The 65,379-nt window shown below is 40.9% G+C and overlaps 1 protein-coding gene across 1 annotated transcript; it reads left to right on the top strand.

Annotated features, from left to right (window-relative positions):
* Window positions 1–5,596: 5,596 nt before the first annotated feature.
* Window positions 5,597–41,630, top strand: LOC126165169 (MORN repeat-containing protein 4 homolog). The gene is made up of 4 exons (XM_049920298.1): window positions 5,597–5,694; window positions 14,470–14,662; window positions 41,062–41,171; window positions 41,251–41,630. The coding sequence occupies exons 1-4, from the start codon at window positions 5,685–5,687 to the stop codon at window positions 41,403–41,405; spliced, it is 468 nt and encodes a 155-aa protein (XP_049776255.1). The 5' UTR covers window positions 5,597–5,684; the 3' UTR covers window positions 41,406–41,630.
* The last annotated feature ends 23,749 nt before the right edge of the window (window positions 41,631–65,379 follow it).

Genomic DNA, 65,379 nt, shown 5'->3' with positions numbered 1-65,379 from the left:
CAGTTCATCCCTTATTTCATCAACTGACTGTTCTCAGTTTTGTGTGCTGTTTGCTTTACAGATGCACTGTGCCTTATCAGACTCCTCAAAACAAATCAAACTCTCCCATTCACCTTCCTTAATACCAATTTGAAATGTTTGTCCTACTTCATATTGCTTGTTAATTTACCACTAAATGCTTATATAATGTGACATGACCAAGATCTTCATTACTAATCATGTAATTGGTTACTAGTAAATTATTTTTCTTTGTGATATGCTTAGACTTTTATGTCCTCACCAAAGCTGTTGAGTGTACGAAACATAAAATTTTCCTTTTGAAGGCAAGGAAACAGAGATGTGGGTTAAAACGTTCCTTGATTCCAGAAAGTAGTACTACACAATTTAAATGTACTTCCTCCAACTGGAGTATCATGACACGTGGAGTTCACACAATTCCTTGCTTGGTCATTTGCTGTTCTGTGTCTTCATTAATGACCTTCCACAGTGGATGAGCCAAGAAATTTACTTTGCTATATTTTTACTTCTATCTGGAGTCATGAGAACATTGTTTGGAGAAGTTTTCAATGCTTTGCTTCAAGTGGTTTTATGTTCAAAGTCCACAAGACACACTTTCACACATCAAAAAATGTTCAAAGATTGGATAACACATGAAAAAGACAGTGAAATAAACTAAACATGTACTTTTTGAAATTACCTATTGACAACAATAAAAATTTGTTAACTTACATTACTGACCTTTGTAAAAGATTGTTTGTTGTAATTTGTACTATCACATCCATATGTTACACGGATATTCAGGCAATTTCCTTTCACTTGTGGTGTCATATTCAAGAGAAACTGACCACAAGCAAATAAAATTTTTATTGTGTAAAAGAGAGTCAACAGAATTGTGATTAGTGTCCCCTCTAGGTGTTTATGGATGTTAATTACTTTTGAATGCATTATGGGAGTATGCAGTGATCAATGTTATTAAAAAATACTTACTATCAAAAACAGTCTTTATCACAAATTATTTATTCCAGTGACCTGTTTCAACCACAACTGTGGTCATCTTCAGACCAATGAGTAAGAACGTCATTTACCACCGAAGGAGGTTCTTATTCATTGGTCTGAAGATGACCACAGTTGTGGTCGAAACTGTTCTCTGGAATAAATAATTTGTGATCAAGACTGTTTTTGATAGTAAATGTTTATGGATGTGGTTATTGAATTACTTGATTACCCTTAACATGTCTTGACAACACATTTTCTTTTTACTTATGTGTCTCATTGCTAAGAATCAGACAATTTACAAAATGAATAACACACACTACAATCATAATGCACAAAGTAAAAAGATCTTTGCACAGAAGCAGAAAATCTCTGCTAAATACATAAATGAGTATATTATTCATGCATAAATCACTAGCAGCTATATTAGATTTATCATTGCTGACGTGACTAAATTTAAGAAACAGTTAAAACTTCATATTATCGGTAGCTCTTTCCAATCTTTACAGAAATTTTGGCAGTGAATATAACTGTATAAATTGTGACGAGTTTTAAGTATTCCTATGTAAAAATACTACGTAATCACTTATACTTCATTACTCAAGTAACTATTATTAAATTGCTCCAACCATAAGCTTTGTACTGATTATGTAAGGTTATTAATTGTTCTGCATTATTGTGATGTACTTATGTCATCAATGCATGAAACTTGAAATAAAACAATTAAAATAAAAGGAAGCAGATGTGAAATTACATTGACAGCTTGCTAGTCAAAAAATTAGGGACCCCTAGGAGACTCACACTAATACTAAACAACATCACTTATAGCCTTTATTGTGGCATTAATTTGGCAAGGGAGTGTGTCCACAAGTTTCTTAAAGTATGCCATATCCAGTTGAGGACACTCATTGATGATTAGATACCATACAGCTCCCAAATTGTGAGGACATTGGTTGCTACATTTCACCCACAGTTCCAGTTACTCCCTGACATCTTCTAGGGGTCTAAGATCAAGTCATTTAGTGACCCAGTCGAGTTGCAATAAGGTACTTGAGTGTTTGTCAAACTGGGAACGTATATGTGCAGCCCTGTGAATGTGACTGCTGTCGTCTTTGTTCAGGATCTTTGTCAAAGGCTTGCCATTTTTGCTATTCAAATGGTATCTGAAGTAAGTGACAGTTCGTCATGAAAAGTAGTCTACTTTGGTTATTTGCATTCACTTATGATATATGTTATTATATTCTGGGGTAACTCTTCCAATTCTCAGAAATGGGCAGTTCAGGCAATAAGTGGTGTAAGTTCATGAACCTCTTGTCAACCCCTGTTCACTAGTCTGGGTATTCTGACATAAGTCTCTCATTTCTTTTTAACAATATCAGCTTAATCCTAAGAATTAGCAGCTTTCACTCTGTTAATACTAGGCAGAAATCCAATCTGCATTTGGATTGCGCTTCCTTGACTCATGTGCAGAAAGATGTGCTGTACAATGCTGCATCCATTTTCAGTAAGCTACCACAAGAATACAAAAATCTTAGCAGTAATCCATGTGCTTTCAAATTGAAGCTGAATGAAGAGTTCCTCATGGATCACTCCTTCTATTCTGTCAAGGATTTCCTTGAAAAATTAATCTGATTTCTGTGTTATACTGTTGATTGTGTTTACATAAGCTTATGCCTTGTCTTTTTTTGTTCATAAACATTTTATTTTATCTGTTTTTACTTGTATGTTGTAATTTCACGTAATGACACGTTCCATGACCTTGGAGATTTGCTCCTCAATTTAGACCTACAGAACTAGACATGTAAAATAATAAACAAATAAATAAATCTTGGAAGACAGAGTGTCCACAGCATACCCTTCATGAAGATGTAGAAGAATGGACAACCCTAGGATATCAAGATGTTGACATAAACATTGTGGTAATGTTCACAGTAAAATGAATGAGTGGGTGCAAGGAATGGTATGAAATATTGCAGAAACACCTCTGAACTGAACTACAGCCTACATAAAATGTGAATTAAATGCCACACTGGGCTGCTAGTGTACTCAGTGCCTTGTGTCACTTAAAAAGAAACAAAATTATAAATTGTGAGACTGCACTACACATGCTACCAGTCTCCTAACATCTAGATTCTGTATTGTTTGCACACTGAAGATGTACAGCTTTAAGTGCTACAGTGAGCAAGGCCTTTTGCAAGGTACCTAATTCTAATAAATGTCCACTGTATGCAGTTTCTTCACAATTTTTGCACAGAAAATGGTTGTGATGGAGCTGCATTCTGTGATAGCAGGAACTGACAAAGTGTGGCACCACTCCCTCATGCTGTTGGTAAGAATCTTTACACAACCACTGCTGTTATGCCATGTCACACAGCTGTGTGTGGTACATCTTTCCTTGTAGACACATGGGACAGTCTGCATGTATACCCCAACGAATAGGGTATTTCATGTACAGTGTGGTCACAGGCATGTCCAACATAATAACTCCTTTCTGCCAGCCTGTCACGTCTACTCATATTACTGCACTGACTCTATTCTGACTGGCACATACACACCACTTTGCTACCATACCCTACATCAGTGACAGAAGGTCACATGTCTGACTGGTCACACAACTACCTGGTACCATTTCTATATCACCTACAGTGCTCCAAGGTGACCAGTGTGCTGTCTTAAGGGGGTGACTTATATTTTATAAGGTGAGCTTCCAAATAGTCCAGTTTGCTAACACCTAAGTAGGTAATGTTGTTTAGTCTGAAAAATATTTATTGAAATAGTTTTTCAACTATTAACGAAACCTTTTATATATTCATTCTCTACTGAAAACCTCTTGACTACAGACATCTGTTTCACAACCACAGCATGATAATACACACCTTTCTTTTCACTTATATGAAATCAGAGCTGTTTAGAGCTAAGGCAATTTCTGGAAACAATCTCAGGAAATAGATACCATGAAATCTTTAATTTTTATCAGGTATCGTCAATTTTTGTAGTCCCATTGCCCTCTGTCCCATAAAATATCACAGTGCGTTGATCATTTATTACTTTGGAACTGTCTAATCACAACTGCATAGAACAAAATTTGTGTGCCATATGCATTTGGCCTTTATTTTCAGGGCATCTTCAGTGGTTTAGAATATGTTCATATTTTGTTTATACTATTTATTTTATATTTTGCGATGTTGTATATTCATCTCATAAACAGTTTTGGCACTTTTTGCTTTTTTATAGTGTTGTAATACTTTAAAGTCCTACTTGCAGATTTTGTGGATGCTGATCTAGGTGTGGCAGTCAAGTGAGTTTGGACTTGGCTTACAATATTAAATATCCTTTTTTAATGATTAGTCCTTGCATATTTTAAGATGTTTGTATCTCATCAGTGGTCAGATACTGCAATTTACCTTTTAATTCTTGACCCCCATCCAATTTCAAGTTAATCCTGTCATAATTTTTCTATTTTCTTCTCTACAAAGCTTCTGTTAAGAAAGAAAGAGCTTCTATGTATGCTCCTATCAGCCCTTTCACTTTCATTGTTGAAGTAAATATGGAAGACTGAGAAAGCTAGTTTTCCTTTGGCTGGTATACTCATATGTGCCATTTGATTTCCAGCGTGTTAATGGCAGAAGTATTATAATAATGACAATTTCATGTCGGAAACAACAAACAAAAATGTAAAAAACCAGCCACTTACCTTTACCTGATCACTTAAAAAGAAAGAAAGAAACCTAGCACAGATACTATTCCAATAATTGGTATGCTGAGATGCACCAGCATGTTTGTGTCCTTATCAAGGATAAGAAATGCTGGCTTGTTATCTTCTCCTAAGCAGGATATGTCATAATAAGCAGTTGAGACAATACAGTATTTTATCCTATACTTATAGGAGCTTAAAAAATTGACTTCATGTTACTAGTTTTTGTGTAACAGAGTTACATACCGTTAATTTTAACTCAGTTAGGCAACTTATCTTATGACCTATTCATTATTTTGTCATTCAGTCACTACATCTGAGGAACATTTTTAAAATTCAGTTCTTAATTTTCCCATCCAGCACAAAATGTCTTTAATTGCAAAAGCCTGTCACAACTGTTAACTATTTGTCAGTGGCATTATAATTAGTGATTCTTAAATAGTAAGTACACACAGTCTAATACTGTAATTATATTTTATAGTCAAGTATTAATATAATAAAATATAAAATTTGTTAAGTGCTGCAACTTTTGTGTTTCATTTGTGAGAGTTGTGTTACTTTGAAGCAATATCTATTTTATAGTTTGCATTTATTCCAAAGTAGGAAGCATCTTAGATTAAAGAAAAATGTTTGACACTGAGTGATACCCTATTCACATTAATTGTTGGATGAAGTGAGTATTTTCATTGAAACAGTTGAACATATATGAAATGTTTTCAATACTATGACAAGAAGAAACAAAAATAAATGTTTATTGTACATAGATCAATGATTTCACTCATGCATAATAGATAGAAACTAGTATTTTCTTGTCTATACATACGTAAACATTTTTTGTATGTAACAGAATAGAAGCTATCATTTAATTCACATATTGAGAAAATATTGATCTATTTCCTGTGCCTGCAGTGGGAAGACTCACAGGTGCAGCCTAATGAGATTCCACTTGAATGGTGTATTGGTTTAAGCTGAGCAGCATTGCCACTGCTTGCTGACAATGGCTGATGGTAAGATGGTTTTGTTAAAATGGTGTTACTTTTAAAATAAACATCATATAGTCAAGCAGATATTATGCATTTCTCTAAGTTGTATTATTTTTCATTTGAATTACTTCAAAACTGCAAGCACTAGATCATTATAGTGCAAGACTTTTATTTTCTTAGAAGCTTATTTCTGTATGAAGTATAATTTAACTAATAACTTGACTTATAGGTAAGAAGTATAATTTGACTTTTTGTATGAAGTATAATTTGACCAGTATTTTGTTGTGGTTTGTATCTTGTGACTGTGTGTTGCACTGTATTTCCAAGTAATTTTAGTCTAACAGTATTCAGCCTCAGACTCGAGGCTTATCTATGCCTTAAAAAGTTACTGGGAAAGGAAAAACACCCAGCACATTAGGAAATAAGATTTCACATAGTCCTCCTCATGTAAGTTAGGTAATAAATACGTAATTTTCCATTTTAATATTATATCTGCCGACCTGTTTTGGCCCAATTTCGTTTTATTTATTCATCCAGATAAAATGGAATATTGTCAAATAAACACACTGTGTAATACAACGAAGTGTGTGCAATGCAACAAAAAGTTATTCTGACATATTTCAGTATATGCAATGCAAATTAAATCTTGTCAGGGACAGTGTAGAAAAATGATAAAATTGTATTTAATAACAATAGAATACATAACAGAGAGAATAAAAGAGCAAAAAGATGTATTGCATAATTATATAACATTGTTATATGATTTAAATTATGATAGTATTTTCTTGTGGAGAATGTTAGCTTAGAGAAGCCAGCCCATAATACTGATATTTTCGTGGCCAGTTTATTGGTAATTTAGTTTTCTTGCAACAAACAACACTAACAGGAAGAATTATGTTTGTCCTTGAAGTGCTAATATCTCAAACTTCATAATAACATGAACCTTCCACGAAAGTTGCTGAATGCATTAAACATCAGTATTGGATTTTCACAGCGTCTTGTACCTCACATATGTCAGTATTTTATGAATGTATGTGTTTTCCCAAATGTAGGCATGAAGCAGAATGCTTAAATATCTCATTTATTCATCTGTCGTATCCTGCTTCTGTATTCTAAAAACAATGGTTCCCTATATTTTCCAGTTATTCTATTACAAACAAATGCTGCTGCAGTTAAAGCCCTGTGCAAAAGGAAGTAAATTTGTGTCTTATCTTACACCATCAAATGACATAACTTTAATATTAATATTAACACAACCACTTTTCCATTTATACTAGTTTGCTGTTGTTATCTACTAGTCTAAAGTGAACTGCATGTTTTTGTACACTTGACAATGCTGGGGATGAACAAGGTAAGTAAAAACATATGCAAAAGAGGAGTGTTCCATATTGGAGTTATTTTATACACCAGGAAGTATACGCCTTCTTACTCAAAATGCCTGCCAACATTAAATACACTTAAGTTAAAGTTGAAACAGTTCTTGCTTGAACACTGCTGCTTCTATTGTGTCTCTGAATTTCTGGAACATCATAATAAGTAAACCTCATTTACTAAATGTTGTTAATTATGTGTTATGTCACTTCACATTATAACTTACTTTGTGTTTCTCATGTAATCTCACTTAATAGGCACTACAATCATATATAGAAGCAATATCAATTTTGTATTATCATGCACTTTGATTGTGTTGACCGTGTAGTCACAATGACTATTTTAATCATAAATTAATTATGTTTCCCTTCTCCTACACTGTGTGTACGAACAATGTACTAAAATGATTCTTGGATGAAATAAGTAACTGGGAAATATATGACAAAATGCAAACTGATATTTATCCTGTAACGAATACTTTTGAACTGAACTGCCTTCATTGGATTACTAAATTTTGTCATTTAGCTATTGCTTCCATAGTAGATACTCACATTAACTTTTGTTTCCAGATTATAGCAAATTAACTAATTTTTAAGCTGAGCGTTCTTTGATGCACTCAAGTAGAGTATAGAAATTATATTTGTCATTGATTCTTGGAACTCAATTCAATTTCAGATTTATGGCTTTTTGAGGCACTTTTTAAATTAAAGTAAATTAATTGTTAGAAGTATGAATATTGGCAAATACTGTCTTATAACTTATTACAATTTGTTGAAGAGCTAGGTGCCTGATGACAGAGCTTATTTTGAGATTTGGGACAGGATACAAAATTTAGATACTACATATTTTGTTCCTTTTGTAGTGGTTACATGTATTACATTATTCTAAGATAATATTTTTTATTGCTTGTGAACTTAACTGTTACTGATACATAACTTTTGTAATAACTACCTTCTGTGTAGTATTCTACTACCAACTCTGACCACTTATCTCACAATATCCAAGCAAATGCTTTTGAGGAAGATAATTACTCATGTTAATGGAAAACATTATCCACTAGAAAAATTTCATATTAGATGATTGGTTTACATAAATTCATATTTTCTGGAAGTCAGCTTTTGGATCAAAAAGGTAATTACTAGATGAAAACAGCTGTATCCCATTAGTTTCCTTAGAAGAAAAATGCCAATTTTCCTCATAAATAGGTGCATGTGATACATAACTGTTTAGTCCATATAAAAGTTCTAAGTGAATGGAAGTGTGTAAAATACATCAACAGTTTTTCATATGTTATGAGATGATGAAAGATTGTCTCAGCAAAAAACAAACATAATGTAAAACTTCCTGGCAGATTAAAACTGTGTGCCGGACCGAGACCTGAACTCGGGACCTTTGCCTTTCGCGGGAAAGCGCTGTACCGACTGAGCTACCCAAGCATGACTCACGCCCCGTCCTCACAGCTTTACTTCTGCCAGTACCTCGTATCCTACCTTCCAAACTTAACAGAAGCTCTCCTGCGAACCTGCGAATAGTGAAGGCAGCAGAGGATCAAGCAGGTAAAAAGATGAGAGCTAATACAAATCCTTGGGTAACATAAGAGAGATTGCATTTAATTGATGAAAGGAGAAAATATAAAAATGCAGTCAATTGAAGCAGGAAATAAGGAATACAAATGTCTCAAAAATTAGATCGATCAGAAGTGCAAAATGGCTAAGCAGGGAAGGCTAGAGGACAAATGTAAGTATGTAGAGGCATAAATAACTAGGGGTAAGATAGATTCTGCCTATGGGAAAATTAAAGAGACCTTTGCAGAAAAGACAACCACTTGCATTAATATTGAGAGCTCAGACAAGAAACCAGTTCTAAGCAAAGAAGGGAAAGCAGAAAGGCGGAAGGAGTATATAGAGGGTCTATAAAAGGGCGATGTACTTGAGGGCAATATTATGGAAATGACATAGATGAAAATGGAATGGGAGATCTGACACTGCCTCAAGAATTTGACAGAGCACTGAAACACCAAAGTTGAAACAAGGCTCCAGGAGTAGAAAACATTCCATTAGAACTACTAATAGCCTTGGGAGAGCCAGCCCTGACAAAACTCTACCACCTGGTCAGCAAGATGTATGAGACAGGCAATATACCCTCAGATTTCAAGAAGGATATAATAATTCCAATCCCAAAGAAAAGCAATATTGTCAGGTGTGAAAATTACTGAACTATCAGTTTAATAAGTCACGGCTACAAAATACTAACACATATTCTTTACAGACGAATGGAAAACCTGGTAGAAGCTGACCTTGGGGAAGATCAGTTTGGATTCTGTATAAATGTTGTAACACATGAGGCAATACTGGACCCTATGACTTGTCTTAGAAGATAGATTAAGGAAAGGCAAACCAATGTTTCTATCATTTGTAGACTTAAAGAAAGCTTTTGACAATGTCAAGTTGAATAGTCTCTTTCAAATTATGTTGGTGGCAGGGGTCAAATACAGGGAGCGAAAGGCTTTTTACAATTTGTACAGAAACCAGATGGCAGTTATAAGAGTTGAGGGGCAGGAAAGGGAAGCAGTGGTTGGGAAGGGAGTGAGACAGGGTTGTAGCCTATCCTGATGTTATTCAGTCTGTATGTTGAGCAAGCAGTAAAGGAAACAAAAGAAAAATTCAGGGTAGGTATTAAAATCCATGGAGTAGAAATAAAAACTTTGAGGTTTGCCGATGTCATTGTAATTCTCCCAGAGACAGCAAAGGGCCTGGAAGAGCAGTTGAATGGAATGAACAGTATCTTGAAAGGAGGATATAAGATGAACATCAACAAAAGCAAAACAAGGATAATGCAATGTGGTCGAATTAAATCACATGATGCTCAGGGAATTAGATCAGGAAATGAGACACTTAAAGTAGTAGATGAATTTTGCTATTTTGGGAGCAAAATAACTGATGATGGTCAAAGTAGAGAGGATATAAAATGTAGACTGGTGATGGCAATGAAAGCATTTCTGAAGAAGAGAAATTTGTTGATATCAAGTATAGATTTATGTGTCAGGAAGTCTTTTGTGAAAGTATTTGTGTGTAGTGTAGCTATGTATGGAAGTGAAACATGGACGATAAATAGGTTAGACAAGAAGAGAGTAGAAGCTTTTGAACTGTGGTATTACCGTAGAATGCTGAAGATTAGATGGGTAGATCACATAACTAATGAGGACGTTCTGAATCGAATTGAGGAGAAGAGGAAATTGTGTCCCAACTTGACTGGAAGAAGGGATGGTTTGGTAGGACATGTTCTGAGGCATCATGGGATCACCAGTTTAGTGTTGGAGTGCTGCATGGTGGTAAAAATCGTAGAGGGAGACCAAGAGGTGAATAGACTAAGCAGATGCAGAAGGATGTAGATTGCAGTAGCTACTTGGAGATGAAGAAGCTTGCACATGATATTGTAGCATGGAGAGCTGCACCAAACCAGTGTCTGAACTGAAGACTACAACAACGATAACAACAACAAAAACAACAACAACATGGAAGAACCCTGTACAATACAACTCAGGTATGAAGTGTACGTCAGGTCATTGAACATTTTATCATATAGGAACTTCCACTTATACACTTGTTACCTCTATAAACAGCGTCTGCCAGAGTTCATGTATGGTTCTGCAGGTGAACTGATACATTAATTTATGTAAATCTCCTACTGCATGTTGAATGGAAATACTGTGTGTGTACTTGATAATGACTTAATTGTCCAAATTGGCCAACAACAGCAAGTGAATGAAAAATTTTACATCCTGCAATAGATTATGTGTGAATGAAATTTTTGTCCTGCAGTGGAGTGTGCGCTGATATGAAACTTCCTTGCAGAAGGTGAAGCTGTGGGGATGGGTTGTGAATTGTGCTTGGGTAGCTCAGTAAGTAGACCACATGCCCGCAAAGGCAAAGGTCTCGAGTTTGTGTCTTGGTCCAGCACAGAGTTTTAATCTGCCAGAAAGTTTTATATCAGTGTACATTCCACAACAGTGTGAAAATTTCATTCTGGAAACATCCCGTGGCTTGTGGCTGAGTCTATCTCCACAATATCTTTTCCTCAAGGAGTACTAGTATTGAAAGTTTTTGTAGGCTTGCTTCTATGAAGTTTGGTAGGCAGGAGATGAGGTACTGGTGAAGTAAACCTAAACAGTGTGTTCTTTTGAAAAATGTGTCAAGGCTGCAGACCTGCATATGAAGAAGATTGTCCAAGTTTTTTGTTGTGACATTCTTTCGTAAAATCTACCCTTAGTTTAGGCCATATGAAAATGGAGTTAAAACTCGAGCTTTCAGAGATTATCAGCATCTGCTTTGTCGGGAGATGACTGTCTTCCAGGACCTTATCTGCTTCCTTTGTAGTGGCATTCAAGCTCATCATTGGTCAGATAGCATCACTCGGTAGTGTTATGTCGTGTGGAGGGGCGGCATTCATATGCAAAAATGTAAGAAACTGGAACTGTGCTGGTATGCCCCCCCAGCCGCACCATGCCATGATGAGGGGCAGAAGGGAAACAGAGACTGCCCCCAGCAACACCTATCTTTAAGGGTTAAGATTTTTGGTTGCAGTGCCTTGAAGAATCTTAGTCTCAAGTGCTCATCTCTAGGCACCCCTTGGATGACAAATATAACATCTGCCCCTGTTTAAAATGTTACTTCACATGTAAATTTCTCCTACTCTTATTACAAAATCCCAAAAAGACAATGCATGGGAGCAATATGACATGGTACAGATTTTCTGCATTACGGTACATAATTTTCCCCCTTTTCACATGGCACATGGTAGACAAGTGCAGTGTAGTAACAGAGATGGAGGTTATAATTTGAGTGGTGCCTGGTAACAGGCACTTGAGATGGTGCAGCTTCAAAGAAATACAGTCAAAAATTGATATCTTTAATACAATAGGTAATTCTTTGGGGAGGAGGGGGTCTCCATTCTCATTCCACCCTCCATTGCAGCCCAGTGGGGGAGGAAGGGTGTACTGCCACACTGCCGATTTCCTCCACCCATGTAAACCCTGACACTGGCAATGGAAGTTACAATCCCAAACATCATCACCTGATCAGTGACATGTTTGAATGCCACTCTACAGGACAGGAAGCAGACTTTGCTCCCCACAGACAGCCATCCCCTAATGAAGAAGATGGTGATAATCTGTGAAAGCTTGTATTTTCCTTTTGAGAACCAAATGCATCTCTTAGCCTATAACCCTATGCTGTGTTTTGTGCCTGTATAGCAGCAGTCAGTGCCTGTTTAGAAGTTTCTATATGGAGACTGTATACCATGAAGGTTCTTTCCCATGTTGAACTGTTCTACTAGGCACATATCTAATCAGTGCTTGGTCAAATATCCTTCTAAACTTCTGCCACATTTTCTGTACATGCTCCTGCCCTGAGTTATTGATGTCAAGTACCTCATAGAGAGAATCTAATATAAATCTTAATACTTTTTCCAGTTGCCCTTTGTACTTTGGTAATCATTGTTGCTACAGCTGCCTCATGCTCACTGATACCAGTTTTGATGTGGACATCCTCAAAGATGTCAGGTCTGTTTCTTGCCATTGGATGCAATATATTTCCATCATGAATGAGCTTCCAAACTATCTATACTAGGTAGTTTTCAAAGAAGGCATTTAGTACTGTTTCTGATCATATGTTGCCAAACCTTTAATTTACAAAATTGCAACTTTCCCAATCAACTGTTGGATGACTGAAGTCTCCTTTAGTGACAGCAGCACACTTGATAACATATGTACTAGTGAGATGATGTTTTCTGTCACATTAAAAGTTACATCTTGGGATGAGTTTTGAGTTAAATGGAAAGATCCAGTATCTCCATAACTACCTGTACAAGGATTACTACAGGCTATTAGCCCTGAGGGTGGACTTTGAAACCAAAGTAATTTTCCTCATTTCTGTGTGCCTGTCTGCTACTCTGTGCTTCTTATGTTTGATGAGTAATGATCTATCCTCATCTACACACTGATGCTATTTTTCCATGTTATACAGTCCATATCTAATGACCTATTTATTGGCAGGACATGAAATCCAATTTGTCTTAGTTTTTTGTTGCTCATCTGGGCAACTTTTACATACAGTGTTTCATCTAGTGTATCACCTTTAGTGCTTGTACCTGACATCAGCATATAATTTTAATTTATTTGAAATTGTGGAATATAAGTACAAGGGTCATTCAATAATTAAAGAGACAAATTGGTCTGGGGAAAAAACTGTTAGTAGGGCAAGTGTGGTATGTTTATAGCTTTAAGTTGGCATCACCGGGTTGAGACCTGATCAGCTGATGTATCAACATTGTTTTGTTTATTACCTCAAAAATACATTTCAAGATGGCGAGTCTGCTTGAAACGTCCACATTAGTTGAACAACATTCTGTTATTCATTCTTTACTTGATGAAGCTGAGAAACCAGTGTATATATACTGTAGAATGCCTAAAGTTTATGGTGAAAGTTGTATGAATTGTGCAAATTTTTACAAGTGGGTAGAGCAGTTCAGAAATGGTCACGACTCAGTGACTGACGAACTTCGCTCTGGCTGACCTGTTGCAGTTTCAACTCCCTGAGTTGAAAGTTGAATTAATGATATTATTTGTGCTGACCACCATGTGACTGTGGAAATTATAGTTGATAAGGTTCAAGTCAATACTGGTACAGTTCATAACTTTATCTGTAACAAGCTGAAGTACCGCCAAACATGTGCAAGACGGGTCCCAAAGGAGTTGACGCGACTACACAAGGAAACAAGGCTGAAAGTGTGCACATACCTAAAGGCACATTATGAAAGTGAAGGTGAGCACTTCCTCAACAAAATTTTAACTTGTGATGAAACTTGGGTTCACTACTATGAACCAGAATCAAAAAGACAAAACATGGAATGGAAGCACACCAACTCACCTCTCAAGAAAAAATTCACAACCCAAGCATCAGCAGGAAAAGTCATGTTGAAAGTGTTTTGGGATGCTGAAGGTCCAGTTTTTTGTGATTATCTCAAAGAGCAGCATACAATGAACAGCCAATACTACTCATATTTGCTTTTAAACAAGGTGAAGCCAGTCATGAGAGAGAGACGTTGTGGATCTCAGAGAAGAGGTGTGATTCTCCAGCAAGACAACACACATCCTTATATTGCTCAACTAACCCTTGAAACTGTGACACAATTTTATTGTTATGTACCGTTGTCTGTTATTAAGATAACTTATAACAAAACAGAAGGGATGCTATTAATATCAAAACATTGTTATTTCCCAAGCAGAATTTTGTGTTCAACACAATGAGGAATCTGACAGGAAATTAAGGTTCAGTTACTCCTTGTTAATTACATGAAACAACTTCAAAGTATGCTATACTCTAAGGTCACAGAATTTATTATTATTATTAATATCTTTTTAATTTGTAGTACTGCCAGGAGTTGTAAAAACTGGCGCCTATCGATATGAAGATGGGACACGCTATGTTGGAGACTGGAGTCAACGTGGACAAAAACATGGCATGGGCCACCTTGTGATGCCAGATGGGACTCGATATGATGGTGGATTTCAAAATGGCTTATGCTCAGGCCTTGGCATTATGACATTTCCAGATGGCGCAAAGTGAGTAGTAAATACTCTTACTTTTACATTAGTATCATGAGCAAATTTTGTTCTAGCATATCATAATTTATTACATGTCTAAAATTCATTCTGTATTTTGACACTGAATTATAATTCTTAACAACAACTAAGTGGGGAAAAAATGTGATTGGTTGATGGTTAATTTTAAAATGTTTTTAATTGAACAGTTTTCCATGGCATTATAATGTAAATAACTGAATCCAATTTAATTAGCTCAAATGTAAGGTGTGCTTTATGTGTGTGCCGGCATTCATTTGTCCATTCATTTATTTACTCACAAATAATTTCCTGTAGTTGCCATCATGAAAAAGAGCCTCCAGGAATGTAAAATGAATCAAGTTATACATTAACAGCAGAATCCAACATTGCACTGTAAAATATGTTGTTGCTGTGGTATTCAGTCCAAAGACTGGTATATTGCAGTATACCACACTAGTTTATGCTGTTAAGCCTCTTCATTTCTGCATAAATAGCACAAACTATGCCAATTTTAATCAGTACCAACTTCATTATTTATTCTATCTACCTATCTAATCTTCAGCATTATTGTGTAGCACCACATTTCAGAAGCTTCTATTCTCTTCTTGTCTAAACTGTTTCATTTGTGCACAAGACTATGATCTAGAAAAATGCTTTTAGAAAATGTTTCCTATTAGTTAAATTTATAATAGATATTAGAATATTTCTATTTGTTATACTTACTTTTCTTGCTGTTGCCATTAAGCATTTTGTATCCTCTCTATTTTGATCATAATGAGTTGTTTTGCTGTTAAAATAACAAAGGTTGTTTGCTACTTTTAGTGTCTCATTTCCTAGTATAATTCCCTCAGCTGCATTTGATTTAATTAAATTACGTTCCATTAACCTTGTTTCACATTCATTGGTGTTCATCTTATAACTTCTGTAAGTTTGCCAGCAACAAATTATGGTTAGATCTAACCGACTCCACTGACAATTATAAGAATTTCTTCTACAACACTTTGACCAGTATACAGGTATTTTAGGAGAAAAACAGTTATTTTGCAGAAAAGCTGTTGTTCCTCCTCAGGTGCTGTTTCTTTATACTATGACATACACCGAAGTGCCAGAGAAACTGTACACCTGCCTAATATTATGTAGGGCCCCAACGATCGTGCAGAAGTGCCCCAGCACGATGTGGCATGGACTCGGCTAATGTCTGAAGTAGTGCTGGAGGAAATTTTTACCGTGAATCCTGCAGGGCTCTCCATAAATCCATAAGGGTACGTGGGGATGGAGATTTCTTCTGAACAGCACGTTGCAATTCATCCCAGAAATGCTTAATAATGTTCATGTCTGGGGAGTTTGGTGGCCAGTGAAAGTCTTTAAACTCAGAAGAGTGTTCCTGGAGCCACTTTATAGCAATTCTGGATGTGTGCGGTGTCACATTGTCCTGCTGAAATTGCCCTAGTCCTTTGGAATGCACAGTGGACATGAATGAATGCAGGTGATCAGACAGTATGCTTACATATGTGTCACCCATCAGAGGTGTATAGACATATTTGGGGTTGCATATCACTCAAACTGCACTCTCCCCACACTATTACAGAGCCTTCACCAGCTTGAACAGTCCCCTGCTGACATGCAGTGTCCATGAATTCATAAAGTTGTCTCCATACCCGTACACGTCCATCCACTGTACGCAATTTGAAACGAGACTCATCTGACTAGGCAACATGTTTCCAGTCATCAACAGTCCGATGTCAGTGTTGGCAGGCCGAGGCAAGGCATAAAGCTTTGTGTCCTGCAGTCATCAAGGGCCTTCGGCTCTGAAAGCCCATATCATTAATGTTTCATTGAACGATTCACACACTGACCCAGCATTAAAATCTGCTGCAATTTGTGGAAGGGTTGCACTTCTGTCACATTGAACAATTTTCAGTCTTTGTTGGTCTCGTTCTTGCAGGGTTTTTTTATGGCCTCAGCGATGTCAGAGATTTGATGTTTTACTAGATTCTTGGTATTCACGGTACATTCGAGAAATGGTCGCTTCATGGCTACCTTGGAGATGCTGTGTCCCATCACTTGTGTGCCAACTATAACACCACATTCAGGCTCACTCAAATCTTGATAAGCTGCCATTTTAGCAGCAGTGTGCCAGACACTTATTGTCTTGTATAGGCGTTGCTGACTGCAGCACCATTTTCTGTCTGTTTACATATTTTATTTTGAATATGCATGCCTATACCAGTTTCTCTGGGCTTCAGTGTAGTACACACTAATGTATGTCTGTTGATTTTGTAAACTCTTATTATTTTTCATCCGTGAGTCCAAATATTCTGCTTGATAAGTTATACAGTGTGTCCATAATTAAAGTTCCAGTATCAAAACACTGTATAAAGAGAACGACTGTTCAGAATGATATCAAATTTGAAAATTGTGTTATTGGTGCAGTGGGAAATGTTATGGAACAAAAATTAATGAAAATTTTAGCAGTAGATGGCATGGTAAGCATTTTAACATGAATGGGATTGGCCTCAAATAACAGATGAATCACAATACAATGGCTATGACTTTAATTGCACATTGCACCATCTGTACTTTCAATGTGCATAACTGCACAAATTCTGCAGTCAACAGCTGTTGCACTTTTATTTAGGTAAGTGCTTCCACCACAGTAAGGTCATACTGCATCATACAGGAGAAATTAGTTTTTAACCGTCCTGAGGCCAAAAACTGTATAGAAAACAAAAGACACTGATTTTTGATTGTCCTGGGACCAAAAACCTCGTAAAAAGCAAAACAATGTAAGTTTTTAATTGTCATGGGCCAAAAGCTGCATAAAAAGCAAAATGACATTGGTTTCTAATTGTTGTGAGACTGGCTCAAGAAGGTTTCCACCACAAGTTGAAATTGAGAAACTGCATGTTCCACAACAGATTAGAGTGTCCTGGGGTCATATTTAGAATGCATTATGCAATGCAGGCCTTCAATATAGCTATATTCATAATTGGAGCCATTTGCAATTGGAGCACTGAACCCAGCATCTTTCCGGTAGCCCACAGCCAGAAGTCACGCGGATTAAGATCAGGAGGCCTGGATGGCCAGACTGTAGGGAAATAATGGCTGATAATTCTAGAATTTCTTAAATGAATGTGCAGCAGCCACTTCACTGGCTGTGCAATGTGCAGAGGAGTGTCATCTTGTGTAAAAATTAGACTATGCCACTTCCATGTTACTGAAAGGTTGCAATAACATTGGTGTGCAAATGTCTCTCACAGCATTTATCAGTGACAGTACTCATAATAGGACCTGCAGAACTCATCTCCACAGAGAAATATGGCCCTATGATAAACTGTCAACTTTTGCAGAATGAAGATGTATTGGTTGATGTTGTAGTAACACTGTTCACGTTACGTCGCACTTCACTTAGCGTAGACCGGGACTTTGTCCTAGGCATGCCCGATGTTGACTGACTGCGCTCTGCCTGTCCTGCCGGAGTTGTTGTTGTTGTTACGCCGGCAGAGGGCGTGTCCGAATTCTCGCGTGCCCTCTGGTGGACGGGACTCTACTTGCGGCAACTACTGTCCATGACGCGCCGTGCCAATGTGCGCCTCCCGCGATCTTTCTGGTGGCTACTACACTCCTCCTCCTTCGGGGGGTGAAGCCACTGTGATCCACTGCGTCGAAAGGTGGAGCGTCGGGCAGGAGCGATGACCTCCACATCCATGGGATGGCCGGAGTCGAGGGAATCTGCCAACCCTCGAGCCGGAACCTTCGAATATGGCTGGAAATGACCCACACGAAGAGGCCCCCATCGTCCCACAACCGGAGCCCGGGACAGAACGGGCGACAAGCTGTCTAACTCCGGATCCTGTTCCACCTCAGGAGGGGCAAGACCCAGTGGCGGGGACGAAGGGGAAGGGACGACCACAGGGGAACTAGCCCCCTGCGAAACCGGGCCGGCTAGGGGGGCCAGCTCTCGCTGGGGCAGCTCGAATGACGGCGATGCCGGTGCTGGGGCCACTGGAGGCTGCCAAGGCTGAGAACCATCACAGTGCGGCAGAGGCACAGCGGGGAGAGGAGGTAACGTCCCCTGGGAAACCAATACAGGTGCCGGCAATGGGGAAGCCGGTGTCCGAGATGGCGGAGGGTGGGTGCCCGAACGTGGACGTAGCTGATTTTGGTGACGACGTACCACCCGGTCCCCCACCTGCAAGGTATAGAGCCGGCGGCCATGTCGGTGCAGGACCACCGCCGGTATCCAACGTGGATTGCGACCAAACCCACGGGCCCAGACTGACATACCCAGTGGAAAGCCAGGTACTCCGTTTTGGGAAGACTGGCGAGGACCAGGCTGGAGGAGGTGCAGCAGAGTCCTAGGTTGACGCCCATGGAGGAGCTCTGCGGGGCTGCGGTCTCCCATTGGTGTGGTCCGGTATGCCGTCAAGAAAAACGTCAATGCTTCCTCTGCAGGAAATTCGTGCACATACTTTTTCATCTGCGTCTTAAAGGTGCGCACCATGCGCTCAGCTTCCCCATTCGATTGTGGATGGAAGGGGGGAGAGCAAACGTGCCGAATACCGAAGCGCCTACAAAAATCCTGGAAGGTCTGCGAAAGAAACTGCGGTCCATTGTCCGAGACCAGGGTGATTGGCAGACCTTCCACAGAAAAGATTTTTGCTAGTGCCTGGATTGCAACGTCTGAAGTGGTTGAGGAGCAGCGAACCACATATGGGAATCGGGAATAAGCATCAATGACAATGAGCCAAAAGCCATTGAGAAACGGCCCCGCAAAATCGATGTGAACACGTTCCCACGCCTGGGTTGCCGGCGGCCATGAAGAGAACGCTGCCCTGGGAGATGCTTGTTGGCTCGCACACTGGGAACAGGCGGCCACCAAGTGCTCAATTTCTCTGTCAATACCGGGCCAGTACACATGTCTGCGAGCCAAGGTTTTAGTACGGGAAACACCCCAGTGCCCCGCATGTAATAACTTGAGGACCTCCCGTCGTAAACTTGCAGGAACAACCACGCGAGGAGCTGTATCATTGGTAGCCAGAAGGAGAACTCCTTCCAAGACTGAGAGACGGTCTCGTAGAAGAAAATAATTACGAAGAGGGTCCGAGGCCCCGCCCGGAGGGCGGGACGACCACCCCTGCTGAATGAGGCGAACTACTTGCCGGAGAACCGGGTCAGCCGCTGTTTCCCTGGCGACTCGAGAACTAGTGATCGGGAAGCCATCAACCGCCTGGCGGGACGCCACATCCAAATGAAAACACATAATCTCCTCTCGATCAAATGTAGGGTCCGGGCCCACCGGAAGACGGGAAAGAGCGTCGGCGTTGGCATGCTGGCCTGTAGGGCGAAAACGAATGTCATAATGGTACTTAGAGAGGAACAAGGCCCAGCGCTGTAGTCTGTGGGCCGCCCTATCCGGAATCTGAGAGGCGGGGCCAAATAACGATATTAACGGCTTATGGTCAGTGATTAACTGAAACTTCGTGCCATACAAGAAAGGGTGAAACTTGGTAACAGCGTAGACAATGGCCAAAGCCTCTTTTTCCACCTGGGAGTAATGGGCCTGCGCGGGACTAAGCGTTTTCGACGCAAACGCCAGTGGTTGCTCGGAACCATCTGCGTTGCGATGGGCCAGGACCGCCCCCACCCCATACTGTGAAGCATCCGTAGCCAGGACTAACGGCTTATGGGGATCAAAAGTAGCCAAACAAGGGGCTGACGTGAGGAGGCCCTTCAACGAGGTGAACGCTCGCTCGCATGCCGGCGACCAATCAAAAGGAACACCCTTGTGCAGAAGGCAGTACAGGGGGTGGGCTATAGTAGAAGCCCTGGGAATGAACCGGTGGTAATAGGCTATCTTGCCTAAAAAAGCTTCTAACTCCTTCAGCGATGTGGGCCGAGGAAGGTTGACGATACCTTGGACCAAACTTCCTAGTGGCTGGATGCCATGCCGAGAGATGGTGTAGCCCACATACTCAATGGACGGTTGGAAGAAGGTTGACTTCTGCAGGTTGCAACGCAAGCCCACAGACCTGAATTTGAGAAAGAGGGTGCGAAGGTTGTGCAAGTGGTCCGTCGTGCTGCGGCCCGTGACAATTATGTCATCCAGGTAATTAATACAATGAGGGATTGTCGACGTGACATGCTCAAGATAACGCTGGAATATCGCCGGGGCACTGGATATTCCAAAAGCCAACCGCTGGTATTGGTAAAGGCCAAACGGGGTGTTGACGACTGCCAGCCGTTTGGAGTCCTCATCAAGTGGTATCTGATGATAAGCCTCTGACAGATCGATTTTCGAAAAATAGTGGCCTCCCGCCACGGCGGAGAACAATTCATCAGCACGAGGCAAAGGATAGGTGTCCACCACCAATTGGGAATTAATGGTGGCCTTAAAATCGCCACAAAGACGTAATTTTCCAGAGGGCTTCTTGACAATAACGAGGGGCGAAGCCCACTCACTGGAAGAAATGGGAAGAACGACCCCTAGGGCTGTCAGCCGGTCTAGCTCTTCCTTTACCTGAGGGCGGAGAGCCAAGGGGATCTGCCTCGCGCGTAGAAAACGCGGGCGAGCCGACGCCTTCAACGTTAAGTGAGCTTCAAAATCTGAAACACGCCCCAGGCCCTCCTCAAAAATGTCTGGAAAGTCTGAGATCAAAGATTCTAATGAGTGATAGGGAACGTCTTCGGAGACCAACTGTATGGTGTCAGCGATAGAAAAACCAAAAGCTTGAAAGGCATCCAGGCCAAAAAGGTTAGCGGAGCTCGCATCACTGACAACAATAAAAGTAATAGGCCGAGTGACTGATTTGTAAGTCACGTCGGTAGTGAATTGACCCAGTAGGGGAATGAACTGTTTACCATAACTGCGTAGACGCCGGTAAACTGGCGCCAACGGGGGCGATCCAAGGTCGGAATACGTTTGTGCATTCAACAACGAAACTGCCGCGCCCGTATCTACTTGCAGTTGTAACCGGCGCGACCGAACTGACACCTCGATAAAGAGTTTGCATGCCGATGCGTCGGGAGCCTGGCCCGATGAAACTTCCTGAATGTCAACGTCCATGTCCTCTGCACTTGCTTCCTTCGATTCCTTTGAGGCTGAGTGGCAAACTTTAGCAATGTGACCGTTTTTATGACATTTGCGACAAACAGCCCAACGCTGGGGGCACTTTGACCGATCGTGATGTATATAGCACGACGCACAGGACGGCAACAGGGGCCGGCGGCCGGAATTCTGTTTACGCGCCGCGCGGGAGCGGCCGTAACGGCCGGATTGTACCGCTCGCACGTCGTCCACCCCGGACACAGTGGACGCGGCCGCGCCGCCCTGAACCTCCGCGACGTCGCACCACGCTTCCAGCTGTTGACCTGCTGCGTGAGAGACTTCATACGATTGAGCAATGGACAGGACTTCTTCGAGGGAAGGGTCTTCTAACTGCAGGGCCCGTTGCCGGACCTCCCTATCAGGGGCCGAACGAACAATGACGTCGCGTACCATAACATGGGCATACGACTCCCGCGACTGCTCCGTGACAAAATGACACTTGCGACTAAGACCGTGCAGGGTTGCGGCCCACGCCCGGTAAGACTGATGGGGCTGTTTCTTGCATTGATAGAACTCGACCCTAGCCGCCACAACATGCGTGCGGCGGCGATAATATGAAGACAGCAATGAACACAATGCGTCAAAAGACAAGGACGAGGGTTCCTGCAACGGCGCCAGTTGCGAGGGAGATATCCAAGACAAGAAGAGAGCACGACATACCTCCGCATCGGCAACATGAAACGCCTGGAAATGCTGCCGAAGGCGATGTTCATATGCGTCCCAATCCTCCGCCGTCTCGTCATACGGGGGAAAGGGAGGAGGGAACGGCGCCGGAGCAGACGGCGGTGAGAGCAACGCCGGAAGCACTTGTTTCATGGTGGCCATGAGCTCCGTCTGCTGCGCAACCAAAACCCGCACCAAATCCTCCATGCCGTGGAGAAACTGCGAAACCGGAACAACGACGCAACACGCGAAAGAACGACCCTACTCGTCGCCAATTGTGTAGTAACACTGTTCACGTTACGTCGCACTTCACTTAGCGTAGACCGGGACTTTGTCCTAGGCATGCCCGATGTTGACTGACTGCACTCTGCCTGTCCTGCCGGAGTTGTTGTTGTTGTTACGCCGGCAGAGGGCGTGTCCGAATTCTCGCGTGCCCTCTGGTGGACGGGACTCTACTTGCGGCAACTACTGTCCATGACGCGCCGTGCCAATGTGCGCCTCCCGCGATCTTTCTGGTGGCTACTACAGATGTGCATGCAGATTTTCTGTTCCCAATATTCTACAGTTCTGCCTATTAACAGGCCATTGGAGATGGAAATGGGCTCATCTTTCTACAGGATGTTCCATGGCCAGTCATTGTCCACTTCCATGTGAGCAAGAAATATCAAACTGAATGTTTGTCTTGCAGGCAAATCAGTGGGAAGGAACCCCTGAACATGGCTGATTTTGTATGGATAGCAATGCAGGATGTTTGTAGGATTTTATGCACCAGCCTCACAGGCATGTCCAACATTCGGGCAATTTGTCATGCACCGCTTGTTTGCACATGACTGCCTGACTATTCCTGCAATGCTGTGGCCACATCGTTGATAGACGTCAGATCAACTGCTTTCCTCCCTCTGCCACAATGCGCTTCAGAAGAACCTGTCTTTTCGAATTTTGTAATTATTTTCTCAGCGGCTTAGCAGACACTCAACCAACACCTTTTCCATACCCCTCACTGCCCAGAATGTCTGCAAGGCTAATGGCGCACAGCCACTGTTCTTGTAAAAGAGCTTTACCAGCAGCATGCGATTCTTCATGGAGACAGTCATGTTGGGCATCTTGGATGTAAACTGGGGAACAGCTGTTTCCCCCTGCATCAATAGTTTGCTGTTCAAATTTAGCAGTGGTTCTCTTTCTGCAGCATTTCGGAAGTGGAACTTTAATTATGGACATACCGTAGGAGGAGTGGCTAAAAAGGTATTCCGTTACTTTTTTTTTACATCTGGAGATTTAAAATTTCCTGCTGGATGTCTGTAAGCGACTTGTGTGTACTTTCATACCAGAATAAAGAAAAAGACCATTATGGAGTATACATAGTATTGCACAGAAGGAAGAAGCTTGTACAGGATGTTCAGTTATCAGCATTGTATTAAATTACATAGCACCTTTCTGTTGAATAAATACTTCATTGACCTTACTTTTAAACTTCCGATAAGTTTCAAAACAGCACACATTCCGCTGGAGAGCGAAAGATTCATTTAATAAATAAACTGTACTTGTTTTCATGGAAAAGTGAAGTCGCATTCAGGAGAATGACAGTTCAAATCCATGTCTGGCCAGCCTGGTTTAGGTTTTCCATGATTTCCCTAAATCACTTCAGGCAAAGGCTAGTATGGTTCATTTGAAAGGGCACAGGCAACTTCCTTCCCCATCGTTCCCTAAACCAATGGGATCGATGACCTCAGTGTTTGGTACCCTCCCCTAAATCAATCAACCAACCAACCAACCAACCAACCATCCAAGGAAAAGTGAAGTGTTTGGATTTGGTGTAACTCTTTACTTACATAGCTACAAGCAGTTATCCTATTTTTTTTTTATTGTGGAAATTTTCTGTGAAAGTTTGAAGGAACCAATTGGAGATGGTATACTGACTGTAAGTAGTGTAAATTTTCCAGACTACTGGTTGGACCTTGGAATCCTTAGGTGTTCTGTAAGATTACTAGGGGGCTTAGTTCATTGATGTAGCAATCATGTCTGTTTTATTGCTATCATATGGGTCAATGCAACATAGGTGGTCTTTATAAAGACTGTGTTACCAGCAATTTATTCAGATAACTAATAAATGATCAAAGCAGTTTCTGTTATGATGGTTTACAAAGACCAGCATTTTATCCAGGTAATCAATACATATTTTGTTACTTAATCAGTAGTCTAATACATGGCAAAATTTGGCTGATGTCCTTGTCATACACAGGAGCACAGTCAATCATCTTAGGGCATGAGATATGGCACCACTAGTTTAATGCAGAGCAGGTTGAGCAACTGTTTCTGTCAAAATGTAAAGATTGTACATCACATATTAACAGACCCTAAAGATTTGTAACATTAGTGCAAAAGAAACATACAACATTACAGCATTTTTTGTGCCTTTCCATAAGGTAGTAACAAACATAATAAGGCAGTAACAAACATAACACAATATGGTGTACAATATGTACGTTCTAAGAAGACTCGCAGCAAGCGAGAAGTCAAAATACATTGACTTGAATTGAATGATTACCAACTGCCACCAATTTTAGCTAGCAGATGACACAGTAATTAATGAATCTAAAATGACAATAAAGAAGATAATTCAAAACTCAGTTATATGTAATACTCCAGTTATTGTCAACTCTGCATGTCACTTTGGTTCTAAAGAAGTAGATGCGCTAGATGGTGTTGTTAGCTAACAAACATTGGTGGTGACCAGTTAGTAATCAATACTGGTAGCATTGCTCACATCCGTAGGTTTAACCTTAAAATACCCTACACGTGCCTCCTGGGTGGTGCTAATTGAGCAACAGTGATTACAGGCAGCCAGACTATCCATAGGATCTCCTGGCAATGACATATCAACTAAATAGCAGAAACAGTTCTTTTCAGAGCTCATTAACATGAAACATTGGACCAACTATCAGACTCGTTCAACTGAATATCGAAAGCATTAGCAGAGCAAAGTGTGACTACCTGTCAAAATTTTTGCTGGACAACAATATCGATGTCGTTGCCGTTCAGGAAACTCGTGTTTCCAGCGAAGAAATATTCCAAAGCCGAGGTTGAATTCCTGGATATTCTCCACTTGGTGTAACTTACCATGAGGTGTATGCAATTGCTACGTACGTCCGGAACAACATAAATGAAGCTTCACTGATTTCTGTAAGTGTGGAGGCAGATATACATACAGTTGTCATACAATTGCATGGCATTACTATTACAAATGTTTACAAACCACCCAAAACAACATGGCCTGATTTTGTCCTACACACAGTAGAATATCCTGCAATTTACATAGGAGACTTAAATAGTCACCACGAACTTTGGAAGTACTCTCTAAATGATGCAAATGGGAGCATGCTTGCAGAATGGGTTGAAGAGAATAATCTTCATCTAGTGTTTGATGCCAAAGATCAAGGCACTTTCAGGTAAGCTGCTTGGGACAAGGATTCAAATCCTGACTTACGCTTTGTTAGCTGCAACAAAACTGGCTTTCACATCAACACCACAAGGAAAGTGATAGATGCCTTTCCTCAGAGCCAACACAGACCTGTAATAATACAAATTGGCTGCACGGTTCCTGTCATACGATCAGCACTGCATGTTCGATGGAGTTTCCAGAAAGCTGACTGGATAAAGTTTTCAACGGAACTGGGTAAGACCATTCGATGGATACCTCCATCACATAAGAACTATCAATGCTTCATTGGTGCAGTAATAGCAACAGCTAAAAAGTGTATGCCAAGAGGATACCAAAAAGAACATGTTCCAGGATGGAATGATGAAAGTAAAACACTGTACCAACACTTCCAGCAAAGTGATGACCCAGAGATAGCTACGGAACTATTGTCCAGCTTGGACATGTCTCAGAGGCAGAAATTGGCAGAAACAGTCGAAAATATGGACTTTACCCACTCGAGCAGGAAAGCATGGAGTCTTCTGAGAAAATTGGAGGAAGTGCACCAGCATGCAGAAAAAATTCCGAAGTAACACCAGATCAAATTGCTTCCCACACTATTACTACCTCAAGAGTACCTCCTGACAAGAAACATACAAGACATATCAGATGACAACTTCATGACCTGAAAAAGAAGGCATCTCCCTCATCTGAGTATACCCATCCCTTCACAGTTTCAGACATTGACTCTGGAGTGAAGGACCTCAAACCTCTTAAGGCGCCTGGATTCGATGGTATCCATCCAGAATTCCTGATCCATATGGGAGGAAAAGCTAAGAAATGGCTGACAGAATTCTTCACTGACATCCTGCTGACTGGTCATCTTCCATTGGAGTTTAAAAAGGTGAAGATAATATCTGTTCTGAAACCTGGCAAACCCAGCAACAAGGTAGAAAGCTATCGCCCCATTACCCTACTTAGCTGCTGCTACAAGCTTTTTGAAAGGCTAATATATAACAGAATAAGTAGCGCTATCCTAGAGAACATTTCAGTTGATCAGGCAGGCTTCAGACCAGGGCGTAGCTGCTGCGACCAAGTATTGTCTCTCACATCCTTCATAGAGTCAGGATACCAAATGAAGCAGAAAACATCTGTGGCTTTTGTTGATCTAACTGCCGCTTTTGACACTGTGTGTTGTGTGGAGGGAAGGCCTTATCTACAAATTTCTCTGAATCATACCCTGCAGAACAATGGCTCGACTGATTAACAGCACGCTAAGCGATTGGAAGTTCCAGGAAATCACTGGAAGCAACATAAGTAAAGAGAGGAAGCTGAACAACAGATTGCCTCAAGTATCAGTTCTCTCACCCTTACTGTTCAACCTATATCTATCTGATCTACCCGACACTTCGTCCAGAAAATACTGCAATGCCAATGACCTGGCTCTAGCCTTAAAACACCAGGAAATGAAGACAACAGAAGAGATTCTAGCCAATGACCTGTCTGCATTAGATAATTACTTCAAAATCTGGAGACTCCAACCCAGTGTGAGTAAAACAGAAGTGTGTTGCTTCCATCTAAATAACCGGTTGGCAAACATAAAACTGGAAGTAAGTTTCAGAGGCGGAATTCTTCGTCATAATTGGAACCCAAAATATCTCGGTCATCCTGGATCATACACTATGCTTCAAACAACACCTTCTTAACTTAGCTCAAAAGTTGAGGACTCAAAACAACATCCTCCATAAGCTATGCGGAACTACCTGGGGATCTTCAGCAACCACCCTGCGATCTTCAGCTCTGTGCTTGGTGTACTCAAGTGCTGAGTATTGTGCACCTGTTTGGATGAACAGTCATCATACAAAGCTTGTTGATACCCAGCTGAATACGACACTGCGCATAATATCTGGCGCAATCAGATCTACTCCGGTTTATTGGCTTTCACTGTTAACCGGTATAATGCATCCTGATCTACGCAAATGTACTGCCCTTATGAGAGAATTCCACAAGATCTCCAGGAATTCTAACCTACCCGTGCATAGCGACCTGCCACTTTTAAATCACAAGAGACTGAAATCACGCCATCCAACTCTGTGTGATGCTGCTGACATGGTTGCTAAGAATTTCAAACCTCTTGAAGAATGGAAAGGTCGGTGGGAAGCAGTGACAGATGTGCACCTGCATAACATCTTCTCAGGTGCTAAACTTTCAAGTGGGTTTGACCTACCACGCAAGACCTGGACTACTCTCAACAGAATCCGTACTGGCCATGGCCAATGCAGGCATGCTCTCTTTAAGTGGAAGAAGCTGCCTGATCCAGCCTGTGACTGCGGGGCTCCATACCAGACTGTTCACCACATTGTCAGTGAATGCAGGATTCGAGCCTATAACGGCGCCAAATAGGTCTTCCTGCTAGCAACTCCAGCTGCAGTGCGCTGGATTGAAGGACTGGATATTCAGTTTTAAAGACAAACTTAAGTTTCTTGTGTGTCAATATGTACATATGTATATGTAATTTAATTTTGTGATATGTCTGTATTAGCCATACGCTAAATAAAATAACTGGAAATGAAATTCAGCTGATTCCATCAGCCACCTCATAGAGAGCCTTCTTAGACTGAACGTATTGTAAGTCCAACTGCTACCAGTTTCTGTTATGATGGTTTTGAAATGTGAAGTTATAAATTCTAAAACCCGAAAAACAAATATCTTGCACTTGAAGTTTCAGTAAATGGTGTCAACATTGATTGCATGTTTGTCATAGAACATTTAGTAGAATGAATTTGGCATCCATTGTTACCACTATAATTTATATAATTCAACACAGATGTAGGTACTGTCTTGTCTTATTAGTGTGAGCTACAAGTATTTATAAGATAGTGCTACACAGTTAAACCATACTGAAAAGTTATTGTACCCTTTCACTGTCACAGTCTGGTGACATCCAAAGATAAACACACACCATTACAATCACTGGTGCAGGGATTTGGAGTTTAGTAATATTAACACTAATCCATGTATTCATCTTTTGGATCTGCAGCTCTTGTTTTTTCTGTCTGTGTTTGCAGTAAATTATAGGATATGGGTTCCGCCTTTTTGCAAACACACTGTTTCTTTTTGTTTTTACCTAAACATGTTTCAGCACCTCTGTGCCATCATCAGTGGGTTTTTGTTTATTGAAAACTGTAAAAAGTGAACATATTTTAGGTTGTAACTGATCTAACAGAGTGAGGCCTAAGGAAAGTTTATGTTCATTTTGCTTCTTATTGTGATTTTACATTATATGGTTTTGCAGGACCAACTGTATGATTTCAATAAACAAAAACCCACTGATGATGGCACAGAGGTGTTGAAACATGTTTGGGTAGAAAGAAAAAACAATGTATTTGCAAAAAGGTGGAACCCATATCCTATGACCTAATCCATGTAGTATGGCATTCCAGTTTTGCGAAAAGAATGCCAAACATTTTGGTATATGATTATTAATGAATCAAGTGTCAAACATACAAATTATGTAAAAATTATGTGCTGAGTATTAAAAACGTTCCAAAGCATGGAAAATAGGGAAAGGTGATAGTTACTGTAATATAAGATGAATCGTGTAAGATATATACCTACTTATGGAATATTCTGTCTGTTCTTGGAGGAACATAGACATATTAAAAACTTGAATACACAGTATTAATGTTCCCAATAATATTTATTTAATAGCCCATTCTGAACCAGCTTTCAGCTTCCTAGGCCATTGTCAAATAACTTAATACTAAATAGATAGTCCACACAACTTCATTGAGAAGATGTTCCACATCGGACAAATTTCAACCAAACTTGGTACATGTCCCTTCCTGTCAGGCAACAGTTACTGTGGGGATGAGAACCACTTACCTATTATACTTTAGGAGATATGACATCATAACCACTGAAATGTGTGAATGAACTGCAGTACTGTGTATGATGTTTTAATTTATTACTTCTTTTCTACTAACTCTATTCATAAACACGTTTTGCAGGCAGTATCCACTTATACCACTGAATGTACCTACAAAATTATATCACTTTATAACACATAGATCATAAGATATGATGTCATAAACACTGAGATACATGAAAAACTGCCAAATCATGCATGACTTTTAAATTTATTATTTCTTTGCTACTAACTCTATTTGCAACATATTTTGCTGACAGTATCCAGATATGTTGCTGAATGTACCTATACAAATTCGTCATTTTATGACACATAGTTCAAGAGATATGACATCATAAACACTGAGAAACATGAAAAAGTGCCTCATAGGGGATGAAGATTTGATACATTTATGTTTTAGTGCTAATACACTCCCACAGTCAAGTCAGCTTAAGGAAATCTCTGACACCTGGCAGCACTATTGACAGCTTGTAACTGTGAAGCACAAACAGCTGTAGGCAGAAATGATAGCCCTCTATAGAGCTATGAAGAGGCCTTGTCATAAGGATGTTTACAAAATAGTGTTATAGAAATGCAAACAAGCTGCACTCAGTTTAAAGGAACTGTGATACTGTACTTAAACATTTGTAAATAATGCATATTTCTTTGTACGGTTGTTTCATAACTTCAAAGGTGTTTTCAAGAATACATGGAACTGAATTTTTTTGGATACTTCACTACAAACACAGTTCATTTTTTGTTTTAGTTTCTAATAAAAAAAATTAAAAAAACTGGCAAAGGGAATACATAGGCAATGCTATGTTTGTCATGTAGTTAATAAATAAGTGTTGTTTCACCAGAAAGAGCATACATGTTTCATGTTGTTGTTGCAGTCCTCTGTCCAAAGAGTTGTTTGATGCAGCTCTCCGTGTTCCTGCATTCCTCTCAATCTGCTTACTGTTTTCATCTCTTGGTCACCCTCTATGATTTTTACCTCACACTTCCCTCCAATACTAAATCTGTGATCTCTTGGTATCTCAGAATCCCTTCTTGTGGTCAAGTTGTGCCACAGATTTCTTGTATCCCCAATTCTATTCGGTACCTCCTCATTAGTTATGTGATCAACTCATCTGATCTTCAACAGTGATCTTCAACATTCTTCTATAACACAATATTTTGAAAGGTTCTGTTTTCTTTTTGTCTAAACAGTTTATTGTCTATGTCTTACTTCCATACATGGCTACACTCCAGACAAATGCCTTCAGAGAAGATTTCCTAGCACATAAATCTGTATATGATGTTAACAAATGCTTTTCTCACCATTGCCAGCCTATATTTTATATCCTCTGTACTTCAGCCATCATCAGTTATTTTGCTGCCCAAATAGCAAAACTCATCTATGTGTCTCATTTCCTAATCTAATTCCCTTAGCATAACCTGATTTAATGTAACTACATTCCATTATCTTCATTTTGCTTTTGTTGATTTCATCTTATATGGTCGTTTCAAGACAAGGTCTCTTCTGTTCAACTGCTCTTCCAAGTCCTTTGCTGTCGGTGACAGAATTGCTATGTCATTGAAAAACCTGAAGGTTCTTTATTTCTTCTCCCTGTACTTTAATTCCTACTCCAAATTTTTCTTTTTTTTTCGTTACTCCTTGTTCAATATACAGATTGAATAACATCGGGGATAGGCTACGACCCGGTCTCACTCCCTTCTCAACCACCGCTTCCCTTTCATGCCCCTTGATTCTTATAACTGCCATCTGGTTTCTGTACAAGTTGTAAATAGCCTTCACTTCCTGTATTTTATCCTTGCTGCCTTCAGAATTTCAAAGAGAGTATTCCAATCAACACTGTAAAAAGCTTTCTCTAAGTCTACAAATGCTATAAACATAGGTTTGTCTTTCATTAACCTGTCTTTTAAGGTAAGCCATAGTGTCAGTATTTCCTTGTGTGTGCGCCTACATTTCTCTGGGATCCAAACTGATCTTTGCTGAGGTCAGCTTCTGCCAGTTTTTTCATTCTTCTGTAAAGAATTTGTGTTAGTATTTTGCAATAAAGACTTGGAGTTACTACATTTTTCTTGAAGTCTGAGATCACCTTGCCTGTCTCAAACATCTTGCACACCAGATGGTAGAGCTTTGTTGTGGCTGTCTCTCCCAAGGCTATCAGCAACTCTGTTAGAATATCATCTACCCCTGGGGTCTAGTTTCAACTTAGATTCTTCTCGCAGTACCTTATCTCCCATCTCATCTTCATTTATGTCCTCTTCCCTTTCCGTAATATTGCCTTCAAGAACGTCTCCCTTGTTCAGGCCCTATCTGCTTAAGACTGGTTTTCCATCTGAGCTCTTGAGTTCATACAGCTGCTTCTCTTTCCCCCAAAGGCCTCTTTAATTTCCCTGTAGGCAGTATCTATCTTTCCTGTAGTGAAAAGTGCTTCTAAATCCTTATTTTTGTCCTCTAACCATTCCTGCTTAGCCATTTTGCATTTCCTATCAATTTTATTTCTTAAATATTTGTATTCTTTTTGAAACAATGGAACATCCAGGATTGATGTAACAATATTATGAAAAGGAAAGTTACTGCTCACCAAATAGCAGAGATGCTCAATCGCAGATAGACACAACAAAAAGACTGTCACAAATAAAGCTTTCAGCCAGTAAGGCCTTCGTCAAAAATAGATGAGACACACACGCAAACACACACACACACACACACTCTCTCTCTCTCTCTCTCTCTCTCTCTCTCTCTCTCTCTCTCTCACACACACACACACACACACACACACACACACACACATGACCGCAGTCTCAGACAACTGACACCCTCCACTATTTCATCTCTTAAAGCTACCCATTCAGCTTCTAATGTAATTCTTTCCCAATTTTTAGTCTGTTGCCTAATGCTCCCTCTGAAATTCTCAACAACCTCTGGTTCTTATCCAGACCCCATCTCCTTAATGTCCTACCTTTTTCCAGTTTCTTACATTTTAATCTACAGTTCATAACCAATAAATTGTGGTCAGAGTGCACATCTTACAATTTAAGATCTGGTTCCTAAATCTCTACCTAACCAATATACAATCAATCTGAAACCTTTTGGTGTCTCCAGGTCTCTTTCACATGTAAAACCATCTTTTATGATTTTTAAATCAACTGTTAGTGATGATTAAATTATGATCTGTGCAAAATTCTACCATGCAGCTTCATCTTCCATTCCTTTCCCCCAGTCCAAGTTCACCTACTGTTTTTCCATATCTTCCTTTTCCTACTATCAAATTCCAGTCCCCCATCAAAATTAATTTTTTTGTGTTCTTTAACTATGTGAATAATTATTTCTTTTATCTCCTCATACATTTCTTCAATCTCTTTGTCATTTGCAGAGCTAGTTGGCATATAAACTTTTACTACTGTGGTAAGTGTTGGCTATCTTGGCTACGATAATGTGTTCACTATGCTGTCCATAGTAGCATAACTGCATTCATATTCCTTATTCCTTATTCCTTATTAAACCCACTCTTGCATTATCCCTATTTGACTTTGCATTTATAACCCTGTATTCACCTGACCAGAAGTTCTTTCCTCTCGCTATCAAACTTTACTAATTCACACTGTATCTAACTTCAACCAGTCAATTTCCCTTTTTAAATTTTCTAACCTACTTGCTTGATTAAGGGATGTAATATTCCATGCTCCAGTCTGTAGAAGGCTAGTTTTATTTCTCCTGGTGATGACACCCTCATGAGTAGTCCCTGCCCAGAGACCTGAATCTGGGACAATTTTACCTCTGGAATATTTTACCCAAGAGGACACCATCATCATTTAACTATACAGTAGAGCTGCATTCCCTTGGGAGGAATTATGGCTGTAGTTTCCCTTTGTTTTTAGATGTTTGCAGTACCAGCACAGCTGTTTTGATTGATGTTACAAGGCCAGATCAGCAATCTTTCAAACTGTTGCCCTTGCATTTACTGAAAAGACACAAGCAGACATGTCTGTATGACATGTCTGCTTGTGTCTGTGTGTGTACGGATGGATATGTGTGTGTGTGCGAGTGTATACCTGTCCTCTTTTCCCCCCTAAGGTAAGTCTTTCTGCTCCCGGGATTGGAATGACTCCTTACCCTCTCCCTTAAAACCCACATCCTTTCTTCTTTCCCTCTCCTTCTCTCTTTCCCGACGAAGTAACCGTTGGTTGCGAAAGCTTGAATTTTGTGTGTGTATTTGTGTTTGTTTGTGTGTCTATCGACATACAAACGCTTTCATGTGGTAAGTTACATAATATAAGATCATGAAAAGTTCAACAACAAAGATTGATAACAGGTACATAGATTTAAACTGAGGGCGCAGGCAGCAGTGGATACAAAACAAAGTGAAAGAGGAATAGGATACAACAAAAGACTAATGAGGAGAGGGGAGAAAGAAAATGATGCAGTTGACTGAGAAATGGGCAGAGAGACAAAAACACATCTGGGAAGAGGACTGAACAGTTGCTTCACTGTTTAACAAAAAGAAATTTTCATTTATGTTAATTTTTTAATAGAAAAATTATGGTTCTGATCAAAGAAAGTGCTTTAACTTTTTGATAAATGCAGCAGAGCAGAGAATTGAATTGAACACAGGGTACAGGATATCTACTTCTACATCTACATCTACATGATTACTCTGCAATTCACATTTAAGTGCTTGGCAGAGGGTTCATCGAACCACAATCATACTATCTCTCTACCCTTCCACTCCCGAACAGCACGCGGGAAATACAAGCACCTAAACCTTTCTGTTCGATCTCTGATTTCTCTTATTTTATTTTGATGATCTTTGCTACCTATGTAAGTTGGGCTCAACAAAATATTTTCGCATTCGGAAGAGAAAGTTGGTGACTGAAAGTTCGTAAATAGATCTTGCTGCGACGAAAAATGTCTTTGCTTTAATGACTTCCATCCCAACTCGCGTATCATATCTGCCACACTCTCCCCCCTATTACGTGATAATACAAAACGAGCTGCCCTTTTTTGCACCCTTTCGATGTCCTCTGTCAATCCCACCTGGTAAGGATCCCACACCGCGCAGCAATATTCTAACAGAGGACAAATGAGTGTAGTGTAAGCTGTCTCTTTAGTGGACTTGTTGCATCTTCTAAGTGTCCTGCCAATGAAACGCAACCTTTGGCTCGCCTTCCCCACAATATTATCTATGTGGTCTTTCCAACTGAAGTTGTTCATAATTTCAACACCCAGGTACTTAGTTGAATTGACAGCCTTGAGAATTGTACTATTTATCAAGTAATCGAATTCCAACGGATTTCTTTTGGAACTCATGTGGATCACCTCACACTTTTCGTTATTTAGCGTCCACTGCCACCTGCCACACCATACAGCAATCTTTTCTAAATCGCTTTGCAACTGATACTGGTCTTCGAATGACCTTACTAGAAGGTAAATTACAGCATCATCTGCGAACAACCTAAGAGAACTGCTCAGATTGTCAACCAGGTTGTTTACATAGATCAGGAACAGCAGAGGTCCCAGGACGCTTCCCTGGGGAATACCTGATATCACTTCAGTTTTACGCAATGATTTTGTCTATTACCATACGTTTAATGTCTGGAACAAAATTTCTACATACAGACAAACGCAAACAGTTACGTAAATTTTCATTACTGATGTTTGCTCTTAACCGAGACTTATTAATTTTTATAACAGAAAAAAATCTGTCACAAAAGTATGTCAAGCCCAACATTGACTATCTTCATGGCTTCACGATGGAGACGAGGAAACTCTTGCTGTGGAAAGTCATGATAAAAATCTATTACACGTCTTCCCAAAAGGAAGTTGTCTCTCAGACGAGAATTACACTGTAGATATATTAATTCGATTTGCAAACTGAGATGAAAATCATCTACAGAAACCAGATTCTCTCGAGAACTATTCAAAACCTTGGGATAAGTAAGATATATCCCCAAATCGCTTGAGAAATTCCTCTTTTATTGCACTAAGAACAGCAACATACTGAAATTTATTATAATGGCGTTCAATATTAAACTTCCGCTCACCAGCGACAATACTGTCACATATTATACATTTCCAATTTTCACATTTTTCCGCAGAGAACAAATGATTCTCCCATTCCTTTTTAAAAGATAGCAAATCTCCAATTCTCCGTTTCCTCGATTCACTCTGCATTTTCCGGTTATTGAAATACAACGTTCACTACGTAGTGGTCACTTCGCTTCAATGTCCGCAGCTTAGCCTGGTACTACACTGCCGCAACCTGCAGGCTGTCGGCACTGTCCCGTTTGACGATTGCACGCGAGCAGCACACGTGCAGCGCTGTGTGCTCATGAGCCGCATGCAGCGTTTGCCCGCCCCTGATTTAGGACAATCTCGGAATATGTTTTCTGCCTACCACCGGTTTTGAACAAGTATTTTTGCCAACATATCGAGGGAAGGTTGAAGTCCCCACCAACTATAACCATATGAGTGAGGTATTTATTTGTTACGAGACTCAAATTTTCTCTGAACTGTTCAGCAACTATATCATTGGAGTCTGGGGGCTGGTAGAAGGAGCCAATTATCAACTTTGTTCGGCTGTTAAGTATAACCTCCACCCATACCAATTCTCACGGAGTATCTACTTCGACTTCACTACAAGATAAACTACTGACAGACACATACACTCCACCACCAATTCTGCCTAATCTATCTTTCCTGAACACCGTCTGAGACTTCGTAAAAATTTCTGCAGAACTTATTTCAGGCTTTAGACAGCTTACGATTTCAGCTTCTATGTTTTCTATTAGCGCTTGAAGCTCAGGGATTTTCCCAGCACAACTACAACAATTTACAACTACAATTCCGACTGTTCCTTGATCCAAGCACGTCCTTTATTTGCCATGCACCCTTTGAGATTGCAGCCCACCCCGTACTTTGCCGAGGCCTTCTAACCTAAAAAATCGCCCAGTCCACACCACACAGCCTCCACTACCCGTGTAGCCGCCAGCTGAGTGTAGCGAACTCCTGGCCTATTCAGTGGAGCTTGTTTGAGTGGTGGACAACATTAATAGAGAAGGAATTTACAAATATTTTTGTTTTATGTGTGGTCAGATTGAAGAAATGTATGATGAGATAAAAGAAATTATTCAGATAGTGAAGGGATATGAAAATTCAATAGTCGTGGGGGACTGGAATTTGATAGAAAGAAAAGGAAGAGAAGGGAAAGTAGTAGGTGAATATGGAATGGGTGTAAGGATGAAAGAGGAAGCCACCTGGTAGAATTTTGCATGAGCATAACTTAATCATAGCTAACACTTGGTTCAAGAATCATGAAAGAATGTTGTGTACATGGAAGAGACCTAGAGACACTGGAAGATTTCAGATGGATTTTATAATGGTAAGACAGAGATTTAGGAGCCAAGTTTTAAATTGTAAGACATTTCCAGGGGCAGATATAGAATCTGACCACAATCTATTGGTTATGAACTGTAGATTAAAACTGAAGAAACTGCAAAACAGTGGGAATTTAAGGAGATGGGACCTGGATAAATTGAAAGAACCAGAGGTTGTAGAGAGTTTCAGAGGGAGCATTAGGATTGATTGACAAGAATGGGGAAAGAAGTACAATAGAAGAAGAATTGGTAGCTTTGAGAGATGAAATAGTGAAGACAGCAGAGGATCAAGTAGGTCAAAAGATGAGGGCTAGTAGAAATCCTTGGGTAACAGAAGAGATATTGAATTTAATTGATGAAAGGAGAAAATTTAAAAAGGCCGTAAATAAAGTGGGCAAACAGGAATACGAATGTCTCAAAACTGAGATCGACAGGCAGTGGAAAATGGCTAAGCAGGGAAGGCTAGAGGACAAATGTAAAGATGTAGAGGCATATATCACTAGGGGTAAGATGGATACTGCCTACAAGAAAATTAAAGAGACTTTTGAAGAATAGAGAACCACTTGTATGAATATCAAGAGCTCAAGTGGAAACCCAGTTCTAAGCAAAGAAGGGAAAGCAGAAAGGTGGAAGGAGTATGTAGAGGGTCTATACAAGGGCAATGTACTTGAGGACAATATTATGTAAATGGAAGAGGACATAAATGAAAATGATATGGGAGATCTGATACTGCATCAAAAATTTGACAGAGCACTGAAAGACCAAAGTTGAAACAAGGCCCCAGGAGTAGACAACATTCCATTAGAACTACTGATAGCCTTGGGAGAGCCAGCCCTGACAAAACTCTACCACCTGGTGAGCAAGCTGTATGAGACAGGCAATATACCCTCATACTTCAAGAAGAATATAGTAATTCCAAACCCAAAGAAAAGAAGTGTTGACAGGTGTGAAAATTACTATTACTGAACTATCAGTTTAATAAGTCACAGCTGCAAAATACTTACACAAATTCCTTACAGATAAATGGAAAACCTGGTAGAAGCTGACCTTGGGGAAGATCAGTTTGGATTCTGTGTAAATGTTGGAACATGTGAGGCAATACTGACCCTACGACTTATCTTAAAAATAGATTAAGGAAAGGCACACCAATGTTTCTAGCATTTGTAGACTTAGACAAAGCTTTTGACAATGTTGACTTGAATAGTCTCTTTCAAATTATGTTGGTGGCAGGGGTGAAATACAGGAAGCTAAGACTATTTACAACTTGTACAGAAACCAGGTGGCAGTTATAAGAGTTGAGGGGCATGAAAGGGAAGCAGTGGTTGGAAAGGGAGTGAGACAGGATTGTAGCCTAATCCCAATGTTATTCAATCTGTATACTGAACAAGCAGTACAGGAAACAAAAGAAAAATTCGAAGTAGGAATTAAAATCCATGGAGAAGAAATAAAAACTTTGAGGTTTGCCGATGACATTGTAATTCTCCCAGAGACAGCCAAAGGCCTGGAAGAGCAGTTGAATGGGATCAACAATGTCTTGAAAGGAGGATATAAGATGAACATTAACAAAAGCAAAACAAGGATAATGGAATGTAGTCAAAGTAAATCACGTGATGCTCAGAAAATTAGATTAGGAAATGAGACACTTAAAGTAGTAGTTGAGTTTTTCTGTTTGGGGAATAAAATAACTGATGATGGTCGAAGAATGATATAAAATGTAGACTGGCAATGGCAAGGAAAACTTTTCTGAAGAAGAGATATTTTTAAACATCGAGTATTGATTTAAGTGTCAGGAAGTCTTTTGTGAAAGTTTTTGTATGGAGTGTAGCCATGTATGGAAGTGAAACATGGAGGATAAATAGTTTAGACAAGAAGAAAAAGGAACCTTTCAAAATGTCGTGCTACAGAAGAATGCTGAAGATCAGATAGGTAGATCTTGTACCTATTGAGGAGGTACTGAATAGAATTGGGGAGCAGATGAATTTGGGGCACAATTTGACGAGAAGAAGGGATGGGTTGGTAGGACATGTTTTGAGGCATCTAGGGATCACCAATTTAGTATTGGAGGGGAGCATTGGGGTTAAATATCATAGAGTGAGACGAAGAGATGAATACATTAAGCAGATTCAGAAGGCTGTAGGTTGCAGTAGTTACTTGAAGATGAAGAAGCTTGCACATGATGTAGTAGCATGGAGAGCTGCATCAAACCAGTCTCTGGACTAAAGACCACAAAAATGACATGTGTGGACACTCAGGAGACCTTTTGCTGCAATTGTGATGATTACAGAAAATACCTGGTGTCTGATTTGAGGTACAATGGTGCATACACACTGAGGATTCAGTGAAGTAAACGTAGCCTACACTTCTCATATAACTTGTCTGGTTATGACCATCCTAAATGAGTGTATAAATTAGTGATGTTGTCAAATGCAGATGTTGTAGATGTAATCTGCAAGAGTAGTTTGAAAATTTCTTGGAATGGAATAGAAATAATTGACTTACCGTAGTGAAACTTTTTTATACCACCTGATCACTAATTCACTTAGTCCACCAGCATGCCAGTGCCTTGATCCCATCTTGAAAATTAGATACCTTCCTGGCCTCCAAAATACCTGTCAACTTCAGCTGTCAGTTCTTCATTTGAAGAGACTCTCCATTCATTGAGGAAGCTTCTGAGCATGGGGAAGAGATGGAAGTCTATGGACCCAACTTAGGTGAATAAGAGGGGGGGGGGGGGGGGGGGAGGGGGTCAACAATTTGTAGCTTAACTCATATATTTTGGCATGGCATTGCCACTTTGTGAGTGGGCATGCATTGTCTTGCATTTCTGATCCTCACCGCATCCATTTAGCAAATAATTTTCTCATATCCAATTCCACTGTTAAAATGGGATATGCCCATCTGGATGACCTCCCGACAACTTCAGAAGTTTCCTTTGCTTTTAGTCGGTGATCTTTGGCCATTTTATGCACTTTGACAATAATTTTTGGGGTAGTGGCACATCTTAGCCAACCACTACACTAATTATCGAAGCTGCTCTGATTGAACTTAAACTTGTTTGTCCACTTAGCAACAGTTGACTAGTACTACACAGTAGATAATCAAAACTGTCTTTGTCAGGTACAGCAGCAGTGGCAATGTATTGTAAATGTTTGATGCAGAATCATAGGAACTTTCACAGAGGAATCTTACCTCTGGCATGTTAAATAGAAATGTGTGTCCACAATTTCATACAAACATTTTAACCTTTGCTCTAGAAAAGATACCGTGGGGTAACTGAGACCATGTGTGGTTTCAATGTGATCACTGGGTAGCCCAATCTTGCTGTGATGCAGCACCATTTTTTGCATCAGTAGTCTTACGGCGTATTTTGTGGTGTGCCAGGATTTCACAATATCTCAACACACATCCTATGATCCTGTCCTTTCATCCACTCACTGTCAGTATTTCTCACTTATATTTTTCCAGAACAATTCTACAGACAATCTCCTCAGTTCCAGTCGTATCAGTCCACTCAGTTTTCAACATCCTCCTCTAACACCATACATCAAATATCTTGATTCTCTTCTTTCCTGATTTTTCTTGCAGTCCATGATTCATTTCCATACAATGCCATGTTCCAGACATACATTTTCAGAAATTCCTGCTCTATGTTTGTTTTTCAAGACATGCCCTCTTTGCTTGTGTTAGTATGCTTCTTATATCATCCTTTCTTCATTTGTCATGTGTTATTTTGCTTCCATAGCAGCAGAAGAAAAATGCTGCAGCAAAATTGTCTGCCAGATCCTCCAATTAACTCCTGTAGATTTGTAAAACAAACGTTTTCACTGTTAAATATGAACAAAAGCATAAATTTGTGGATGTAGTGTTTTAATTAATGTTTATTATTAATTATTTATTAAATATATATTTCTGAAATTCAGGTATGAAGGAGAATTCATGCAAGGTTGGTTCCATGGACACGGGGTATTTTGGCGTGCTGATGGCATGAGATACGAAGGGGAGTTCCGAGGAGGACGCATCTGGGGCCTCGGTAAGCCCAAAACTGTTAGTGCTAGTATGTTTTGTTCTGAGCTAACATTTAAATTACTGTATCTTGCATTCATTTCCAGGACTGGTCACCTATAGTGACGAAAGCCACGGATTCCCCAGAAATGAAGGCTTCTTCCAAGACTGCCGCCTCGTTCGCAAGAAGCGTTGTCCAGAAGTTGTGCAGAGGGCCCAGAGGGTTGCACTCATGGCGCGTGCACAGATAGACAAACACTAGGCCACAGCTGGAAACCACCTGTCTTGTGTATCCACCTACAAAATGAAGAGCTACATATTTTTAAAATGGAAATACTGGTGCAACAGATTATGTTTCTATTAGAAGTGTATTGATAAATAAGTATGAACTCTAAAAGATAAACATAAATATGCATTGCATAATGTAGTATTACTTGGCAGTGTAATAATAAAGTCAATGAAAAGTTATTGTAGATGCAGAAAAACATTCTGAGTGTAAAATGCTATACTATTTGCCTTCCCTTAACAAAAGACAATTTAAACTTTATAATCCATATCCAAATGCTGTACATATTGTTATTGTTGTTATAGGCTACACAAACTAAATCATGCACAGTAGTATTAAAATATTCTATAGGAATCGAAAAGATGACTAGACTAATTACAACATACTCATTGCAAACTAAAACGCTATGTACTGCTACACACACACTTCAATATATTATTCAGTGCCTTGTCAATTGAATGGGTAGGAGAGACTGTCTCTGTGTAAACATACATTTAACACCAATATAGTTTAAAGATTATAATTCTTAAATCATAAATATAAGACTGAAAATATTCACAACATAAAATGGCTTCTCAAAGTAAAAACTAATAAAACTTGCATAACTACTTGTCTAGGGAACCTAGATGTTCACTGAAAGTGGATTAATAGGTGTCACCTACAGATGTGATTCATGAGCCAGCAGTCACAGATGTGTACCAGAAATTCAATATAAAAAATCTGTTAAGTGAAGCTTCTACTAAACAAGGGCAAAGAAGCAGAAAAAGGAACCCCATGAAAGAAAAAGGCAGAAGTGAAAGAGAGGAGACAGCAGAGCTAATCAGAAAATATTTCGAAAAAGACTTTGTCACAGAAATCATATGTTACAATGTTCTCTTAAGAGGATATCAAAAGAGCTGCTAATTTCCCCTGTGTAAAATTTTGGGCAGACTCCATGTTTTATGATTCATGACATCAGGTACAGAGATAAAGATTCTTGAAGTTGCAGAATTTGTATCAGTCTGTGGTCTTCCAAGGTTTTTTTCTTGTAGTATTTTCTCTGATTATTAGTTTCAGAGAGGAATGATTGTCTTCAAATCAGTCTCTGTTGATAGTATGCCAATATGGGCCGCATTATATGGGTCTTGTATGATTGTTTCTCTTTCAGCTTTATCAAATGTTTTCTGAGACTCTCAGTCTTGGGTCAGCTTTTGCATTTTTTAATCCCATGCTATTAATAAAGATGGTTCTGAGGATGATTGCTACATTGCATCTTACACACACCTGACTTTGAGTTCATTAATTATTTAATTTGATTATTGTGTTCCATAGGTTGCACCAAGAAGGAGAACCTTCAGCATTATGGACTGAATCAAGATATTCATTAACAAATGACAAACAGATTCTTGAAACTTAATCTGTACCCTGTATTAACAATTAACTCATCACTGTGCTAGACTTATTCACACCATCTGAATTTAATCAACTAAATTAGAAAGAAAGTTAGTACTCTGAAAAAGTTGCTACTTCCTCAGTTATGTTAAGTAGCTGCTGCTCATTTCCTGTTGGAAATTACTGTTTACTTGATTAATTTGGTATTTTTCAAAGAATTAGTAATCTACATCTGTAAATACAGATTTCTATTTTCAATCCATTGCAGCTTTACAGCAAACACTGCTTCTTGTTTCTATTAATTTATTGAAAGAGTGGTTAATAAAGTATGGTCTTAATTTTCTTGCAAACTGGTTGACATTCCCAATTTACTGCTTTATGTTAGATGGTAGCTTTTTGAATAGCTTTGCCAAGGAGTACGTAGCTGCCCTTTGAACCCTAGACAAAGAAGCAAAGTCAAATTATTTATCTGTCTCATATTCTGACTGTATAGATCACAATTCAGCTGAAACTGACCTTTTTTTCCAATTGCCCAGACAGGAGACATTTGACTATTTAAGTTCCTTCTCACTTGTTCCTTTTCCTCCAAAACTCTTTGATTTTTTCACCACGTCTGTTTTTTTATTTCTTCAGACCACCTCTTACATCTTGTCTTATTGCTTCTACCTGGGAATCTTTTTAAACTGGGAACTTCCCTTCTGAAAGTCTCTCTTTTTGTGGCTTCTTCTGCTTTTATGTTTTTCTGTATTCTAATATTTCTAGTTTGTCTAATTTATAATTCAGTGCTAAGCATTCAGTTGTGTAGAGGTATTATGGTTTCACTACAACCTTGTACACAGAGGTGACAAAAGTCGTGGATACCTCCTGATATCATGCCAGAACTCCTTTTGCCCAGTGTAGTGCAGAAACTCGACATAGCATGGACTCAAGTTCTGGAAGTCCCCTGCAGAAATATTGAGCCGTGCTGCCTCTATATATATTTGTGAAAGTGTTGCCAGTGAAGGATTTTGTGCATGAACTGACTTCTCAATTACATCCCATAAATGTTTGATGGGATTCAGGTCGGTCATGTGGGTGATGAAATCTTTCATTTGAATTGTTCAGAATGTTCTTCAAACCGATTGTGGCCCAGTGACATGGCCCACTGTCATCCATAAAAATTTCATCATTGTTTGGAAACATGAAATCCATGAGTGGCTGCAAATGGTCTCCGAGTAGCTGAAAATAACCATTGCTGGTCAATGATCAGTTCAATTTGACCCGAAGTCCCAGCCCTTCCATCTAAACAAAGCCCACGCCATTATGGAGTCACCAGCAGCTTGCAAAGTTCCTTGTTAACAATGTGGATCCACAGCTTCTTGGAGTCTGTGCCATACTTCAACCCTCTTATCAACTGAAATTGGGACTCATGTGACCAGGACATGGTTTTCCATTCATCTAGGGTCCAAAAGATATGGTCATGAACCGAGGAGAGACGCTGCAGGTGATGAGCTGTTAGCAGAGGAACTCACATTGGTTGTCTGCTGCCAAAGCTTATTAATGACAGGTTTCCTCAAACTGCCCTAATGAATACCTTCATTGTATGTCCCAGATTGATTTCTGTGGGTGTTTCACTCAGAGTTGCTTGTCTGTTAGCATTGACAACTCTACACAAACAGAAACAGTGTTTATCTTGGTCATTAAGTGAAGACCATCAGCCACTGCATTGCCCATGGTGAGAGGTAGTGCCTGACAATTGATATTCTTGGCACACTTTTTACACTGTGGATTTCAGAATATTGAATTCCCTTGTGATTTTCAAAGTAGGATGTCCCATGCGTCCATCTCCAATTACCATTCTGCATTCAAGGCCTGTTACCTCTAGTAGTGTGGCTATAACCAAGTCAGAAACCTTTTCAGTTGAACACCACAGTATAAATGATATAAATGACAGCCCCAACAATGCATTGCTCTTTTATATCTTATGTTTGTGGTACTACCTCCATCTGTATATTTGCAAATCTCTGTCCCATGAATTTTGCCACCCCAGGGTAATGCATTATTTTTGCATTTCTTGATATATTCTATATTATCTTCCTATTTTCTGAATCCTTTCATTTATAACAGATTTTCCTAACCAATTGCTTGAGTTCACTCGCCAAGACACTTGATCTTTCTTGACCCTAACTATTTGAGCAAAGTCTGCCTGCAAAATTTTGATGCATTCTTTATATTAGTGGTGAATCTGGTTTCCTCAGTATAGATCCATTCCATGCCACTGATTTGTATTTCTACTTCTACCAGTTTTTCCAGCAGTGCAGCGACATCATCTGCAACTGTCTTGCAGTTTACTTCAATCCACTGCTTCTTTCTTCCCAGTTTGATTGGTGATACTTGATACTATTTTAATATTTCATTCCGACATAATGGGTTGAAGAGGACTGGATATAAGTCATAACTTTTTAATCTTAATGGGGGGAGGGGGGGGGGGGGCAGACAGGACATTTGGCTGTGGCAGTAGGTTCTCAAGGTCAGGATGTGAGTGACAGGGACAAAGTATGTGATGGCCAGCCAGATGCCTGGAGGTGCTTGTGAAACACTATCAACAAAGTAAACCTCTACTTCTGCAAGATATACAGTTGTCTTGTTTTTTTGGTGGGGCAGGAGTGGTGCACACTGCTCCAGGAATGTACCAACACATGTAAGTGCATGGCACACAGTCTCAATCCATGGAGGGGCAGCATGTTTTGCATCCATACTACAAGGGCAATCCTAAGAGTAAGATCTCCTAAATTTTTAGATATACAAACTATCATTTATTTTTATTATAGTTACATCATTTTAAAGTTTGAATAATACTTTATTTTTCTATTTAATTGCCATTTTGGTTGATGTTTTTTTGTAGATGCTCACTGCCATGTCCCACAGGAAGTGTTGAACCTCATCATTCACCTCTATATTGGAGCAGAACATTTGGCCAGACAAATCTTCCTTCAAATTAGGGAACAAGTTGTGGTTTCAGTGCTAGATCTGAACTGCATGGTGGATGGGTGATGATGTTCCAACCAAAGGTTTGCTGGAGTTCAGTGGTTTGACGGTTGATATGTGGGGAGGCTGGCAGGTGATGTGTTGGCAGGCATTATCATAGAGAACGTTTACCTCCTTGCTTATCATTCCTCTTCCCTAGTTCTGAATTGCCTTTCTGAGTTGTTACAGTGTTTCTCAGCATCTGTCAACACTTATCATTCTTCCAGATGGCAGAAAGTTGACCAACTGTACCCCTTCTGGTCCCAAAAAACAATTGCCAAAAGTTTATCTGCACGCTGTGTATGTTTGAATTATTGTGGCTTGGGTGAAGAGGGATGCCACTCTTATGTGACGGTCATTTTATCTCAAGTGTAAAGTGGAATGCCCAGGTTTCATCACCCATGACAATAGAGTGCAAGAGGACATCCTTTTCATCTGCATAGTAATGCAGAAAGTCGTGGGAAGAATCAACTCATTGCTGTTTGTGGTCTTCTGTCAGCATAAGTGGTACGCATCCTGCAAACATCTTCTGATGTCGCAACTTTCCTGTGGGTGGTGCTTTGGGAAACCTCAAGAGCATCCATAGCTATTTTCTGATTTTCATGCATGGTTTCCTCAACCTTCACAACTGTCTCATCAGAAATTGATGGCCTGCCACTACTTTCTGCATCATGAATTTCAGAATGACCCACTATAAACTCTCTACCTTACTTGGGTATGTTTCTGACATCCATGCATGACTGCCCACACATTTCTGTCAATTGGTGACAAGTTTCAATCAGTTAAACACTTTTATGTTCAGAAATCAGATAACTGTATGAACACAGTGGTAGCATACAACAGGAGCTCCATTCTCAATGACTGCCAAGCCAAGACTGAGCATATGAGCAAAGTGTGCATTTGTTTATTTGGGAGCAAAGGCAGTGTCCAACAGTGTGGCCAATGATCATATTAATAGTTTCTCTACATCCTCATGAAATATAAAATCGTTATTTTTCGGGATTGCCCTTGTACATGCAACGTCAGTGGTCCTTCCTTGGCATTCTGCCCTGCTGTTGTATCCTCATCTGCTCTGCTCGTCTCTTGCACTAACAAGCCAAGCATATTACTCCATGGCACTTCATTTTCCCATCCTTTAACAAATCTGCCTCTGATTTGATGCAAGGTCTTCTTGGAAAAAGTCTTGACAAACACTTACAAATCAAAATTTTACACTGATGTTAATTTTTTTCGAATCAAGCTCAAACCTTGAAGCTCCTTGGCTCATTTCCTATTTCACAACATCATTCCTCTTAATAACTATTTATTACTCACAAAATTGCATAATCCTTTTCCTATAACATAGCACACACACAATCAAGTCAGTTTAGTTTATGATCTCTCTCTCTTCTCACTCAATTTGTAGTCCATTATTCTCATTCTCACGCAATGACTGCTCATCCTTTACTAGTAATCCAACTAACTTGTATCTGATATACTGGTAATTCAGGGTGATGTACAGGTCTTCGACTAATGTAGCAGCAGATTACACAAATTGCTGTTGGAACCACTAAAGCACCAGAAACTGTGACACTTATAGTCATAACACTGTGACATTGCTTATTGCATTATGTTGTACATGCTGAAGCATCTGCTTCACTGAGATTCATCTGTTCTGCTATGCTACAAATTAGTCTAATGAATTTAGGAGATACAAGTTCAGGGTGTCATTCAGAAAGCTTAATTCTAGGTAGGCAGTACATCCAATTGCTTCTCTGACCAATACATCAGATGATTGATGTAATGAAAGTTGTACCAGTAGCAGTATCTGGGAGACAGAATGTTGTCCCCATTATGTCACAGGTCGTACCATTAATTAGCATCCCAGTGCCCTGCAACTCCATGCTTTGTCATACTCTTCAGCTTTCCATGTTCATAGCAGTTTACTATCATCACGTCCAGAAAAAAAAATGAGTAAACCCTGAAAATAAGAGCATGGTGACAGAATTTCCCTCTGACATCTGGCTGAAACTGTTTTTCCCAAGAACAGTTTTGCGTCACATACCTATTTCCCAATCTGAACTGATTCTGGTCAACTGTCTCTCTAGTACTCTTTCTGCAATCCTGTAAATGCTTCTTGTAACTTCCATATCTCATTTTGCACCTCCCATGCAATGTACTTCAATTGTAGCATCCACTAATGACTAGTCATTATGACATCTGATTGCTTGAAAAATAAGTGGTTGGTTCGTCAGTGCATCTGCTACTATTCCCCCCAAAGAGGTGTGGGATCACCAGTAGTGTCACACACATCCTGGACATTCTTGCTGGTATGCCCCTTGGAGAAAGGAATTCGCATCATTTTCCCTCCCCCTTTCAAAAAGTGCATGTACATGATTCATCACAATTCCCCCTGTCTTATCTACTTGCAATTCACAGCATCAAAAACCCTCAAAAACAATCAATGCACAATAACAAAAATAAACCTGTAATATCCCTAAACAACTTTAACAGCCCTATTGCACTCATTCCCTTCAAAAAGAATCTATAAAGCGGGTTACCATGCCACTCACTGCCATGGCCCAAGTGGATAAGGCATCTTGTGTCTCATTCATTCCCTTTTTATTCCTCCATTTTTTAGAATCAGTACCCAGCACTGGTGATGGTACTGGTACTTGCAGCAAAGCATCTATGGCTCTTCTAAATGTCTTTACTTGTTCCACATGAACAATAGAAGTTTTTGTTGGTAGTTGCAATTGTGGGTTTTCTATCTTCACCCTCCTTTGTATATCCACTGGCAATCCTCTTAAAAAACATGCCCTGTTCTCAGCATCCTGCAAAACAATTTTGTATGCATCCATATTTTGCATTATTTCATAGGTATTTTCATTGACTTTGAAGATCACATGGAATGGCTCAATGGCTCTTACACAGCCAGCTTAAACACCTGTATCATTATCATCAAGAAAACACTTTGTAATACATAAATAAATGAAGAATAAGTAATATATGCTCTGTCCATCACATGTCATAGTCTTTTGAATTGAGACACGTGATAAAGCACCATTTACAGGTGAAAAGATGCATGGCATCCTTCTCCCACCATTCGCTCTTCTTTGGATCTGTTATTAATATCATTTATATTGCTCTTCTTTTAAGTTATGTCTCATTCCAAGGGTGCTAACACACAGAGGCAAAAGGGTGCTGAGGAAAAGGAAAGAATAAAGTTTTGTTACATGTTTTTCTTTCATGACAACAATTTAAAACTTGGTATTACCCAGGTTTTTAACAGGGTTGGAACTGGAACTGTTTTATGGCTACTTACAAGTCACCATTCATTTTCCAAAATATTAAAAGTACTCCATTCCCCCTTGTTTCATTCCCTTTTAATAATATTAAGATCATATGGAAAAGAACTATCAGACGTTCATTCGTAACTGAAGCATCTAAACTGCACTGCATGAACTTTTTATCCAGTTTCATTGTATTTGACACTATTTGCATTCCAACAATTTTATTAAGAGTTAACTGTTACATCTCACTACAATAAATGAAAGTGCTTTCAAAACTGCTTGTTTCGAGCCATAAATAAAGGTGTGGCATGTCAGAAAGCACACATTCTAAATATCCGACCACAGCCATTTTTCCTTTATGTACTACGGACACATCAAATAACCACTGGCAATTTATAGACTTCCTTTCAACAAATAAAGCATTTATAGGCAAATCACTCACTGTTTTAAGACCTCCCACTTAGTACAGCAGAAGTGCTGATGGTACCACCACCAATGCATTGCACAACTGCACTGGTTAGTACAGGTCTCACACCAAATGCTCCCCTCTGCTCAGGCAATGAGAAAATTGAATGGATTTTAGTTCTTGCAAGTGACATAGCTTAATTTTGGTTGACATAATTATGAGGTACATTCAAGTTATAACACCTCTAACTATTTTCCTCACAAACTAATCACATGAAAACTTTCGTCACTTCTTGATGTAACCTCCCTGCAGCTCTATACATTTTTCACAATGTCGATGCCATGATCCCATGCCATGATGCCATTTTGGTTGACATAATTATGAGGTACATTCAAGTTATAACACCTCTAACTATTTTCCTCACAAACTAATCACATGAAAACTGTGAAACTTTCATCACTTCTTGATGTAACCTCCCTGCAGCTCTATACATTTTTCACCATGTCGATGTCATGATCCCACGGCCACTGAGAATGCTGCTTTAGGAGTCTGGCTTGACAATTGGAAAATTGCATCCACATCTCATCCATTGTTATTACAGTCAATGAAAAAAAAGTCCCATTCATGCTGTTATCATGTGTCAGAATTTCCTGGTAATGTGCCGTGTGTGCAGCGTTCTTGGCACCCATCTGGACTACATTTTTCACAATTTTTTAAGTATAACAAACAGTCCTTGCTTTCCCCACTGCTGCTAGAGTTCTGTGTGCCATACAGTGCCACATCTTTCACACATTCACAGTGTCTGCAGATGTATTCTAAAACAAACTGCATTTTTTCTTTGTTTCCAGTAGTGACAAATAAAATTTAAGATGGTCATAATTTGAATGTACCTCATAATTTTGGAGTTAACACTGAAAAAGCATTGCATTGAAAATGTTTCATTTCTGTTTCACTTACTGATGCCCCATACCGGCCTCTTGTCTTAAAGACATTCACATAAAAAGGTGTAGGAGTCAGAGTGAAATGTGCAAACAAGACGTCACAAATAAAAAAGTTTGAATATGTGTGGAAATGAAAAGGAGGAAGCGCTTGAAATTTTCCATGGTGTGGCAAAATCTCTGGAGTCAGCCCTGATTGACTTTCCAAATTTTATCTAAAAATGCTTCCACTGATTTGTTACATTTTTGTGACAGACTATTAGGTTGCTCCCTAAAGACCATCACAGTGTTTTGTTTGCAGTATTTGCTGATAAAGAGTCTTCTCAGACTGCTGAAATGTCTGTGCCTTACTTAATCCTACATAACATACGATTTGGCCTCATGAGCCAAATATATCTTGACCATATTTAAACGTATTTCATTTGACCAAGTCCCTAATTTTGCTGCAGCCTTTAAATCACTACCAACTACTGCCACATTTTACGTTGAATTACCAACAATAGGAAGTCACCAGGTTAGCCATAACAGAATCCATCTAAGGAATGGGTACAGGAAATAAAATTTTATCGACTGTATTCTCAGCTTACCTGTGCCCATCCACAGTTTGCTGATTGCCTAGTTGCTTCCACAGTGCATCGTTACATTTCTGTAATTCAGTTACTCTGTTCTGCAGGGCATGAGGTACCTCCTGCACAGTCACAGCTCATGTTTCCAAAATTTGTGTAACATTCATCCAAGAAGATAATATCAAAAATTATGCTCTGATGACACCTAACTATGGTACAAAGTACACTAATCCTTGTGCCAAAATGTGGCTTAGTCAGATTCAAAGCACTGATGTACTTCAGGGCCCACCCTTCTGCACAGGCAACATATAAATAACACTGCCTGCATATATGGCAACTCATTTCCAGCAAAGTTACTTTACAGGCATCTCATTGGTCACAAGTAAAACTCTTTACTGTTACCTGTAAACTGAGAAAGATCCTCAGGCTCCTTCAGCATAATAAATGATAGTTCCTGTGACATACCAATGCCCTACCATAACCATAAACAGAAGAAATGAAAAAGGTCAAAACAAAAGAGAGCCACTTACCACATCATATTACTGACCTGCAAACTATTACTGAAGTAATGCCACTGAGGCAGGCCAAACCCTAGGTACTGGATCACTTCGAATGCCAGATGACTTCTGACACCATATCTACATCAACGTGAATACTCTGCTATTCACAATAAAGTGCCTGGCAGAGGGTTCAATGAACCACCTTCAAGCTGTCTCTCTATCGTTCCACTCTCGAACAGTACGCAGGAAAAACGAGCACTTAAATTTTTCTGTGCGAGCCCTGATTTCTCTTATTTTATCATGATAATCATTTCTCCCTATGTAGGTGGGTGCCAACAGAATGTCTTCGCAATTGGAGGAGAAAACTGATGATTGAAATTTCATGAGAAGATCCTGTCGCAACGAAAAACGCCTTTGTTTTAATGATTGCCACTCCAATTCACGTATCATGTCTGTGACACTATCTCCCCTATTTCATGATAATACAAAACAAGCTGCCCTTCTTTGTACTTTTTTGATGTCATCTGTCAGTCCCACCTGATGCGGATCCCACACCGCACAGCTTTACTCCAGAATAGGGCGGACAAGCGTGGTGTAACAGTCTCTTTAGTAGACCTGTTGCACCTTCTAAGTGTTCTGCCAATGAATCGCAGTCTTTGGTTTTGCTCTACCCACGATATTATCTATGTGATCGTTTCAATTTAGGTTATTTGTATTTGTAATCCCTAAGTATTTAATTGAATTTACAGCCTTAAAATTTGTGTGACTTATCGCATAATCGAAATTTTGTTGATTTCTTTTAGTACTCATGTGAATATCTTACACTTTTCCTTATTCAGGCTCAATTGCCACTTTTTGCGCCATACAGATATCTTATCTAAATCATTTTGCAAGTCATTTTGATCATCAGATGACTTTACAAGATGGTAAATGACAGCATCATTTGCAAATAATCTAAGACGGCTCCTATGTCGTTAATATAGACTAGGAACAATAGAGGGCCTATAACACTTCCTTGGGGAACGCCGGATATTACTTCTGTTTTACTCGATGACTCTCCATCTGTTACTATGAAATGTGACCTTTCTGACATGAAATCACGAATCCAGTCACACAACTGAGGCGATACTCCGTAGGCATGCTGTTTGGTGAGAAGACGCTTGTGAGGAACGCTGTCGAAAGCCTTCTGGAAATCTAAAAATATGGGATCAATTTGACATCCCCTCTTGATAGCACATATTACTTTATGAGTATAAAGAGCTAGTTGTGTTTCACAAGAACGATATTTTCTGAAACCATGTGTCAATAAATTGTTTTCTTCGAGGTACTTCATAATGTTCGAATACAGTATATGTTCCAAAACCCTACTTCAAATTGACGTTAGTGATATAGGCCTGTAATTCAGCGGATTAATCTTACTTCCCTTTTTGGGTATTGGTATGACTTGAGCAATTTTCCAGTCTTTAGGTATGGATCTTTCTGTGAGCGCGTGGTTGTATATAATTGCTAAATATTAAGTGATTTAAGCTGCTTCGTCACTCCAAGGATATCTACTTCTATGTTTCTCACCTTGGCAGTAGTTCTTGATTGGAATTCAGGACTATTTACTTTGTCTTCTTTGGTGAAGGAGTTTCGGAAAACCGTGTTTAATAACTCTGCTTGAGTGGCACCATCATATCGACTGGGACACTCAGATGTTTAGGACGGGTGGTAGGGACAGAGCATCGAGTGACATTATACTGAGTGCACTATCCGAAAATTACCTCGAGCAATTAAACAGAGAACCGACTCGTGGAGATAACATCTTGGACCTACTGATAACAAACAGACCCGAACTTTTCGACTCTGTAAGTGCAGAACAGGGAATCAGTGATCATAAGGCCGTTGCAGCATCCCTGAATTTGGAAGCTAATAGGAATATAAAAAAAGGGCGGAAGGTTTATCTGTTTAGCAAGAGTAATAGAAGGCAGATTTCAGACTACCTAACAGATCAAAATGAAAATTTCTGTTCCGACACTGACAATGTTGAGTGTTTATGGAAAAAGTTCAAGGCAATCGTAAAATGCGTTTTAGACAGGTACGTGCCGAGTAAAACTGTGAGGGACGGGAAAAACCCACCGTGGTACAACAACAAAGTTAGGAAACTACTGCGAAAGCAAAGAGAGCTTCACTGCAAGTTTAAACGCAGCCAAAACCTCTCAGACAAACAGAAGCTAAACAATGTCAAAGTTAGCGTAAGGAGGGCTATGCGTGAAGCGTTCGGTGAATTCGAAAGTAAAATTCTATGTACCGACTTGACAGAAAATCCTAGGAAGTTCTGGTCTTACGTTAAATCAGTAAGTGGCTCGAAACAGCATATCCAGACACTCCGGGATGATGATGGCATTGAAACAGAGGATGACAAGCGTAAAGCTGAAATACTAAACACCTTTTTCCAAAGCTGTTTCACAGAGGAAGACCGCACTGCAGTTCCTTCTCTAAATCCTCGCACAAACGAAAAAATGGCTGACATCGAAATAAGTGTCCAAGGAATAGAAAAGCAACTGGAATCACTCAACAGAGGAAAGTCCACTGGACCTGACGGGATACCAATTCGATTCTACACAGAGTACGCGAAAGAACTTGCCCCCCTTCTAACAGCCGTGTACCGCAAGTCTCTAGAGGAACGGAAGGTTCCAAATGATTGGAAAAGAGCACAGGTAGTCCCAGTCTTCAAGAAGGGTCGTCGAGCAGATGCGCAAAACTATAGACCTATCTCTCTGACGTCGATCTGTTGTAGAATTTTAGAACATGTCTTTTGCTCGAGTATCATGTCGTTTTTGGAAACTCAGAATCTACTATGTAGGAATCAACATGGATTCCGGAAACAGCGATCGTGTGAGACCCAACTCGCTTTATTTGTTCATGAGACCCAGAAAATATTAGATACAGGCTCCCAGGTAGATGCTATTTTTCTTGACTTCCGGAAGGCGTTCGATACAGTTCCGCACTGTCGCCTGATAAACAAAGTAAGAGCCTACGGAATATCAGACCAGCTGTGTGGCTGGATTGAAGAGTTTTTAGCAAACAGAACGCAGCATGTTGTTATCAACGGAGAGACGTCTACAGATGTTAAAGTAACCTCTGGTGTGCCACAGGGGAGTGTTATGGGACCATTGCTTTTCACAATATATATAAATGACCTAGTAGATAGTGTCGGAAGTTCCATGCGGCTTTTCGCGGATGATGCTGTAGTATACAGAGAAGTTGCAGCATTAGAAAATTGTAGCGAAATGCAGGAAGATCTGCAGCGGATAGGCACTTGGTGCAGGGAGTGGCAACTGACCCTTAACATAGACAAATGTAATGTATTGCGAATACATAGAAAGAGGGATCCTTTATTGTATGATTATATGATAGCGGAACAAACACTGGTAGCAGTTACTTCTGTAAAATATCTGGGAGTATGCGTGCGGAACGACTTGAAGTGGAATGATCATATAAAATTAATTGTTGGTAAGGCGGGTACCAGGTTGAGATTCATTGGGAGAGTCCTTAGAAAATGTAGTCCATCAACAAAGGAGGTGGCTTACAAAACACTCGTTCGACCTATACTTGAGTATTGCTCATCAGTGTGGGATCCGTACCAGATCGGGTTGACGGAGGAGATAGAGAAGATTCAAAGAAGAGCGGCGCGTTTCGTCACAGGGTTATTTGGTAACCGTGATAGCATTACGGAGATGTTTAAGAAACTCAAGTGGCGGACTCTGCAAGAGAGGCGCTCTGCTTCGCGGTGTAGCTTGCTCGCCAGGTTTCGAGAGGGTGCGTTTCTGGATGAGGTATCGAATATATTGCTTCCCCCTACTTATACCTACCGAGGAGATCACGAATGTAAAATTAGAGAGATTAGAGCGCGCACAGAGGCTTTCAGACAGTCGTTCTTCCCGCGAACCATACGCGACTGGAACAGGAAAGGGAGGTAATGACAGTGGCACGTAAAGTGCCCTCCGCCACACACCGTTGGGTGGCTTGCGGAGTATAAATGTAGATGTAGATGTAGATGTAGACTTCACCATTGTTATCACGCAGTGAAGGTATTGATTGCATCTTGCCACTGGTGTGCTTTATGTATGACCAGAATTTCTTTGGGTTTTCTGCCAGATTTCCAGACAGAATTTCGTTGTGGAAATTATTAAAAGCATCTCGCATTGAACTACGCGCCATATTAGGGACTTCTGTAAAACTTTGCCAATCTTGGGGATTTTGTGTTCTTTTAAATTTGGTGTGCTTTTTTTGCTGCTTCTGCAACAGCGATCTGACCTGTTTTGTGTGCTATGGCGGATCAGTACCATCACTTATTAATTAATTCAGTACAATTTCCGATGATGTTTTATGCCTGCCGCTGGCTTTAAATGTATAATTTCTCCAACATATCGAGGGTAGTATAAGGTCTCCATCGACTATAGTTGTATGAGTGGGGTACTTATTTGAACTGTTCAGCAACTACATCTTCTGAGTGGGGGGGTCGGTAAAATGATCCAATTCATAGTTTAGTCCAATTGTCAGGTATAACCTCTACCCATACTATTTCACACAAACTATCTATTTCAATTTCGCTAAAAGGCAAACTACTTCTGACAGCAATAAATACTCCACCACCAACTGTATTTATCCTATCCTTTCTGAACACTGTTAGATGATTTGAAAAAATTTCGGCTGAACTTATTTCTGGCTTTAGCCAGCTCTCTGTATCTACAACTACACTCCTGGAAATTGAAATAAGAACACCGTGAATTCATTGTCCCAGGAAGGGGAAACTTAATTGACACATTCCTGGGGTCAGATACATCACATGATCACACTGACAGAACCACAGGCACATAGACACAGGCAACAGAGCATGCACAATGTCGGCACTAGTACAGTGTATATCCACCTTTCGCAGCAATGCAGGCTGCTATTCTCCTATGGAGACGATCGTAGAGATGCTGGATGTAGTCCTGTGGAACGGCTTGCCATGCCATTTCCACCTGGCGCCTCAGTTGGACCAGCGTTCGTGCTGGACGTGCAGACCGCGTAAGACGACGCTTCATCCAGTCCCAAACATGCTCAATGGGGGACAGATCCGGAGATCTTGCTGGCCAGGGTAGTTGACTTACACCTTCTAGAGCACGTTGGGTGGCACGGGATACATGCGGACGTGCATTGTCCTGTTGGAACAGCAAGTTCCCTTGCCGGTCTAGGAATGGTAGAACGATGGGTTCGATGACGGTTTGGATGTACCGTGCACTATTCAGTGTCCCCTCGACGATCACCAGTGGTGTACGGCCAGTGTAGGAGATCGCTCCCCACACCATGATGCCGGGTGTTGGCCCTGTGTGCCTCGGTCGTATGCAGTCCTGATTGTGGCGCTCACCTGCACGGCGCCAAACACGCATACGTCCATCATTGGCACCAAGGCAGAAGCGACTCTCATCGCTGAAGAAGACACGTCTCCATTCGTCCCTCCATTCACGCCTGTCGCGACACCACTGGAGGCGGGCTGCACGATGTTGGGGCGTGAGCGGAAGACGGCCTAACGGTGTGCGGGACCGTAGCCCAGCTTCATGGAGACGGTTGCGAATGGTCCTCGCCGATACCCCAGGAGCAACAGTGTCCCTAATTTGCTGGGAAGTGGCGGTGCGGTCCCCTACGGCACTGCGTAGGATCCTACGGTCTTGGCGTGCATCCGTGCGTCGCTGCGGTCCGGTCCCAGGTCGACGGACACGTGCACCTTCCGCCGACCACTGGCGACAACATCGATGTACTGTGGAGACCTCACGCCCCACGTGTTGAGCAATTCGGCGGTACGTCCACCCGGCCTCCCGCATGCCCACTATACGCCCTCGCTTAAAGTCCGTCAACTGCACATACGGTTCACGTCCACGCTGTCGCGGCATGCTACCAGTGTTAAAGACTGCGATGGAGCTCCGTATGCCACGGCAAACTGGCTGACACTGACGGCGGCGGTGCACAAATGCTGCGCAGCTAGCGCCATTCGACGGCCAACACCGCGGTTCCTGGTGTGTCCGCTGTGCCGTGCGTGTGATCATTGCTTGTACAGCCCTCTCGCAGTGTCCGGAGCAAGTATGGTGGGTCTGACACACCGGTGTCAATGTGTTCTTTTTTCCATTTCCAGGAGTGTAGATTATAAAAAGCGATTATAAACGAATTAAGCATGAGAAACAGTGATTTTTCCAAGTGTCGTAGAGGACTTTCTACTGAACATCCTAAAACAGTCCCTAGACCAGTGGTTCCCAAACTTCTGAGACCATTACCCGTGAACGAGACCAGATGATATCCAATACCCCGATCAAAGTTTGGAACCTAATTAAAACTTAAACTGTAAATTACAAATGATTTTCAATTCTTAGCTAATGTTCAAACAACGGAAACTCACATGTTTTCTAAGTTTTTCACTGCACCAAGAAATAATGTTCATTCAGTTCTCTGCATTATTTTTATTTTATTTTATTTTACTCTTTTTTTTTGCATTGCCACCGAAGTTTTAGAGTCACACCCGTATGCTGCGGATGGAGTTCTTCCAATATAGTAATTACTAATCACTGAGCCAACAATAATAGTTCCTAATCACCGAACTTTCGCTAAATTAATATCTGTTCCGTTTCAAGGAAATCTGTTTGGAGTGTGTTGCCTTTTCGAGGTGGAAGAAATAGTGCTTTCACACGAATTTCATTGTCTGAAAATATTCAGTCATTCATAGGGTTTGATCTTGGAATCCGGATATTTACTTGCCATTTTCCAACATCAGAAAAATAGTTGCTATTAGAATTTATTAATGACGACGAGTGTTAACTACAGGGTAGTTATAATCAAAGTTAAAACTTTCAAACCGCAGTAGAAATAACACAACTGGTCAGAATGACGTCAAATTGCAACGGAATATTATCGGAGAAGGGGGTAAACGTATGACAGAAGAAAAATAATAGTTACAAAATGTAGTAATACATGGCGCTGTAAGCACTATGTAATAGTGGTCTACTACAAATGACAAATGAATGATACAACAATGCTACAACTGTACTACTGAGTGTGTATGGGTGTACAGATGTGATACTATCAGTTACGCAAGCCCATCCACCACGGCAAGGTCGTATCACATTGGATGGGAGAAATCGGTGGTTAATTGTCCTGAGGCCAGAAACCACATAAAAAGCATCAACCACATCGTTTTAATTGTCCTGAGGACAAAAACCGCATAAAAAGCATTGATCAAAATCAAATCGGAGTATTAATTTCTGTGTGACTGGCGCAAAACATGTTCAATATGCTGTCCACCGTTTTCTGCAACAAGCTGAAGTCGACAAACAGCATGTTCCACAACTGATCGAAGTGTTTCCGGGGTCACGCTCAGAATGTGTCGCGCAGTGCGTGCCTTCAATGCAGCTAAGTTTGCAATAGGAACACTGGACACATCTTCTTTCAGATATGAAACTTCCTGGAATATTAAAACTGTGTGCCGGACCGAGACTCGCCTTTCGCGGGCAAGTGCTCTACCAACTGAGCTACCCAAGCACGACTCACGCCCCGTCCCCACAGCTTTACTTCTGCCAGTACCTCGTCTCCTATCTTCCAAACTTCACAGAAGCTCTCCTATCTTTCAGACAGCCCCACAGCCAGAAGTCACACGGATTAAGATCATGTGATCGGGACGGCCAGGCTGTACGGGAATGGCGGCTGAACGCCGGCCGTCTAGGGGACTGATGACCTCAGATGTTAAGTCCCATAGTGTTTAGAGCCATTTGAACCAATGGCAGCTGATAATTCTAGCTTCAGCAGCTGCTTCACTGGATTTGCAATGTGCAGACGTGCGGCATCTTGCAGAAAAACGATCCTATCTACGCGCCCACGCTGTTGGAGAGCTGGTTAACGTGGTTGTGCAAAAGAGACTCATAGCGCTTACCAGTGACGGTACAGGTAGCAGGACTGGAAGCACCTGTCTCTTCGAAAAAAATATGGCCCTATGGTAAATGATGCCTAAACCCACACCACACAATGACCTTTTCAGAATGAAGTGGTACTCGTTGACTTGCGTGTGGATTTTCCGTTGACCATATTCGACAATTCTGTATATTGACATATCCTGTTAGATGGAAGTGGACTTCGTCTGTCCACAAAATCTTCCACGGCCAATCATTGTCCACTTCCATGCGGACAAGAAATTCTAAAGCAAAGGTCTCTCTTGCTGGCAGGTCAACAGGAAGCAACTCGTTTACATGGGTAATTTTGAACGGATAGCAAAGAAGGATGGTTCAAATGGCTCTAAGCACTATGGGAGTTAACATCTGAGGTCATTTGTCCCCTAGAACTTAGAACTACCTAAACCTAACTAATCCAAGGACATCACACACATCCATGCCCGAGGCAGGATTCGAACCTGCGACCGTAGCAGCAGCACGGTTTCGGACTGAAGCACCTAGAACCGCTCGACCACAACGGCCGGCTAAAGAAGGATGTTTGGTAGGATTTTACTCACCGTGTTCACGGGTATGTCCAATGTTAGGGAAATTCTCCGTGCACATCACCTCTCGTCTCCTGCTGCATTGCTGTGGCCACTGCTTCAACTGACGTCGAATCAATTTGTTTCCTCCCTCTACTAGGCTGCACACCAAAAGAACCAGTCTTTTCGAATTTCCAAATCATTTTCTCCAGACCCACGGCAGTCATGGGACCAACGCCTTTTTTTTCAAACCGTGCTGTGTGTGGACCTTCTGCAGAGCGACGTGTGCACAGTCATCATTCTTGTAATACAGCTTTACAAGCACAGCGTGATCCTGCATTGAGACAGTCATGGCGAACGCCGCAGGCGCGAAAGGAGGAAAAGACCTGTACCCGGCGTGTTTATACCAACTTCAGTGGGTCGTGCGCATGACAGTTGTTTTCATTTACATATTCTGACACATACAATGCCATCTATTGATCAGTTTTCACACTATTGTTTTCTTCTGCTACACGTTTTCCCCCTTCTCCGATAATATTCCGTTGCAATTTGACGTCATTCTGACCAGTGGTGTTATTTCTTGAAAATTAAACTTTAATTATAATCACCCTGTACTACTACTACTGGACGGACAGCAAAAGAAATAAATTTTATGCATATAGACTGGAGCAGCGAGTGAAAGTTTGTACTGATGCTGGGATCGAACCCAGATCTCCTACTTACTAAGCCACGTTGGCACAGCTGTCCACACAACTGCACGGATTACCCACCCACGCTTCCCTACTCGACCCAAATTTTCACTGCCGCCCCAGTGTATTTTAAATTCCCCCTTACACACGAACAGAATTGTCGAGACTCTCCATGTCATGCAATATCACCTCAGCATCGAACGTACAGGGTGTTTCAAATATGACCGGTATATTTGAAACGGCAATAAAAAGTAAACGAGCAGCGATAGAAATACACCGTTTGTTGCAATATGCTTGGGACAACAGTACATTTTCAGGCAGACAAACTTTCGAAATTACAGTAGTTACAATTTTCAACAACAGATGGCGCTGCAAGTGATGTGAGAGATATAGAAGACAACGCAGTCTGTGGGTGCGCCATTCTGTACGTCGTCTTTCTGCTGTAAGCGTGTGCTGTTCACAACGTGCAAGTGTGCTGTAGACAACATGGTTTATTCCTTAGAACCGAGGATTTTTCTGGTGTTGGAATTCCACCGCCTAGAACACAGTGTTGTTGCAACAAGACGAAGTTTTCAACGGAGGTTTAATGTAACCAAAGGACCGAAAAGCGATACAATAAAGGATCTGTTTGAAAAATTTCAACGGACTGGGAACGTGACGGATGAACGTGCTGGAAAGGTAGGGCGACCGCGTACGGCAACCACAGAGGGCAACGCGCAGCTAGTGCAGCAGGTGATCCGACAGCGGCCTCGGGTTTCCGTTCGCCGTGTTGCAGCTGCGGTCCAAATGACGCCAACGTCCACGTATCGTCTCGTGCGCCAGAGTTTACACCTCTCTCCGTACAAAATTCAAACGCGGCAACCCCTCAGCGCCACTACCATTGCTGCACGAGAGACATTCGCTAACGATATAGTCCACAGGATTGATGACGGCGATATGCATGTGGGCAGCATTTGGTTTACTGACGAAGCTTATTTTTACCTGGACGGCTTCGTCAATAAACAGAACTGGCGCATATGGGGAACCGAAAAGCCCCATGTTGCAGTCCTATCGTTCCTGCATCCTCAAAAAGTACTGGTCTGGGCCGCCATTTCTTCCAAAGGAATCATTGGCCCATTTTTCAGATCCGAAACGATTACTGCATCACGCTATCTGGACATTCTCCATGAATTTGTGGCGGTACAAACTGCCTTAGACGACACTGCGAACACCTCGTGGTTTATGCAAGATGATGCCCGGCCACATCGCACGGTCGACGTCTTTAATTTCCTGAATGAATATTTCGATGATCGTGTGATTGCTTTGGGCTATCCGAAACATACAGGAGGCGGCGTGGATTGGCCTCCCTATTCGCCAGACATGAACCCCTGTGACTTCTTTCTGTGGGGACACTTGAAAGACCAGGTGTACCGCCAGAATCCAGAAACAATTGAACAGCTGAAGCAGTACATCTCATCTGCATGTGAAGCCATTCCGCCAGACACGTTGTCAAAGGTTTCGGGTAATTTCATTCAGAGACTACGCCATATTATTGCTACGCATGGTGGATATGTGGAAAATATCGTACTATAGAGTTTCCCAGACCGCAGCGCCATCTGTTGTTGAAAATTGTAACTACTGTAATTTCGAAAGTTTGTCTGCCTGAAAATGTACTGTTGTCCCAAGCATATTGCAACAAACGGTGTATTTCTATCGCTGCTCGTTTAGTTTTTATTGCCGTTTCAAATATACCGGTCATTTTTGAAACACCCTGTAAATGCACCTATCTCATGTTGGATCCCCCATGTACGTTCGAAGATGATGTGCTATTTCAGAACATGGAGAGCCTCGGAAATTCTGTTCGTGTGTAAGGGGGAATTTAAAGTACACCGAGACGGCAGTGAGAATTTGGGTCGAGGAGGGAGGCGTGGCTGGGTAATCCGTGCTGTTGTGTGGACAGCTGTGCCAACGTGGCTTAGTGGCTGACGCAACTGCCTCGTAAGCAGGTGACGCAGTTTCGATTCCCGACATTGGTACAAATTTTCAGTCGCCGTCTGAGTCTATAGACATAAAAAATGGCTCTGAGCACTGTGGGACTTAACATCTGAGGTCATCAGTCCCCTAGAACTTAGAACTACTTATACCTAACTAGCCAAAGGACATCACACACATCCATGCCCGAGGCAGGATTCGAACTTGCGACCGTAACAGCCGCGCAGTTCCGGACTGAAGCGCCTAGAACCGCTCGGCCACCGTCTATAGACATAAAATCATATCTGTATGAGACCAGTAGCCGGCCGGAGTGTCCGAGCGGTTAAAGGCGCTACAGTCTGGAACTGCACGACCGCTACGGTCGCAGGTTCGAATCCTGCCTCGGGCATGGATGTGTGTGATGTCCTTAGGTTAGTTAAGGTTTAAGTAGTTCTAAGTTCTCGGGGACTTATGACCACAGCAGTTGAGTCCCATAGTGCTCAGAGCCATTTTTTGAGACCAGTAAACCTCTGAAATTGTGTCACTTCATTTGTAAAAGAAACAACCAGAAACGTCGAAATGGTCTCCAGTGCTCATGACTCTTTATAGTGAGCAATCATTCAAATGTCGAGGGCTATTCAGCGATACATGGATACATACTTTTGCATATTACTGGGAAAGACAGGAGAGCAAACAAACAGTTTACAGAACAGACTAGAGTCGAAGACGTAATTGTGATAGAGATTGAAAGAGGTTGAGGTGGGGTGAAGGCAGACAGAAAAGCGGATGGTACACGGCCAAAGGAAATTCTCTTATGTATTCGAAGAAATAACCAAGGACTGAGAAAACCTAACGGAATGTAGGCAAAAGAAAATAACCAGGAGCCGCAGGGTTTCGTATCGCTCGAAGTCGCACTGCATGGGAATATGTACAGTAGGCTTTATCCAGCAGTGGATGTCAAATGGCTGATGACGACGATGCTCCTATACATATTAGAGTATATCATAATAGTGATTACGTTCAAAAAAACTCGTTTTGAGTGGTCACTAAAATATCAATGAATCCATTTTGGCTTTACCGCTCAGAAAGTTTCATTTTAACCCTAGGTTGGGAACCACTCGCCTAGATGGTCAATAATATTGACAATATTTCTCGGATGCGCACTAACGTTTGCCGTGTATTAGTGTGATTGAGAGACTGTGCAATAATGTTGAGGCTATCAAAAACTTCCGGATTATACACACATCAAAAAAAGTTTTTTTTCCGAGAGTTCCGGAAACTGTACAGAAAATTGGACTAGAGATCAACATAAACATCATTTCCGCCCTTTTTATTGCTCATGAAAACCACACATTGGATGTTGTACCACCATACGGCAAGACCTACAGAGGTGGTGGTCCAGATTGCTATACACACCAGTACCTCTAATACCCAGTAGCACGTCCTCTTGCTTTGATGCATGCCTGTATTCGTTGTAGCATACTATCCACAAGTTCATCAAGGCGCTGTTGGTCCAGATTGTCCCACTCCTCAACGGCGATTCGACGTAGTTACCTCAGAGTGGTTGGTGGGTCACGTCCATAAACAGCCCTTTTCAATTTATTGAAGGCATGTTCGATAGGGTTCGTGTCTGGAGAGCATGCTGGCCACTCTAGTCGAGCACGATGGGGGTGCGAATTGTCGTCCATGAAGATGAATTCCTCGCCAATATGCTACCGATATGGTTGTCCTATCGGTCATAGGATGGCACTCAGGTATCGTACAGCCGTTACGGCGCCTTCCATGACCACCACCGGCGAACTACAGCTCCACATAATGCCACTTCAAAACAGAAAGGGAACTTCCACCTTGCTGCACTCGCTGGACAGTGTGTCTAAGCCGTTCAGCTTGACCAGGTTACCTCCAAACACGTCTCCGGTGATTGTGTGGTTCATATGCGACATTCATCGGTAAAGAGAACGTGATGCCAATCCTGAGCGGCCCATTCGGCATGTTGTTGGGCCCATCAGTACCGCGCAGCATAGTGTCATGGTTGCAAAGATGGACCTCGCCATGGACGTCGGGAGTGAAGTTGCGCATCATGCAGCCTACTGCGCACAGTTTGAATCGTAACACGACGTCCTGTGGGTGCACGAAATTATTATTGAAAGTATTATTGAACATGGTGGCGTAGCTGTCAGGGTTCCTCCGAGCCATAATTCGTAGTTAGCGGTCATCCACTGCAGTAGTAGCCCTTGGGCAGCCTGAACGAGGCATGTCATCGACAGTTCCTGTCTCTCTGTATCTCCTCCATTCTCGAACAACATCGCTTTGGTTCACTCCCAGACATCTGGACACTTACCTTGTTGAGAGCCCATCCTGGCACAAAGTAACAATGCGGACGCGATCGAACCGCGGTATTGAACATGTAGGCATGGTTGAACTACAGACAACACGAGCCGTGTACATTCTTCCTGGTGGAATATCTGGAACTGATCGGCTGTCGGACCCCCTCCATCTAACAGGCGCTGCTCGTGCATGGTTGTTTACATCTTTGGGCGGGTTCAGTGACATCTCTGAGCAGTCAAAGGGACTGTGTCTGTGATACAATATTCAGAATCAACGTCTATCTTCAGGAGTTCTGGGAACTGGGGTGATGCAAAACTTTTTTTGATGTGTGTATTATGCTGCCAGAAATATTCTGCCGCCTGTGGGCAGCTTTGACAGTATTCGGGTCAGTGTTTTGCACGCTACACAGACGAAGGAAGTTAGATTAGTTTAGGTGTGCTGTTGT

Source organism: Schistocerca cancellata, chromosome 1, assembly GCF_023864275.1.
Source record: "Schistocerca cancellata isolate TAMUIC-IGC-003103 chromosome 1, iqSchCanc2.1, whole genome shotgun sequence".
In the NCBI taxonomy this organism is placed as follows: Eukaryota; Metazoa; Arthropoda; class Insecta; order Orthoptera; family Acrididae; genus Schistocerca; species Schistocerca cancellata.
This window is presented reverse-complemented; position numbering and strand designations above follow the sequence as displayed.

What these genes read in the sequence shown, in the direction of transcription:
- LOC126165169 (XM_049920298.1), top strand. An exon ending in ACATTTCCAGATGGCGCAAA is followed by an intron (nt 14,663 to 41,061) that starts GTGAGTAGTAAA and finishes TCTGAAATTCAG; the next exon opens with GTATGAAGGAGAATTCATGC. An exon ending in AGGACGCATCTGGGGCCTCG is followed by an intron (nt 41,172 to 41,250) that starts GTAAGCCCAAAA and finishes ATTCATTTCCAG; the next exon opens with GACTGGTCACCTATAGTGAC.